The 70015-nt window shown below is 37.8% G+C and overlaps 6 protein-coding genes and 1 long non-coding RNA gene across 12 annotated transcripts; 5 read left to right on the top strand and 2 right to left on the bottom strand.

Moving 5' to 3' along the window:
• Nucleotides 1-8267: 8267 nt before the first annotated feature.
• PIN1AT (peptidylprolyl cis/trans isomerase, NIMA-interacting 1) lies at nucleotides 8268-11011 on the top strand. 2 transcript variants are annotated; one of them, XM_021978084.2, is made up of 3 exons: nucleotides 8268-8485; nucleotides 9374-9776; nucleotides 10601-11011. In XM_021978084.2, exons 2-3 carry the CDS (start codon nucleotides 9536-9538, stop codon nucleotides 10723-10725), a joined length of 366 nt encoding a protein of 121 aa, XP_021833776.1. In that variant the 5' UTR covers nucleotides 8268-8485; nucleotides 9374-9535; the 3' UTR covers nucleotides 10726-11011. The 2 variants fall into 2 exon arrangements, with proteins under 2 accessions (XP_021833776.1, XP_021833775.1); XM_021978083.2 differs by having other exon boundaries at nucleotides 8268-8493.
• Nucleotides 11012-17947: 6936 nt separating this feature from the next.
• On the top strand, nucleotides 17948-22570 carry LOC110773558 (helicase SEN1-like). 3 transcript variants are annotated; one of them, XM_088246711.1, is made up of 10 exons: nucleotides 17950-18200; nucleotides 18332-18889; nucleotides 18971-20092; nucleotides 20197-20521; nucleotides 20649-20907; nucleotides 21015-21231; nucleotides 21323-21687; nucleotides 21823-21954; nucleotides 22126-22206; nucleotides 22308-22567. In XM_088246711.1, the coding sequence occupies exons 1-9, from the start codon at nucleotides 18081-18083 to the stop codon at nucleotides 22184-22186; spliced, it is 3159 nt and encodes a 1052-aa protein (XP_088102837.1). In that variant the 5' UTR covers nucleotides 17950-18080; the 3' UTR covers nucleotides 22187-22206; nucleotides 22308-22567. The 3 variants fall into 3 exon arrangements, with proteins under 3 accessions (XP_088102836.1, XP_088102835.1, XP_088102837.1); XM_088246710.1 differs by having other exon boundaries at nucleotides 17948-18200; nucleotides 18332-20092; nucleotides 22312-22570; XM_088246709.1 differs by having other exon boundaries at nucleotides 17948-18200; nucleotides 18332-20092; nucleotides 22308-22569.
• Nucleotides 22571-32899: 10329 nt separating this feature from the next.
• LOC110773552 (helicase SEN1-like) lies at nucleotides 32900-36641 on the top strand. Its single transcript, XM_021978077.2, has 6 exons — nucleotides 32900-33057; nucleotides 33342-33974; nucleotides 34206-35318; nucleotides 35436-35760; nucleotides 35863-36121; nucleotides 36226-36641. Exons 1-6 carry the CDS (start codon nucleotides 32941-32943, stop codon nucleotides 36425-36427), a joined length of 2649 nt encoding a protein of 882 aa, XP_021833769.2. The 5' UTR covers nucleotides 32900-32940; the 3' UTR covers nucleotides 36428-36641.
• A 666-nt stretch (nucleotides 36642-37307) lies between these two features.
• Nucleotides 37308-38963, top strand: EMB2296 (Ribosomal protein L2 family). Its single transcript, XM_088245069.1, has 2 exons — nucleotides 37308-37820; nucleotides 38453-38963. Exons 1-2 carry the CDS (start codon nucleotides 37381-37383, stop codon nucleotides 38793-38795), a joined length of 783 nt encoding a protein of 260 aa, XP_088101195.1. The 5' UTR covers nucleotides 37308-37380; the 3' UTR covers nucleotides 38796-38963.
• Nucleotides 38964-39706: 743 nt separating this feature from the next.
• Nucleotides 39707-44570, top strand: LOC110773551 (putative helicase MAGATAMA 3). The gene is made up of 11 exons (XM_021978076.2): nucleotides 39707-39836; nucleotides 39938-40078; nucleotides 40208-40726; nucleotides 40902-42050; nucleotides 42137-42461; nucleotides 42533-42791; nucleotides 42895-43111; nucleotides 43341-43705; nucleotides 43875-44001; nucleotides 44186-44236; nucleotides 44392-44570. The coding sequence occupies exons 2-9, from the start codon at nucleotides 39962-39964 to the stop codon at nucleotides 43996-43998; spliced, it is 3075 nt and encodes a 1024-aa protein (XP_021833768.2). The 5' UTR covers nucleotides 39707-39836; nucleotides 39938-39961; the 3' UTR covers nucleotides 43999-44001; nucleotides 44186-44236; nucleotides 44392-44570.
• On the bottom strand, nucleotides 44335-46960 carry LOC110773555 (uncharacterized). 3 transcript variants are annotated; one of them, XR_015826078.1, is made up of 5 exons: nucleotides 46678-46960; nucleotides 46261-46494; nucleotides 46037-46173; nucleotides 45347-45453; nucleotides 44335-44475 (listed from the first exon to the last, which is right to left on the bottom strand). It is a non-coding gene; the product is annotated as an uncharacterized LOC110773555 (long non-coding RNA). The 3 variants fall into 3 exon arrangements; XR_015826077.1 differs by lacking the exon at nucleotides 44335-44475 and adding an exon at nucleotides 44545-45235; XR_002529324.2 differs by lacking the exon at nucleotides 44335-44475 and having other exon boundaries at nucleotides 44545-45453.
• Nucleotides 46961-56173: 9213 nt separating this feature from the next.
• Nucleotides 56174-59540, bottom strand: LOC148297559 (uncharacterized). Its single transcript, XM_088247527.1, has 5 exons — nucleotides 58343-59540; nucleotides 57900-58198; nucleotides 57475-57479; nucleotides 56575-57349; nucleotides 56174-56446 (listed from the first exon to the last, which is right to left on the bottom strand). Exons 1-5 carry the CDS (start codon nucleotides 59538-59540, stop codon nucleotides 56174-56176), a joined length of 2550 nt encoding a protein of 849 aa, XP_088103653.1.
• Between the last annotated feature and the right edge of the window lie 10475 nt (nucleotides 59541-70015).

Raw genomic sequence — 70015 nt, 5'->3', positions numbered from 1 at the left:
TTGGTTGGGATTTTCTTTTCATCAAAATCAGGCTCATACGGCAATTCCACTATGTGTTTTTTCCTATTCCAAAAAGCATTGGGTATTTCGGCACAAACTTTATTTTCAAACATCTTTTGGACTTCTTCTACCTTTTCTTTTACCCTATTGTCTTGCAGTTGTTCCTCTATTCTTTTGTACTGCAATTCTTCTTTCAGGTGATATAGATAACTTTCTTTCTTCTTTATCTTTTCTTGAATTTCATTAATATGCTTTATGCTTTCTCTGTTTCTGAAGAGGGAATAAGAACTGAGGTAGAGGGTCAACCTATAGTCTTTAGGTTCTCCCAACCACCCAAGTCTGGGCCAGTACCTGGTATCAGAGCCTAAAGTCCCTAGAAGAGTTGTTAAGTTTAAGGTCCAAACTAAGTTGTTGGTTTAATCTTCTGGTTTTTCTGTCAAGTTTCCTTTACTCACTAGTCATCGAGTTGTCTAGCTGTCAGATAGGTTCATTAGCCGTTGCCCGTTAAGCTAAGGCGTCGAGAGACCTAGGCAGGGACTAGCAACCTTGAATTAGGAGGAGAACAGAAGGAAAGCATAAAATCCAGAATTTTAAAATGGCAAGCCTTAGTAGGATCTTGTCTATTCGTTCTTCTGGAGAAGCAAGCTCTAGTAACAGTCCTAGCCATAGAACCCTACGAGTTAAAAATTCTCAAGAAATAATCATGCGGGACGTAGAAAAGGAGTTGTGCAACTGGGATATACCCAAAGTACCCATCACTGATATATACTATAAAGGATCTTTTAAGTTCAGATCTGATTACGCAATAAAAACTGTTGAAAAAACGATATCTGTCATTGATAAAAAAGATAGTTTTCAGCTATTCACCCAGAGTCAAATCGACCAGCATCTGGAGAGAAATTATAACTATTTGCACATAGGATTGGTGCAGGTAGCGGTGAAACCACTTACCAGAACAGGATTGCCCAGTTCAATCTTGCTTTGTGTAAGAGATGGAAGACATAGAAAGTTCACGGATTCCTTGTTAGGAATAGTTGAGTCAACCTTAGGGGAAGGTCCGATATACTTTAACTGTTTCCCAAACTTTTCTGTTGCACTTTCCGACGTAAATGTCTTAAAAGCTTTAACATTGAATATTCAAACTCAGGGTTATGATATGGACCCAGGATCCCAAAATCTAGCGATCATTTATAGGGTTTCATATAAGGTTATGAACACTGTCTGTCCCGAAGCTAAAGATTTAGACAGCAAAGGTGAAACTACCTTGTTCCAAACCAACCTTGAAAAATCAAACGTAGCAGTCCCAAAAATGATAAAGTGGAGTGATATAACCCTACCAGAAAAGTGGATTTTGGATGAAATAGTCCCAAAGAAGCCCCTTGAAAATCAAGAACCTACTCGGATCTCCCAATTCGCTGATGGATAGGTAGAAATACAATTCTCCAACGCTAGAAAAACTAGGATTGATCTAGCACCCTTTGGATCTAACCTAGAACCACATAGGTCGAGTACCTCTAGGATTGATCTAGCACCCTCTAGATCCAACCTAGAACCCCATAGGTCGAGCACCTCCTCTGATATAGCTTACGATCTAGACCATGACAGAATGATCTTGGCAGGTCTTAGGAGAACCCAGGAACAGACACAAAGGCCAGCCTACAGGTTTGAACAAACCCTTCCAAACCCAGAAATTAGGATAAATCCACCTCAACCCGAGCCTTCCTTCTCGGATGTAGAATTTGAAATAAATATGTTAAAATCCTTTGAAATAGAACACGAAAAGATAAAAAGGATTATCTGAGTATTGAAAATATTAATAAAAGAATCTGGTTTGAAACAGCCTTTCAGGAGCATAGGCAAAATCATCTCTGGAAAGCCCATACCGCCTTTATGAAAGAAAAGAAATTCAATTGTTTCTTTTTTACGTGGTTAGATTGGTGTGCTCAGAAATATGACATTCCTGAATATAGGAGCCATGTAGAGATGATAGGAAGCCCATTCTCGACTTACACTTCCAAAGATGGGAAATCAGTAAAAGCCGTACATCCACCCGAGATGGTAATTAAACAGAAAGATATGATAGCGGCTCCCTACAAAGAAACCACTTTCCTTGATGATAGCGCCAATAATTTTCGCACAGCTAGTAAAGAGGATATAGGCGCAGTTATTCAGCAGAATAATTACACCAACCCGTTTCTGCAGTCTCTAGGAAAGCAAGTCACTAGGATTGAAACGTCTGTTTCTGCAAAGGAGCAGAAATCCGACCCCGGTCCCTCAGAAACTAAAAGGATCAAGGAAATGAGTAGTCAGGTGTTCTTCAAACCACCTCCCCCTTTAGATAATAAAAACTTTAAGATGGGAAGAACATTGTCAGAAGATGAAAATTTTGTTGACATCCTAGCCAAGAAATTATCAGAAGTAAAATTGTCAGATAAAGGAAAAGGTCCTCAAGTGTCGGTTCTCACTGAAGGAGAAATAGAAGACCTTGAAACGATGTTTAAGGAAGAACGACCTGAAATTAATAGGTTAACAAATGAAAAGAAATTCACTCAAACTGCTAAAACAAGAAATTACTACCCCAGACCCACTCCAGTAGATTTACAGTTTGAGGAAGATGAAATGTGGAATTCCGCTCAGTATGATGGAAGCTCCATAGTAGAATGAAATATTGATGGTCTAACGGAATATCAGATCATTAATGCAATGAAACATATGATGATGTACGCTACAGCCTCTAAGATAAAAGGAAATGGAGATAAGAGGGTGGCTGAAGCTATCATCGCAGGCTTTGTAGGTCAATTAAAGGGATGGTGGGATTTCCACCTAAGCGACTCAGCAAGAGCCCAAATCTTGAACGCCCAGGTGGCTATTGGTCAGCAGAATGTACAAGACCCAGTAACTGGATTAATCAAAAGTGAAAACATTTACTAGGAAGATGCGGTAAATTCACTAATTTACACAATTACTCTACATTTTGTAGGAACTACAGAATTACAGCACGACAGGTCTAGAGAACTCTTAATGAACCTTAAGTGTCCTACCTTGTCCCATTTTAGGTGGTATAAGGACGTGTTTTACTCCAAGGTATTCACTAGGCAAGACTGTAATGCTGACTTTTGGAAAGAGAAATTTCTTTCAGGATTGCCACTTCTATTCGCTGAAAAGGTTAGGAATAGAATTAAAGAGAAAAATGGTGGTGTCATTCCTTATGGGTCTTACACCTATGGGGAATTGTCCTCTGAAATCTGCGCAGAAGGATTAGCTCTTTGCACAGATATGAAATTAAGAAAACAGCTTGATAAGCAAAAGGCCCTAGGAAAAAAGGAATTAGGTGACTTTTGTGAACAATTTGGTTTTGAACCAATAAAATCATATTCACATAAAACATACAAGAAGGGAAAGAAATTTGGGGGGCGTAAGACTAAAAAATACGAGAAATATAAGTCTGAACCTAAGAAGCCATATAGAACTTTCAGAAAAAGGAAATACACAGGAGATACTAGCAAAAAGGCTAGTAAAGGAAAGAAAGGAGCTGTCCCTACTTGCTATAAGTGTGGAAAAGTAGGACATTATAAATCTGAGTGCAAAATGAAAGATAAAATCAGTAACCTAAGCATTAGTGAAGACCTTAAGCAACAGCTCTGCCAAATAATGCTTAATTCATCTGGTTCTGAACAAGATAGTGATGACGAACTAGCCCAACTAGAGAATGAAGAATTGTTTGAATCAGATACTGAGACTAGCTCAGGTAGCGAGGAAGAGTGCGCCTGTCAATTTAAAGATCTGAGAATATGTGTCTTAACAAAAGAAGAAAGTCTAATAGTAGACTTAATTGATAAAATAGAAGATCCAGAAAAGAAGAGAGAAGCTTTGGAAAGTTATATCTCGCTAGCTAGAACCGGACCAAATAATCCCCAACCGGCCATAGCTAATGTAAGACAACCAGTTGAAAACTATAGTTTTAAGACTATAGTAAACAGAATGAATGATAAAATTCATAAAAAGGAACCTACGCTCAACGACCTTCAGTGCGAAGTCCATGATGTGAAAGAAGAACTTAGAGAGTTAAAAAATAGGGTTAGAGTTTTAGAACTCTATCGTCCTTTTTCAAAAAAAGATACAGAAGAAAAATCTGAGCAATTAGAATTCGAAAACCTAATGGAAGAATTTCAAGAGAAAATAGAACCTGTAACAAGAGAAACCCTACAGGAAGAACAAGTTAATACTATGAGATTCATTAATAGCATAGATAAGGTGATATCACAAAAATGGTATGCAATGATAACTATTGTTATTAATAAAACCTACAAGTTTACTGTTGAAGGGCTGATAGACACTGGAGCCGATCTTAATTGTATAAATGAAGGTGTTGTACCAACGAGGTATTTTCAGAAAACTACCCAAGTCCTACACACAGCAGTCAATAGTCAAAGGATGGGGATTCAGTTTAAATTATCTAACGCTGCTGTACTTAATCAGGGAATTTGCTTTGAAACCCCTTTTGTCTTGGTGAAAGGATTAAACCAATCCCTGATATTAGGAACCCCTTTCATTAATATGCTTTATCCTTTCTCTGTTTCTGAAGAGGGAATAAGAGCTGAGGTAGAGGGTCAACCTATAGTCTTTAGGTTCTCCCAACCACCCAAGCATAAGTATATTAATGAAATTCAAGAAAAGATAAAGAAGAAAGAAAGTTATCTATATCACCTGAAAGAAGAATTGCAGTACAAAAGAATAGAGGAACAACTGCAAGACAATAGGGTAAAAGAAAAGGTAGAAGAAGTCCAAAAGATGTTTGAAAATAAAGTTTGTGCCGAAATACCCAATGCTTTTTGGAATAGGAAAAAACACATAGTGGAATTGCCGTATGAGCCTGATTTTGATGAAAAGAAAATCCCAACCAAAGCTAGGCCAATTCAAATGAATGCTAGGCTAATGGAAATTTGTAAATTTGAAATTCAAGATTTATTAGGGAAAAAGTTAATTAGGAAAAGCTCATCTCCCTGGAGCTGTTCTGCCTTCTATGTAGAAAACGCAGCAGAATTAGAAAGAGGGGTACCTAGATTGGTGATAAACTACAAACCTCTTAATAAAGCCTTAAAATGGGTTAGATATCCAATTCCTAATAAAAAGGACCTTCTGGATAGATTGAATAAGGCAGTAATTTTTTCTAAATTTGATATGAAATCGGGATATTGGCAAATTCAGATTGCGGAAAAAGACAGGTACAAAACAGCCTTTAATGTCCCCTTCGGACATTACGAATGGAATGTTTTACCGTTTGGTCTAAAAAATGCTCCCTCTGAATTTCAAAATATTATGAATGATATATTTAATCCTTACACAGCTTTCACCATTGTTTATATTGATGATGTTTTGGTTTATTCTAATTCTTTAGAACAACACTTTAAACATCCGAATATCTTTTTGAGAGTTGTGAAGCATGCAGGATTAGTGGTTTCGGCAAAGAAAATGAAATTATTTTCTTCAAAGATTCGTTTTTTGGGACACAATATTAATAAGGGACTGATAGTTCCTATTGATCGAGCAATATCCTTTGCTGAAAAATTCCCTGATGAGATAAGGGACAAGCAACAGTTACAAAGGTTCTTAGGAAGTCTTAATTATATAAAAGATTTTTATAAAGATTTGGCTCAAGATTCAAAATTGTTATACCAAAGGTTGAAAAAGAACCCAACTCCCTGGTCAGAAGAACACACTAAAGCGGTAAGAAGGTTGAAAATTAAAGTCAAAGAACTTCCTTGCTTAGCCTTAGCCAACCTCGAAGCCTTTAAAATAGTAGAAACAGATGCTTCAGAAATCGGGTATGGAGGAATCCTAAAACAGAAGGTCAATAATTCAGAACAACTGGTTAGATTCACTTCTGGAGTTTGGAAACCGGCTCAAAAGAATTATTCTACTGTTAAGAAAGAAATGCTAGCCATAGTCCATGCTGTTTCTAAATTCGAGAGTGATCTTTTAAATAAAAAATTCCTGATAAGAGTGGATTGCAAGGCTGCAAAAGACATTCTGTTTAAAGATGTAAAAAATTTAGCATCAAAACAAATTTTCGCAAGATGGCAAGGAATACTATCTGCTTTCGATTTTGATATTGAATTTATTAAAGGTGAAACTAATGCGCTCCCTGATTTCTTAACTCGAGAATTCTTGCAGGGTGCGAACCAGGAGTTCCGGACAAATGACTCCAAGTAGGAGCTCTTCAGGAGCTCTTGCTAGGTCTTCCCCGACTGATCCAAAGCCCTTGATGACTTCTTCTCCATATAATAAGGGTAAGGAGAAGCAGATTGCTGAAAATCCATTCCGTGAGTATATGAATATGTCTGTAGCAATTATTGAAATGAATGATCTGGACAAACATTCGAATTTTCTAGCTGAAAAATATTTAAGGGATAACCTTCCTCCCTTAAATAAGCCCCGTCTATTCTATGAAACTCTCCTAATTGAAACTAAATCTGTTAATATAGTTCATCGTCATAGAGGTGAAAATACCAACACAATAGCCTTTTCCAAAATCCAAATTCTAAATGTTATTTCCTTGGAAGAATGGGGTCCTAGCCCTGAAAGGGCTAAAAGATTTATCCATCCTGAAATTAGGCCATATTCATATAATTTCTGGGATTATAAAAAAGCATGGGAATATGTCTTATGTTTTCAAAATCAAAACTATTCTCATACTTGGTTCATCCAATTTAAGCTTCGGGCTCTGAAAGAACTCCCAAATTGGTTCAAGAGCTTTTTCCTTATCTGGGGTCCTACTATGGAATACCTTCCTCCTGAAATTAAGGAGTCTTTTCAAATGAAATTTTGTAAATGGAATAAGAATCATCCTGATCAGAGGACTTTGTTCATGTGGTTCATGATAATGTATGAGCTACCTTGGATATTAAAATGGGAATATGTTATCTCGGAAGACATTGATGAAGAATGGACCTATATTCCTAACTTAGTCCGAAGCATCTTAATTCGCTGGTGGGACAAATTCACAAGAGACCACTTAGTTCCTGTCAAGATTACCCCAGCAATTATTCCCTCCTTTGATCCTGCTGCTGCTCAGCCTTTGGTCACTTCTTCTGCCAGTCTAAGTGTTTCGCAAAGGCTACAGATGCTGATAGATCAGCCAGGCTCTTCTTCATCAAAAGAAGATTTGAAAAAGAAAGTCCTCGAGATCCTGGATTTAGATGACGAGTCGATGGCATCAGCTTCCGCCACTCAACCTGAAGATGAGGTGGACCCTTTTGCTAATGAAGACATGCTTGACCACTTTCATCCGGATCTCCATTCGGATCTTTATGGTGGGACCAAGTAATATTATGTCTGATAAGAAGACAATTTGTGTTTACTGTAATTTTTTATAAAGCTTTTTACTTTTTCGTTTTTTCTGGTAAAAGCAAGACGTTCCTGCTTTTACTCTGTTTTTATTTGCCTTTTGTAAGAGTCTGCCTTTTTCCTTTTTTGGCCGTTTGCGTGAACGTTCGGACAGAATCATTAAAGTGAAGATGCCGCTCTACTGTAGGCTGCTTTGTGATCTTCTGCCTCTAATTGACACGTCAACAGCCATGAGGCTTTAAATGAAGGGCTTCTCTTCCTTTGCGAAGCACCGAAAAAGATCGCCTCTGTTTTAGGATTCCTCCATACCCGATTTCTGAAGCATCTGTTTCTACTATTTTAAAGGCTTCGGGGTTGGCTAAGGCTAAGCAAGGAAGTTCTTTGTATATATATAGTTATTCTCTTATTCGGATGTTCGCACGTTATTATCGTGCGGATCCTATTGTAAACAGCCAGGAAAACAGAGATGGATAGTACAAAATACACAGCGTCCGCACGATAATAATGTCCGGATGTCCGCATAAGAGAATTTCTGTATATATATATATATATATATATATATATATATATATATATTTTTTTTTATTTTTTTAAAATCATTAGTTTTTAATTTTTCATAAGTGTTATTAAACACATGATCATAAGTGCACTTATAAAAGAACACATTCCACTTTCTTGATATAGCTTGACACATATGCAAAAAATAAAAATTCATAAAAATAAAATAAAATTGTATGTTACATATGTATTAAACTCGAGGTAGGGAGGTAAGCATTTTCCCAAGTGAAGTAGAATTTGTCATGGTAATTTGGGTAAATCGAAAGGTAAGGTAGGGCACACGTGTCAGAAGATATGTGGACAAACAACAGCCAAAACCCAAAAACACCCAAGTCGGCGAGTCAGCACGAGAAAATAAATAAAAAATAAAAAATGTAAACCCTTGAGCCTCGCACAAAGTCGCACTTGCGCACTCCCATTCTTTTCAGTCTCTCATCTCATCCTCATCCTCCGCCATTGAAGGTTTCTATCGAAGCTCGATCTCTTCGAGTCGTCATCCACTACCTACCTGATAGCCCGATCCTTCACTCATCTCTCCGATCTTCCACTCTTCAGCCGCCGTTAGATTGCTTTGTTGCAGGTCTGCAGGCAAGCTTCAGATTTCATGACTTTTTGTTCTTCTAGTTTTCCAATTCATGAAATTTCCTTACTGTGTGCAATTACTGGTGATTTGGTGGCTGGCTATAAAGCATAATAGCTTTACTATTTATAAATTAATCGTATGTTGGTATTTTTGTTGCCCATATTAGGAGATTTTTGTTGTAGTCCAATAGATTTCGAAGCTTTTTTTTTTATAGTAATTTTGAATTATGAATGGAAACGTCCTAAAATTGGTGAAGTCGCTGATCAGTGTTTTAGTTTAAACTTTTTTTTTTCGTTGTTAAATTTTTTTTATATCAATTGGTGAAGTTGCTGATCAGTGTTTTAATTACAACATTGTTTCTGTTTTCTTGATATCAATTGGTTGGAAGATGAAAATTATACCAAGCAAAGTGTCTTTGTACACTACAGAGAAGAGAACATTAACTTTAATTTGGTGTCTGAGCTCTGACAACTATCAACTTTAATAGTTTTGGTGGAAATTGAATTTTATTGAGCCTCTCAATGTATCTTTTCATTTTGTGTTCGTATTCATGGGACGCTGTTAAATTAAAGGGGAGGGTTAAGGATAGATTGCAACATTGTTTTTCGTTTTCTTGATATCTATCACTTTCAGTTTTTATGGGGGCCAAGTGAAAATCATTACAGGTGAAATGTTTTTGTACACTACAGAGAATTAAACATAATTTTAGCACTAGTATCTGAGCTCTGATAGCTACCAATTTGAATTTTTGTGGGGAAATGGCTATATTAAACCCTTCTATGTATAATGTATGCTTTCAATATAGTTTAATATCCATGAGAAAATGAAAGTTTATTTGAAATATTATAAGAAACTAATACTTCCTGCTAAAATGTCATTCTGCAGAATACAGACAAGCAAGCATTATCGAAGCCCTGTGTCTGAGCTGCAAAGATAGATTCATCCGATCGTAAACGTAAGAAAGCAGCTTCTTCTATCTGGGCGGCAGATCGCACGAACAAGGACAAAGAGAAAAGTCAAGCCACCAACAAGAGCAAAAAGACGAAAATGTCCTCGTCGGTGGGGAATCAGGTGAGGGCATCCCACATACTGATCAAGCACCAAGGCTCCAGAAGAAAGGCCTCATGGAAGGATCCAGAAGGTGCCATCATCAAGAACACCACCCGAGACTCTGCAGTCTCTCAACTGAAGGCCCTCCATGATGACATCATTTCTGGCAAGGCCAAGTTTGATGACCTCGCCTCTCGCTACTCTGATTGTAGCTCTGCCAAACGCGGCGGTGATCTTGGTTAGCACCTAACTTTCACAAAGTTCAAAATTATGGTTTAGGTTTACAGTTGTGTTTTGTCATTATAAATTATCCCAATAAAGGCATTAAAATGTGGGAAATCCAAACAGAAAACGTGCACAAAGCTGTTACAGACTGCAGTATGGTATCTGAAATATGAGCTTTTGATTTTATTATTTGAGAGGAAACATAGTTTGGGGGACCAAAATAATTACAATTCTTGAGGACAAGGTGTCCACTACAAACCAAACAGCTAATGCAATAAACCTTTAGCTATCAACAGTGAAAAATGTTGGTAAGAACAGCTTTCCAAACCCCAAGATAGCCAAAGATCAACCAAAGCTCCAAATAGGCCAATGCCCAAAGTTTACCAGTTTATCCCGTAAAAAAATTCTCTCTCCTTTACGGTCTTCAAATTTCTTTTAATTCTTCCAAGTACAACACCCCAAAAGCGGCCATCACCTCCCAGTTCCGCAACACCCCTGCCTTTTTCCCTCCGCCAAAAGCCTTGTGACTTTCACACAAAAAATCTGTGCAAGTCGTTGGAATTACCCAACTTTGCAAAAGAATGACTTCCATTTGATTAGTTATGGATTAAAAGTGAAAATTTCTTTGTATATTACGTACGTATTGTCTAACTACTGTTAAGTAACATGTTAATGAGTTTTACTTGTGATATTTTCCTTCTCATCTATCATTGCTAGTCATGTAAATTATCTTGCTGGAAAGAGAATAGGCCCTACATAAGGCCTATATTACCATGATCTTATTCCTCAAATAAGATTTAAATTATTGCTGAGATTCATGTCAAACTATTGCTGCAGGTCCTTTTGGCAAGGGCCAGATGCAGAAGCCGTTTGAAGAAGCAACATTTGCTCTCAAGGTTGGGGAGATAAGCGACATTGTGGATACAGATAGTGGAGTTCATATCATCATGAGAACTGGTTGAGCACTGAAGGAGTGAAACTTGTTGATATTTGAGTGAATCCAAGTATCCTTTGCAACACGATTTGTTCCTTATATTAATGCCTATGGCTGGCAGCCAACTCTTATTGTATGAAGTGATGGTGACTCTTTGATGTTTGAGTACCGAAAGACGGATTTAAGCACCGTTTCTCATAACGTTGTTATTCTGCGAATGTTACGGTTGTGGTTTTGGATTTGCCATAGAATGTTTTATCTGTCTCTTTGCGTGTGTTCTGAATTCTGATGGCAAATAATGTTCTTTTTAATTATAGCGTTGCTACTTCCACTATTTTTCCACCCGCCAAATTTCAATTCAAAACAATAATAATCCTCTCTTCCTATGTACTATTGTATCTTGACAGCATTTTAAGTTACAAAGGCAATAACTAATAGGTGCTTGACAACATTTCAAGTTACACGGTAGTATCCAATACCACCCCCCAACACCCCCTCCTTTCTCTCAATTTTTTTGATCTCATTAAACACTCTCTCTCCCTCTCTATTTATTATGGGTGAATTGTTGCGCTCCTTGGTTACGCGTTAGTGTTGGATCTTATGGGAGATTATGGTCATTTGGCTTGTGTTTTTCACAGATGGGTGGATGCACACTGAGGTTAGGGCTTGTTTATGGCTATAGAGAGATGTATGAGGACCAAAAGGTGATGGTTGTTGAAGCAAATAAAGGGGACTGCGAATATATAACTAAGCACGAATAATTTTTGGGTGAACTTAGGAATGGACTTGTCTATATAAATAGTTCTTTTCCATGTATTTGCGTGGGCCTGCATGGCGTGGCATATCAATGATAGACCTACATTTCATTTGCAATCAAGATATAATATGGATATTGTCAGAGGCGGAGGTGTGCTTAGGGCTGCAAGGGCCTTGGATATTAAATTAATGCTTGTGCCCCCCCCCCCCCCCCCCCCACAATAAAGAGAATGAGGGATTTACATTTCCCCCTCCAACTAAAAGACTCTTTCCTTAGCAATATGGCAAAGTTACTCCTAGATCCTACCAACATAATTAATTAAAATTAAAAGAAACACCCAATCAAATCTTTCTTTCACAAGTATATTTAAGAAAATAGGAAATTAAAGATAATCGGTTATTTATTTATTTACAAGCTTAACACTAGGAAAGAAATCAACTTTAAACCCTAATATATTGGCCCCTCCGCACATAAAATCCTGGCTCCGCCACTGGATATTGTTGTCTAACTTGGAGGATGAAGGTGGACTATTTATAAGAGGTTATGACTAAAACTTATCCCTCATAATTTCACCATTTCAAGGGAATTAGGGGGGATACGTTTTAGTTATCAAACCTCTTATAGATAGTCTCCATTCTTCCTCCAACTTAGGCAACATATCCATATTATGCCTTAAATGCACATAAAAAATAGGAATTTGCTAATCTAGTCCTTCCAATTAAACAAGCCCTAACAGTTATGTGGTAACAATGAGGTGTTTTTGCACTCAATAGTGCAATAATAAGAAAGGTGAAAACAACGAAATAAAAATTGGAAACTGACTAAACTAAATATATATATTTGAATAATTTATCGACGATGACTAAAAAGTCTCATATTTTTAATAAAAATATTCTTTGATTGGATAATAATCTATCCCTCAATAATCCAGTTATGTTTGTTTTACCTGTCAAGCTATTATGTGACAATTTTTCACACACCTCACTGATCCATTTTGTATACAAGCTTCTCATTTGATATGAAAGCCAAGCCAGGAGGACAGTGAGCGGGTTGAAAGGGTTCCAAGACAAGGCCTCTTTGAAAATGATTGATGTGTTGAAAAGGTGTGGCAAAATGAGGTGTGTAATATATTATTGTACGCATATAGAAGAATATGAAAGATTTGGCCTTGGATTGGTCCCTGTGCTGTACAAGTATTCAATTCGGATTATCGGATCTGCCCAGAAACAAATTAATTAACTTTGTGGAAGTTTCAGTTCATTTGTTACACATGTATTGGATTCAACCTAAGAAGAAAAAATGAAAAGAGTTAGAAATTGGAAACGAAAATTAATGAAATAGGACCGCATCTAGTGACTTAGAGTATCTGATGTCAAACCATCGTGTGAAACCGATGACTTCTGCATAATATGGGCAGTTCGCAGTAAGATGTCTACATTAAACACAATCCGCCAATATTAAATAGACTGCCAATAATGAAGAAGGAAGTAAAGGAACCAACATGTTGACTCAGAAGTCTACAAGACTCTATCCGTGTTTTTTTTTTATACGAGTGATATTAGGGTTGGAGGAATCAAATGTAAAACCTTGAGTGCAAGTTTTTATTTTATTTTATATGAGTGATATTAGGGTTGGAGGAATCAAATGTAAAACCTTGAGTGCAAGATTAAATGATCTTACAACTTGAGCTAGAAGCCCCTCGTCTATAAGACTCTATCCTTAGAGCATTTGCACTCAATTTTATTTCAATAAATTGAATTTTTGACTTGCAGTGGTAAAGTTCAATTCATTTTAGAGATCAATATTTGATTTCAAGGATCAATAGTTCATTTCTAATGTCAATAAAATGAACTCTGAAATGAAATTCATTTCAATAAGCGGGTCCACCATAATAACTCTAAAGCCTCTCTCTTACACGGATAGCATTACTTTTTACTTTTTATATTACATTCAATTAGTGTAAATTAGCTGTTACTTTTTTTTTTTTTTTTCCAAAGCAACTAGCTATTTATCTATTTATTTCACTGTTATAAAAAAAAACAATCTAGTTAATATATATACTAGCCATTACTGATTTGTAACAAGGCAGCTATAACGTCCCGGCCCAAAATATAATTATTGGTTAATTTAATTAATTTAATAAAGTATGAAATTACAATTTTGCCCTCGGGGTAGGGGTATTTTGATAACTTTGTAATCTGGAAAGATTTTGGGGAAGTGACTGGTACTATTACATAACTCATGCCGAGATGAGTCTGTAGACACGTAGTGGGCTCAAATCGGAGTTGTAACGAAGAAGTTACGATCGAAAGAAATGTAGTGGTAAAACCGTAAATAATTCGAAAAGGGTTTAATAAAAATCTGAAAAACCATCTCGCCCTTTCCCTGCCGCTGGAACCGCCAGCATTTACCCGAAACTGAAAAAACAAGGCCAGTTTTAACCCACTTTTTCCATCGCTCATTCAGACGTTTCCAACCACCAAATTTTGCGATCTAGGTATGTTTTTTCATCATCTCAATGTGTTCTAGCTACTGGTTGGGTTATTTAGGATTGATTTTTGCGTTTTGGATGTCAATTTAGCGATTAAAGTTTTGGCCGATTTCAGCCCGTGATTCCAGCAATCTCCGCTCACTTTTTGGGGTTGGTCCAAGAACAAAAATTGCTCCAATCAATGTCCTGATCATGTAGGTATAAGTCTTGATCGATGGTTTGGAGATTTTTCGATCAGCGGAATCGCTTTGGTCACCCACGCGCTGCAGCGCGTGGGCCACTTTTTGGTTGGTGATTAGGTCCTAAAATAATCCCCATGTCATCCCGAACACAACGGTATGCTCGGATTTGAATTTGGTTATCGTTTGACTATCGATCGAATATAATATATTAGGCGTTATCCAGGTTCGATATGTTCAGACCGTTGGATCGACTCCAATTTCATATATGTTGATCTAGGCATCCCTAGGATCGTGAATCGGAGCCCCGGATGTTCTGATTCAATGACTTAAAGTTTGTGTTTAATGATAGCGAGCGATCCGACTGTTTGATTCGGACTCAACTTACAGGACATGTATTCTAAACCTTGTTGAACCCATATGAACTTTCAGATCAGAAATCGAAGGTCGTGGGCCTTGATGGCCCAGTTGACCCCATATGGAAAGTTTGAATGTTTCTACTATATTGATATTTGAAGTTATGATTTGTCCAGATTATGGATTATATAAGTTGAGAAATTATTATTCATCTTGTGATTCTATGATTAGGCAAGAGATAAATATGAGTTGGGGTACTTTATTGTTTGGTTATATGAATATGGGATTACACCATGCTAAGTACCCTCCCTTGGTTATTGTATCCACACGCGGCGTTGGATTATCCAGCGTGTGGGAATGTATGGTTATGTTATTAGCTTATCACACTTGGTGTTGGATTATCCATAGTGTGATAAAGTTGTCTACGCGCGTAGGACTTAGAGTTTGCTTTTGGCCACACGTGGTGTTAGAATTTCTAGCATGTGTGATGTAGAGTGTTCGTCCCCCGGTTGGACCGCTCATCCCTAGATGCAGGGTAGAAAGTTGAAACCCTGCAGACTAGTCAAACAATCCCCATGTTGGATTGTTTTCCTCGGTACTCGAATTGGTGTGATACTCTTTTATATATGTATATATGTATATATAATATGTATATCGTATACCTCATATACTTAAGGTATTTGAGGTATATACCTATATAGTATGTGGTATCGTAGTATATGGAATACATAACTGTTTATAATAGCATATATATATATATGCTATTATAAATGGAATATTTTAAAGTCATTCTCACATATGTTGTTTATAAGTCTACCTTTTGGATAGGTTGGATTGGAGTCAAAGGTTTTGTTTGGATATAATCATATGTTCTCGGGAAAGTGAGAACATTTGGATTTCACTATGATTTCGTACATATGGTATTAATTGCATGTTTTTGGCATTATTTTTCAAACGGTGGGGTTAGTATGTTGTTTTGTAAACTAAATCAAACTTTGTTTTTGTCCACTCACATATTTTCTGTTTTGCACCCCCCAGACAGTAGTTGATTGAGCTGAGCAGCAGAGCTGAGCCCTGAGCTTCCGAATCTCGAGCTTCAGTAGGATAAGCTTTGTTTCATTTCTGTCCTGTTAAACTTTATTATCGTTTGTAAACCGAAACTCTTAGATTGATCTGTTATCGCCCATACTAAGGTTTGATGATGAGGCCGGAGGCCATCTATGTAAACTGTATAAGTTATCTTATGCATGCTGCCAGTTGGAGTTATTAAATGTGATTTTAACAGGTTGAGAATTTTTGGGAATGTCCAATTTTCAGGGGAGACTACTGAAATTTCGACAGAAAGTCTCGTGTCTTTAGTAAGTGGGCCCGACATCGGTTTGATGTCGGAGCAATTACAGGATTCGTCTCGGATTTCGAGGAATTCGGGGCGGGTCTTATCAACAGCGCATAAAATTGCGGCTTTTGTGTCAAAAGTTGGTAGTATCCATATTTGGGATGAATTATGGCCTGAGTGGATATTTGATATTCTTGCTAATGATGTAAACCTTACTAATTATGTCTATGTAGATAGAAACTGAGGAATTGAAACTAACTTCAAATTTGGGAAGAGTTGAAAACCATAAACATTGCATCACAAATCCAATGGCGGGTAACAAATTTGTTTCCTTGTATTTCAGTTTCTTTGTACTTTAGTTTTACTTATTTTTTTGTGGGTGTTAGTGCTCTCGTGGTTTTCCTTTCTAGAAGTTTAGCATTGTACGATTTGTTTGTCCTCTTCATTAATGAAAGACCACTTTGATCAAAACAAAAAATCCAATAGCGGGTAACAAGAACTTGCGCAGAGAGAGAGAGAGAGAGAGAGAGAGAGAGAGGCTGAGGTCGGGTCAGTAAGAAGAGGATTGGGGTGGGAGGGTGGGCAGCGGTGACACTAGGGGGTAGGGTGGGGGTGGGTGGCTGTGAGGAGATGGTGGGGTGCTAGGGTTTGGAGAGGGTTGTTAGGGATGAGTGGATTCATTCGAAGAGAGAGAAAGAAGGAGACAGATTAGGGAAGAAGGTGAGGTTTGGGGATGATTTTTTATTTTTATGAAAAGCTGGAGATGAATTTTTAATTTTAAAGCTTTTCCCTTTGTTAAAGTTTTTTTTTAAAATATTTAAATATTTAAATATTACATTTAAGTTCATTATTTTTAACTTCATATTAAATATTAAATATTTTTTTCCTAAGTCCTTAGAAGTCATTTTATAAAGGGATAAATTTGTTTTTAAAATTTTGAAAATAAGGTGAGTGGCAAAATAGGATAAAATGGTGGAAATAGCAGCACTCTTTTCGTAAAAGGATTCAAATGTCGTCGTCAATTCCAATTACCAATCAAATGTAAGTGGGTAAATAGCATCACTCTTTAATTAATGCAACTGAATAATTGAAAGTTAACTTAACTCTGTACTATTAATTACCAAAAAAGAAACTTAATACTGTATGTACATATCACAAGGATTTAATTTTTTTTCTTCAATATTTTTACTTTAAACAAATATATAGCTCAATCCTCAACTCAATGGATCGAAAAATTATTGTAGGTACAATAATATGGCCATGTGATATAACTCGTACAGATATTCGAAAATCATCTTTTGATACGCACCAGCTAGGAAAATTTGACATGAACAAAACCTAAAATGGCCCGTCGCAGCAGATCATTTTCCAATTTAACTACCTTCTTATTTATTTACTTATTATTTTAGTGAAATTAAGGTCAAAGACGTCTGTTGGTCTTACCAATGCAGGCAGCGACATGAATATGAAGCTGTCTGTCTCGTTTTATATCTTGTGCGTGTCTTTTGGTCTTTCAAGTCTTGTAATAATTATTAACTCAACACGTCTTTATTATAATCTTTCACATTCATTTTCTTCCTACTACTTTTCCTGAGGTATGTTTGATTTTCAAAGAAAAAGACGTATAATCTTCCTATTTAAAAAAAAGTTCCCATTTTGGGTTGTGTTTCTGGTTATTAGATTGGGGATTTAGTCATTATTTGAGTTGTGCGTGATTCTCTCAAGATCAATTAAACATGTGGTTGTATTTGATCACTTGGGAAGATTTACCCATATTTGGCACATATAGTTACTTTGTACTTTTGTTTGTTTATCAATAATATACGATTACTTATTTTCGAAAATAGAAAACGTCCCTTTGGATGTCTTTACATGCATTAATTTTTCATTTCTACAACTTGGACAGGAAATCGAAGAGCTAAGTAATTATTATAAGGTGCCATGCCATTCAATCCTATTGCGTGTTTAGCAACAAAAAAATAAGTTGTTTCAGTGCCAAGTAATTATTAACTTCGCCTAGAGGTAGCTGCCTTTATTTTCTCTCTTTCCAAGTCCTTTTACTGCTGATAAACTCACTTTATGTACATACTGCTGGCCACCATCTTTTACTGTTGATTGTAAACTTGTTTTGAATCCTCCTCTTGCTTCATTGCTAAGCAAGTGGAGTTGAATATAAAAGAGAGAGTGATATATATCCACAGAAGCCACTGCATTTTATACATCAGAAGTTGGGGAATTTTCAGTTGAGTAAGTAGTAATAATTATGGATCATGAGGACAATGAGGTGAAGAAGCCTTTTGAAATTGCAGGTAGAAGCTTAATCGACTTGGTCTTCTCTTGGTCTCTTAGGAATGTTCTCTTCAGAGATCTTTACAAACACCAGGTTTTGTTTCCAGTTACTTATCTCCTCATTATGCATATCTAGCTAGCTAGTGTTGTCAACTTTCCTTTCAGCTCTCGTTTTTTAATTTTTTTTTTGTTTTGAGATATAAATTTCACATTATTCACTTGCAGGTGACGAAAATTCCAGAGACATTTTCGACCGTGGCGGGTTACATGAAGTCATTCATTCCTTCACTTATTGAGGAAACACATGCTGATTTACTCTCAAACGTTACGGCAATTTCGCAGGCACCTATTTGTGAGATTCTGACTGTTGAAACTTCTAAACATCATAGGCCTCCCAAAGACTTGTTTTATGAAATTACAGTCAGGAAGATGATTGCGACAGAAAGCAATGCAGGAAAATATGAGCCAGCGGTTGGAGATATCTTTGCCTTGACAAATATTAGACCAAAATGCATTGATGATTTGAACAGGCCTACAAATTTCTACCTTATTGCATATGTTCTCGGATCGAAAGATGGAAGCTCAGACAATCTCCAGATACTCTCATCAAAGCCTATCAATGGGGAAGGATACAAGCAAATAAAGAGCAAGAGAGAAACACTGTTTGCTGTCTATTTGATGAACATGACCACAAATGTTCGTGTATGGAAAGCGCTGAACTCAGAAAAGACAAACACCAATATCATTAAGAATGTGCTGCAAGTGCAACCCAGTTCATCTGATGTATTTTTCTGTACTCTTATCCTTAAACTCAAAGCAAAGGGTCTATTCCTCACTAATCCATTTCATGTTTGTTTCTTACAGGGGGAGAATTCTTGCACAACCTGTTTTTCCAAACACATGTGCTTCCCTGACCTTTCTACAAAATGGCCCACAATGTGCTCTGATCTAAATGATTCCCAAAAGGCTGCAGTTTTGAACTGTATCAGTTTGAGTAAGTGTCATCACCATAATTCTGTAAAACTAATATGGGGTCCTCCTGGAACTGGAAAGACCAAGACAGTCGGTACGACACTCTTTGTCCTCTTTAAGTTGAAGTGCAGAACACTAACATGTGCTCCAACCAATATTGCCGTGTTAGAAGTTACGGCACGACTCTTGAGGTTGGTTAATCAGACTCTTGAATATGGAAAGTATGGACTAGGAGATGTAATTCTATTTGGGAATCTGGAGCGGATGAACATCGATAATTATAATGACCTTTTTGAGGTATTTCTTGATAGTCGTATTAGTATTCTGTCCAAGTGTCTTGCCCCTTTGTCTGGTTGGAAACATTGGTTAGAATCCATGATAGGTTTACTTGAGGATCCAGAGCAACTCTATTCCTTGTATTTAAAGGAAAAGAGGGAACAGCACAAAAAGAATGATGAGCACGATGAAGAAACTGATAATAGCAGCTCAACAAGTGATCATGAGAGTGATCTTTTGACGTTTGAAGAGTTTGTGAAGAAAAAATTTGATTACTTTAGTGAGAATCTGAAAACTTGTATGGTAAACTTGTACACCCACTTGCCAACATCTTGCATTTCACTTGAGGTGGTGAAGAATATGATTAGAGTTTCGGATTTGCTTAAGTTGATTAAATCTATATTGCATCGGGCTAGTGTTGCTAATGAAAGGTTACAATCACTTCAAAAAGATTGCACAGAAATTCTTAAGTCGCTTCGTGAATTTTCTGTTCCAAATTCAAATGACGGACAAACAATGAGAAATTTGTGCTTGGCAAATGCTTGTTTAATATTTTGTACTGCGTCAAGCTCTGCAAAATTGCACACTGAAGGAATGGCACCTCTGGAAATGTTAGTGATTGATGAAGCAGCTCAGCTGAAAGAATGTGAATCAGCAATTCCTTTACAACTACCTGGGCTTCGCCATGCTATTCTCATAGGAGATGAGAGGCAACTCCCTGCTATGGTTAAAAGCAAGGTTTTTTTTTTACCTTTTGTTTTCTTTAGTTTTTTAAATAATGAGAAGCTTATACACACACGCACACATAAATATATTAACATCTTAGCAAATGAACTTGTTAGCTCTCCGAGAATGCTGAATTTGGAAGAAGTTTGTTCGAAAGACTTGTACTTTTAGGCCACGAGAAGCTCCTTCTTAATGTCCAGTATAGGATGCATCCATCGATCAGCAGGTTTCCGAAACTGGAGTTCTACAACAATCAGATATTAGATGGTCCAAATGTCAGTGAAGTAAGCTATGAGAAGTCCTTCATTGAGGGCAGAATGTACGGGCCGTACTCCTTTATAAATGTAGCCAATGGAAAAGAAGAATTTGATCGAGGGCATAGTCTGAAAAACATGGCTGAGGTTGCTGTTGTATATGAGATAGTTTCAAGCCTTTACAAAGGTAATTACTGTCCTAAGCTAGTCGATGTTCTTAGTTGTTGTAAGAATATGCTGCTTGAGAAGGTTTTAGCTAGGTACATGATACCTACTACTCTTTAGTTTTCTTAACTTTTCCTTCTTCGCCACAGAATTTACTCGAACAAAAAAGAAGGTTAGTGTGGGGGTAATATCACCTTACAAAGCTCAAGTTAATGCAATTCAATTGAGAGTCAGAAACTACAGTGAAGTTTCTGGCACAGATTTCTCTGTAAGTGTGCGATCTGTTGATGGATTCCAAGGTGGTGAAGAGGATGTGATAATTATCTCCACTGTCAGATGTAATGGGAATGGCTCTGTAGGTTTCCTCTCCAATCGTCAGCGAGCAAATGTGGTTCTAACTCGTGCCAGGTATTACTGCATGTTACATTGTAGCTTGCTCATGTTGTAGATTAGATGTTTTGTCAGAATTATTGGTATTTTTTATTAAGTTAATTTTTTGTGGTTGTTTGGTGTAGGCATTGCCTTTGGATATTGGGGAACGAAGCGACATTGACTAACAGTAACTCTATTTGGAAGAATCTAATTCTTGATGGGAAGAAACGTGATTGTTTCTATAATGCTGATGAGGACAATAACTTAGCTCAGGCTATTGCAGCAGCCCTTCTAGAGCATAACCAACTACATACTCTGCTTGATGCTGATTCTCTGCTGTTCAAAAATGCAAAATGGAAGGTATGCTGCTACTTCTGGTTTTGCTTTTTTGTAATCATCAAAGTATTTGCTTATTTGTTCATTAGCAATAATCAGTCTTTTTCCGATATAGGTTTGGTTCGCCAAGGAATTTAGGAATTCAATAGCAGAAATTAAAGACACCGAGATTCGACAGGGCGTAATTTCTTTAATAAAAAAGCTTTCTAATGGTTGGCGCCAATCTCAGAATGATAAAGTGATTATAGGCCGTGGTGGGACTTCTGCTGAATTGCTAGAGACGTATGAAGTCAATGAGCTGCTTTATCTCATTTGGAGCGTAGAAATTCACAAGCAGGACTCAGATTTTGTCCAGGTTATGAAGATTTGGGACATTGTCCCACTCTCTGATATTCCTAAACTTACAGAGCGCCTTGACATCATCTTTGGGAATTATACTGTCGATAAGATGAACCGTTGCAAACACAGAAGTTTTGATGGGTATGTAAATTGTCCTTGGAACTTCTTTTTTTCAACTTTTATTCCTCACAGGTTGGCAAAAAACTCAGTTTCATAATACCTCTAACTTCAGTGGATTTACCTTAAATAACTCATTATTGCTTCATTGGTGATCAGGGTCACTGTTGTTCCAAATAGATGGCCAGCAGATTCGAGCAGCTGCGGCGAAGCTGATCCAATGGAGTTCCTTTCAAAACCATTTTCTTCACTCAGTCTGAGAGATAGGCCATCATCAAGTTCATCTTTTAGGTATGTTGCATGCATGTGGTCGAAAATATTTAAGTCTGTTGGGATATCCAGCTTTCACTTCCTCTCTTCTACAACACAAAATATGTATTGATGATCACCATTTCTCTAATTTGTGTTCATGGATTGCTTTAATTTAAGTACTAATTATTTCGTATTAATTATTATTATCAGAAATAATTTTATGTCCAGAATGAGTGGAACCAAGGGCACCGGATCGAGGCCAAGATGGTAGTTAATGTTGCTTATTTAATGGTACAATTTCCTATATGTTCTTGTTACTTACAACATTACATTTGAGCAATCTTTTCATAAAACAGACTTCGGTAAATGCTAACAATTTTGAACTTTAAAAGACAGTGTGTGCAGCAGCAGCAGCAGTAGCAGGAGGCAAGGTCTTTCAGCTGTATGTTGGAAAGTTGTAGCCATTGCCAATTTACCTGTGATGTAGAAGAAGCATGTCATTTTTGTTGGTCTTTAATTTCTTGATGCGGCAATTCAGTGAAACAATTATCGAAATATATGAACCATTTTTATTACTTGATAGCTTCTACTGGCGTTGTTATTATTATTTTTTTGTTTGGTTGAAACTTGAAAGTAAATTTTTTTTTCTTGATTGTGGCTGTTCATGATTCATGGGTCCTCTTTTATTCTTGTGAAGTCCTATTTAAAAGTTTATTTTAAATATTAAATTTTGCATTTAAATTAATTATTTTTAATTTAATCTTTAATCTTTAATCTTTTTTAATTAGTGAAACTGACGGGATTGAGGAATTGGACTTTATTGTGGTGACGAAATTAAGATAATTAGAATCACAATGACCAAAATCGTCCCTAAACCCTAACCTAGTGATCAAAATTGTTTTTTACCCTATTTGATAAGGTGTAGTTTTTTTTGTTTTTTTTGGGTTGAAAGAAATGAATAATTCATTACCAAATAAAGTTACAAAAGAGCCCAAATACATAAGTCAAAAATAGAAAACCAAGGCATGAGTCATAACAAAAGAAAAGCCCAACAGCTCAGGCCCAAAACAACAAAAAGCGCACAAATTACAAAAACCCTACACAAACGAAGCAGCCGCTGCCGCCTCCGTATGTCGCTGCGCCCACAAGAAGACCAAGGTCCAGAGGAATCAAGAAAGGAGATCTGTAGAGCATGGGTTTGGGGGAACAAGCGACCAATTGATAGGATGCTAAGGGTGTTTTGGTCTTTTGCATTAGCTTGTCAAGGCCTTGGATTTTAAGATTTCTTTGGATCTCACGCAACATTCGACGTTACCAGCAGTTCTTGCTCCATGTGATGCGATGTTGCCGAGCATGGACGCCGCCAAAATTTCTGACGGTCCCATGTTCCAAGCTTGCGATTTGGTTTCTGCGTCTCATGTTTCCGAAGATGATTTAGTGCACACTGCGACTTCCAAGGCCCAATTTGTTGCGACGGAGAAGGTTGTTTCAAATTCCGTCCACAAGAATGGTGACCCCACTGAGTTCTGTGAAGTGGGTCTTGTTGGGATTCAACCGTAACTGCAAGAGCCGATGCCCGTTCATGCCATGGGCCTTTTTTCTGTTGCAACAACACCGCTGGAGTCCATTCCTGAAGTGGATCTCTTTTCTGATGCAACAAAGGAAGATCCACCTGTTAGCAAAATTTGCAATTTGGTTTCTCTTTCAAGAAAGACCCAATCTTATGAGTTGGTTTCTGGATTTATTGTTTCTGATGATGATACCGTGACAAGTGAGACTTCAATGCCCTTGAATGTTGAGTCACAGCAGGTTGGTTCTGATATGGTACCTAAAAGGATTTTTCTTGGAGACCAAGTGGCATTTCGCAGCTTATTAGCCGACACCAAGATGCTCTCATTGAAGGAAGTTGAACCAATTGTTGGTGTTCTTGCTCCGTATGTGACACAAGATTTCAGTAGCAGACATGCATTCCACCTGTTTGATCTAATGCACAGCTCACCTGGGCTATGCAATGGTGGCAGTATTGTTGCTCTTGCGTTGGGCGTTGGGCTACCACATGGAAATTTGTGACAAACGTGGAGGCCACACAGTTTTTGAAGTTGCCGATGAGCTTGATGGTTATGTCCTCAGCATGTTTCCCAAATGGTCCTCGACATTTTCATGCTCAAATATTGCAGTTTCAAGGGCAGAGATGATATGTGAAGGATTCAGATACAAGATTACTCCACCTTCTTATAGTGGAGGTTCCATAAGGGGTACAACATATATATTGCCTACTGTGGATGAAGAATCTGCCTTTGTGTCGTATGATACTAAGATTACGAAGGAAATGTCTTGGTTCGAAGGAGGACAATCCCACTACTATTTCAAAAGAAGTCTACTTGGATGTAGCTGCATTGGGTGTATTTCTGAATTTGTGATACCCTTCAATGTTATTTCTCTGGGGGCGTGTGATTTGGTAGTAGGTGTCCATTGGTTGAGGATTTTGGTCCATTGCTGATACATTTTCATACTTTGCGGATTACTTGTGGCTTTGCATCAGTCCAATCTTCCTCCACATGAACCACAACCAGCAACAACAAGTGTCCCTCGCCTACCATTTTTTGAGGTTTTGATTTTGGCGGTCATTGTGATTTTTGCCTCTTCCTATCTCAAGGCCACATGCACCACAACAAGCATCAGCAAGTGTCTTTGGCCAACCATGTTGCAGCAGCTGCTCTTCCACATGATTTTCTCATTTCCATCCTTGAGGACAAAGATTGTTTTTGTGGGGAGGGTAATGATAGGATGCTAAGGGTGTTTTGGTCTTTTGAATTAGCAATTAACTAACTATAATAGAAGTTTAGTTAGTATTCTAATGAAGTTGAATTGTATTGTGTTTTTTTTTTTTTGGTCAAGGTAATTCATTCCATAAAAAGAAAGGGATTACACAGTCAGAAAAAGAAAAAGAAAAACCAGCCCAACACTGATAGGTACAAGGCCTTAGCCCAACAGAAATAAAAAACCCTAAAACAAACATCTAGCCCAAAACCAAATCAAAGGAAGAAGCCTAGATCTGAGAAGCTACAGCCTCCACTGTCGCCTTGCCGCGCCGCCGTCGCAAAACCACAACCGCCAGAGATGGGTAACCAGTAACCAAACAAACCATTGCTTAGAACGGAGAATGGTGGTGGACAAACCACCCACGCAAAGAGCGCTACCATAATCCTAGAAGCTAGTGCAAAGAGCACTTTTGAAGCATCCTCATCCATGGAGCCAAGGAGCAGTGGCTGGTGGTTGAGATCTCGGGTTGGGACACAGCCGGAGGGAATATGTGGAGGACACCGTAACAGAGAAGGGGCAAGGAATGTAGAGGTGAGAAGAGTAGATTGAAGAACAGCATTTATGGGTGGGGAAGAAAGAGGAGAATGGAAGTACAGATTTGGGTTTTCCAAATTTGGGCATAATTTAGGGAAATTTAAGGTGAGGGTGAAGAGAAAAAAGTAGAGAAAATCAGACATAGGGAAAGGGGTTGGAGAGGAGAAGAGGTAAACCCAAACAAAGAAGTAAACAAAAACTCTCACAGAGGAGAGAGAAGACAGGAACTAAGGAGAGGGGAGGAGGAACTAAGGCCTCCTCCCCAAAGCGGCGCTGCAACAGGTTTCAAAAGAGGGGCTAGGGTTAGAGAGAAAAGAGGAGATTTTTTCCCTTCTAAGGTCCAAAAATGTGAGTCTTGACAATTGCATTGTGTTTTGAGTAATAAAAAATAGCATGTTCTTTATGTACATTTGGGTCAAGGTTGAATGGGGTCTAACATCAATATGCATCATACTCAAACGATCCATCAAGTAGTGGTCAAAATTTACCATTGAGTTACAGAGCCCACATAGCCCAAAGATGCAGATTAAAGTCTTAGATATGATAATGGGTTGTAGAAGTGAAGCAGTTGCAGCAAACCAGTAGTCGACTTGAGATTTGGTGGGAGGAGAAGAGATAAGGATAAGGACAGATGCATGAAGGTGTGGTGGGATGAGGGGAAAAAAGGATGGGGGAGATCTAATGGCTGAAAAGGAGAAGGGCATGAGATGTAGAGGGAAAAGTGGAGGAGGTTTTGGCCAATATTAGAAATTTCGGGGGAGAAGTCATACCAGAGGTGCTGGAGAAGCCGCCTCGAAGGTCAACGAGAGAGCCACCAACTGCTCAGACAAGGGCAGTGGAGAAGAGAGAAATTTTAGAGAGAATGAGGAGCATCTCTCTCTAAAGCTCTCTCAATAGTCGATTAATAATGTGTTGTTTTTTTCCTTTGAAATTACGAATTTGCTCTTAATATTGACTCAAATTTAGATGGACATTTAAAAACTTGATGGAAGTCCCAAATTGACCTATTTTAAATAGTTTAAGTCCTTAATTTAAGTGAAAAAAAGATCTATGGAGTAAATTGATAATTACTGTATAGTACATGAGCCAAAACGGCAGGTAACACTTGGACAAATTTAAATTCTAATTCTCCCCTCATTTTACCACTTGAGCATTTGGGATTCAAATTATATAAAAATTAGGCCCAATTTATTCTGGACTCAATTAATCACATTTTGGGCCATAACCAAATTAGGCCCAAAACCATAGCTGTCTTCCTTTTGTAATGATATATATATATATATATATATATATTTTTTAAAGTTATTTTTTGTTTCAATTTGTAAGAGTGACTCCAGCGGTAAGCTGGGCCAGGGGGTGGGGGGGGGGGGAGAGAGAAAGAAGAAAAATGAAGTTCCAGCGGTCAGCCCAAGCTCGGGCAGGGAGTGGGTCCCAGCAAGTCGGGCTGGCCCGAAGGCCAGTTTAGCCCGAGATCCAAAACGAGGGTTGCTAACGTCAGCAAGATTTTTTTTTAAATAAATACTTAGTCATATTTTTCACTTCCCACACCAAAAATCTTTTTAAAAAATTTTGTCCAAATTAATTATTGAGGTAAAAAAATTTGTGAAAAAAATAAAAAAAAATGAATAGTAACTGCCCTTAGCCATGGCAACGGGTGAAAACACAAAATACTATTTGCAATGGCAACCACTATTCACGTGAATAGTGGCTGCCCTAGCTCCCCCCTTGCCATGGCTAAGGGCAAATGGGTGGAGTTGCTCTAATGATTCAAGTTTGGCTTAGTTTCATTTTCGTGGCTGTCTCCACATTCTCAATTATTTGAGCCTTGTAATTTGGAAGTGAGACTTGTGAATTGAAATTAAAAAGGGAGCGGAAGACTGAAGGTTCAGACCAGAAAAAAGTAAAAAGAAAATGTGGATTGCAATGGAGGATTAAAGGGAGGTCAATCATGGCGAGTTGGGAAGATTCAAGGTTCAGACCGAAAAGCAAAGAAAAAGAAGAAGGAGCATTTTAAGGGATAGAACGAAAGGGAAGAGAAAATGAGAAGTCAAAATGCTTGACAGGTGGGAAAATGGAGAAAAACTTCCCTGGCACGGGATGCCAGGTTAGCCATCCACGTCAGTATCCCCGGCCAATTAACTCATGACAGCTGTCAAACACTTTTTACACTTCTAATTTTTTTTTTTCACGCCTACTCCATCGTTCTTGTTCCCCTCTGCAACTCAAAGTCCTCTTCTTCTCTCTCATCTCTCCCTCTCTCTCTTCTAACCGAGTTTCCCTTTCATCTCAACCTCTCTTCCCTACAACTAAAATTACCTCTCTCTCTCTCTCTCACTCAAAATGTTTTTTTTTTTTCACGCCTGCGCTCCATCCGTATTCCCTTTTGAACTTAAACCCCCTGCTTTTCTCTCATATGATCATATCTCACCTTCATATCTCTCTTTTCTTTATCTTTCCCAACTCTCTTTATCAGTATCACTCCCTATCTTTTTTTCTTGGTCGAATCTCTCCTTTGATTTCCAATACAAATTAAAAAATATATCAATTTTTATCAAGAATAATGCAAACCACCGATATATACAACCATAACCAAATTTTCGAGAAAGATATCACTTACCCATATATCACAGAAGAAATTCAAAGAATAATTTAACCAATTATCAGAAACCCATAATGCAATTCTAAGAATGAAGTGAAAGAAATTTTTTAACCCTCTTCAAAGAAAACAGTATTACACATGTAGCGAAATAAATATTTGAGGTGTGGCTCCAATATTGACGACGCGAAAAGAGAAAGAGAGAGCGTCAGTGAGATGAGAGAGAGAAATGGGATTTGAGTTCCAGAGGAATAGAGAAAGAGATGAAAAGAAAAGAGATTTGAGTTCCAGGGGAAGAGAGGAAGAGATGAAAGGGAGACTCGCTAAGAACAGAGAGAAAGAAGGGGATTTGAGTTTCAGGGGAAGATAGGGAGAGATGAAAGGGATAGATGAGAGAGAAAAGAGGGCTTTGAGTTGCAGAGGGGAACAGGGACGATGGTGCAGGCGTGAAAGAAAAATTTAGAAGTCTCAAAAGTATTTGACAGCTGTCAAGAGTTAATTGGCAGGGGATACTGACGTGGATGGCTGACGCTGGCATCCCGTGCCAGGGAAGTTTTTCTCGGGAAAATGGGGTTTGTTTATTGGTTTCAAATGAGTGGACTTGTAGACAATGTTGGATTGGTGAAAATGGAAGCTGCAATTTGTTTAGTCTCGTCTGGCTATACTTTGGCTTCGTTTCACTTCCATCAAATTGGACGGTTCTCTTGCTTCTTCTTCTTTCTTGGTTCGTCGGAGCTCTTTTTTGTTTTTCTGTTTTGAAAAGTATTTTTTTTCATTTATTTACATTTTCTTTATTGTTTTTAGTATTGTACATTGTAAAATGAAAAATTTACCCTTATAATTAACGGAAAATTATAAGGTGGGCACAATTTCAGGTGAACCCGACCGAACTGCCTAACCCGATCATAGTGGGTGGGTTGACCTATAAATGATTGGATCTTAGGTTCAAAAAATTATAAACCTCTATGAACGGGTTGAGTTATGAATTGGAATCAAAACTTAAAAATAAGTTTAGGGTTTTTAGGTATAATGGTCTCTAAACTTTGACCTTATTTGTATTTTGGTCCTTCAATTTCCAAAATCCTTCATGTGGTCCTTCAATGTCAGTTTCGTTAGGACAAATGGTCCTGTCGTCAAATTTGTCAAATTTTTCGTTAAATTTAGGGGTAAATGGGACTTTTCAGGTTGGTTTTATTTCCCTCCATTGTGAAACTCACCTTCCCTCTGTTGCAGCCTCTCGCTAAAAGAGCCATAAAGAACCCTAAATTGAAGTCTTCTTCCTCTTTATAAGATGGTGCTTCTCAAATTGGTTGAGTAAATGTTGAAATCGTCAATTTTGGAAGCTTGGCGGTTGAGTAAATGTTTCAATTGTCAATTTTGGAAGTTTGGTCAATTTAAGAAGGTTTTTAGTTTTTAGTTTTTATTTTTATTTTTTGGGTGAAGGGAATATTCAGATAGTAGAAATTAAAAATAATACAAAGCTACCATTTTGCCCTTGCATTTAAAGGAAAAATTAGGGTTTTTAGGTCCAATGGTCCTTGAACTTTGGCCCGATTCTCATTTTGGTCCCTCAATTTCCAAAAAATTTCTTGTGGTCCTTAAACTTTAGTTTTGTAAGCACGAATAGTCCTGACGTCTCTTCTGTCAAAATTTTCGTTAAATTTAGGGGTAAGCCTTGTTGCTGGTCCATACATTCAATTCAAGCAACCTATTTTTGCCCTACTTGCTTTTTTAATATATCCTTACAAAACCCTCATTCCCAGTACCTAAACCACAACATAATTGAGACGTGCAGAGAGGAAGTCTCCCTAAGCTGCTCTATGTGAGAGGCACATGCAAACATAAGGATGGGGGGTGTGGGTTGAGAGAGAGAGAGAGAGAGAGAGAGAGAGAGAGAGAGATAGGGGTTGGGGTTGTTGGATAATTGCACGGTTGGGGTGTTGGATAATTGAAGGGGCTAGGGTGGGTTGTGGTTGGTTGGGGAAGATAGTGCATGGGGTGTTGCAGGGCCGGTCTTGAGATTTTGAAGGCCCTGTGCGAACCTTAAACTGGGGCCTCACATAAGCTAACACAAACTTACACTATTACGTAATGTCATACAATAAATATTTTTTTTCCTTAAAGTGACCAAAGTACCCCTACTTTCAAAGGCAAAATTGAAATTTCACAAAAGAATTAAATTTGATTAAATCAATTAAATTGGATCAGGGATGTTACACCTTTTGAATAATCACCATGATTGTGACGATAAGTCTTTGTCGTAATAGATCATATTCATATATTAAATATTTTTTAACACCTAATTTATTTTGTATCAATATTCCAACAACATCATTAATTGGATGCGACTTTTTTGGTTGAGTTAGTTGGATGCATTATTTTTGCAAAATTAAATATGTTTTTAACACCTAATTTATTTTGTATCAATATTCCAAGAACATCATTAATTGGATGCAACTTTTTTGGTTGAGTTAGTTGGATGCATTATTTTTGCAAAATTAAATATCTGAGCATATATAAAAAAATCATGTACCACTTTACTAACCACATTTTTAATTGAGGTGAGCCCTATTTATGGAAGTCTTATCTCTATGGGCACTTGAAAATAAAAAATCTACTTGAGTAATTGAAGAGCTAGCGTCAAGTCAATGATGGGGACGTATGCACATGACAAGCAATGTCTGCACATAGGAATATAGATATTATTGGGGCAATTAGAATATTCTTACTGAAGAATATATATATATATAGTGCCATGCATGCAGTTGAGAGATTCAGTGTCATCATTTGAGGAATGAGGTGCTTAGTCGTTGGATCTATTTCAATGAAATCATGTGGTTGAGATTGATTTAAGTGTTTAAACTTGTTTGTGTCTAATGACTTGCCAAAAACCAACATGTACGTACGCTTTACTACGTAGCAAGGCTGCTGTAACTCGTCCACGTGTTATAATATGGATGGGCGATATGGTTAATATTTCCCACTTTTATAATATAATATCAATAAATATCCACTTATATATTCTAACAAATGAGTTATACCATGTGACATACTTTCATACTACGTACACTATAATTACTCACACTTAAAACATCCACAATGGGGTCCCTAAACCACTTTTCTTAGACAAATTTTAGGGAGGAATTGGAAAAATACAACTCCAACCATGCTCCCTATTCACCTCCTAAAATAGAGAGACCTTTAGGAACTCCTAAATATGAGGAGAGAGAGAAAGAACTCCTAGTAGCTCCTTATAATTTAATGATGTTTCGTTTTATGCATAGTTTAAACTTTTAATTAATACAAACTATTTTTTTTTATAGAGATGATAACCAATCATATTGAATTAAAAAATAACTATAGTATTTATGACTTCCTAATTTAGGGAGTATGATTGGAGTTCAAATTTTATAGAGTTCCCAAATAACTTTTGTGTGTTTTTAGCTAAATTTTAACTAAAGAATAAGGAGCATGACCTTTGCCTACATAATTACTGACTAATTCCTTGTGATCGGGAATTTATTATTTCAGTATGTGGTTGTGAAAGTAGCTGGGATATTGAATGTTGGTGTTGACATTGGACAAGCTGCTATAAACAGTGGTTGCAACATTATGTGATTGAGAGACAGCAGAGCAGTTTTTATCTTTCAACGAAAACAATAAGTTTCAAAAAAACAAACCAAAATTTTAATTTGACCTTAATTGTCATTATGGTGATTTTGCTGCTAGCTAGGTCACATTTGCATATGACTCTGTTCTTTAAAGAAATTTTACTGGTCTTGTACATAATAAATTTTCAACTATAATTTTTATAAAAAAAATTGTCAAAGGATTAAAAAAGAGAGCCAAGGAGAGATATTGGTGATGATTATTACTTACAGAAAATAACGTGTTTGCCTTTTTAATTATTATGATTATTAATTGTTGTTACCAAAAAAACCAAAAAAGAACTAAAACTATGATTGATCTACACAAGCGGGTTTTGAAGTTGTGTCCTGAATGGAAGTTGAGGCCCTGCAAACCAATACAACTAGAAATGTCTTCGTGTCAAAAATTTGCTCGCTAAATATATATATATATTATACAAATAAAAAAATTCGGGGGCCCTGTGCGGTGGCACCACTTGCACACCCTCAGGGCCGCCCCTGGGGTGTTGGTTGGCTAGTTCAATAGGTGTGTTGAGTAATTGCAAGGGCTGGGGTGGGGGTTGTGGTTAGTCGGGGAAGATGGTGGTTGGGGTGGCTGAGCTGGGTTGTGGTTGGTCAGGGGAAAAAGGAATTGCTCCACATATATCACGAGCCAAGTAATTTACGTTTTTGTCCCTTAACTAATCCCCATGTACGCACATGGTCATTTTTGACAAAAAAAATTGACAGAACTGAAGGTAGGACCATTGGTCCTAACAAATTGGAAGTTGAAGGACCACATGAACGATTTTGGAAAATGAAGGACCAAAATGCGAATCGAATCGAAGTTTAGAGACCATTGAACCTAAAAATCAGGATAAGTTAACAAAATTGACTGCAGGACCATTTGTCCTAACGAAACTGAAGTTGAAGGACCATAGGAATGATTTTGAAAATTTGGGGACTAAAATGCGAATCAGGTCAAAGTTCAGGGACCATTAAACCTAAAAATCCATAAGCTTAATTTTGAGTTAACCTGACCGAACCGCCCAATTTGATCACAAAAAATTTGAGTTGGGTTGGGTTAACCTAATAATGAGCGAGTCTTGAGCTCAAGAAATCATAAACCGATATATATCGGATTGGACTACGGGTTAAGACTAAAACTGACCGAACCCAACCCATGCTCACCCCTAGAAAATTGGATGAAAGCGTAAAAATTTGACAGCATGTGCTAAATTGACCCTTTAAAATAGTCTGAAGGGTAAATTGGCTGAAAAAATAATTCAAGTGTTAAACTCTACAGTCATGATAGTTGAGGGTGTTATTGTAAACTTGTTTTTTGTACTCTCGCGTCTGTACTAAGCAAAGTGGAAGAAATCAGAAGCCATTGTGCATATATATATATATCAGAAGTTGGGGAATTCAGTTGACTAAGTAATAATTATGGATGAGGAGAATGAGGTGAAGAAGCCTTTTGAAGTTGCAGGTAGAAGCTTAATAGACTTGGTCTTCTCTTGGTCTCTGAGGAATGTTCTCGACAGAGATCTTTATAAACACCAGGTTTTCTTTCCAGTTATTTATCTCATCATGCATATCTAGCTAGTGTGTTGTCAACTTTCCTTTCATCTCATTTTATAAATAATTTATATTAGTAAATGCATGAGTTTTCAGTTTATATATGCATGAGTTTATCAGACCAAAAAAAAATTTGTATGAGTTTATATATATAAAATAACTGCCTTTAGCTTTTATTTGCTTCTTTCAATCTTTTTCTTTGCATAATATCTAAATTACTGGTAAATTAGCTCATAATTATATATGTGTGTACCAAAATTCACTTGCAGGTGACCAAAATTCCAAAGACATTTTCGACAGTGGCGAGTTACATGAAGTCATTCATTCCTTCACTTATTGAGGAGACTCATTCTGATTTACTCTCAAGCATGATGGCTCTTTCGCAGGCACCTATTTGTGAGATTCTGACTGTTGAAACTTCTAAGCATCATAAGGCTCTCAAAGACTTGTTCTATGAAATTACAGTTAGGAAGACGAGACAAACCGAAAGTAATGCAGGAAAATATGAGCCAAAGGTTGGAGATATCTTTGCCTTGACTAATATTAGACCAAAATGCATTGATGATTTGAACAGGCCTGGAAATTTCTATCTTGTTGCATATGTTCTCCGATCGAAAGATGACAGCTCAGGCAAGCTCCCAATACTCTCATCAAAGCCTATCAGTGGAGAAGGATACTGTTGGGGCCCGGAAATTAAACTGCCCCAAATAAACAACGAATTGACCCATGTCAATTTTGGTCCAAATAGATTCAAGCAAATAGAGAGCAAGAGAGAAACACTGTTTGCTGTCTATTTGATGAACACGATCACAAATGTTCGTGTATGGAACGCGTTGAACTCAGAAGAGGCGAACACAAATATAATTAAGAATGTGCTGAAAGTGCAACCCAATTCATCAGATGTATTTTTCTCTACTCTTATCTTCAACTCAAAATCATGCACGCTGAACCTTCTTCATGTTTTTGAATAAAAATCTTATTTGATTGGATTGCCAACCATGTTTAATTGTCAATTAACTCTTAAACCAAATAGTCTCTCCCTCGATATCCAGTTATGTTGGTTTTACCTGCCAAGCTATTATGTGACTATTTTCACATACCTCACTAATCCATTTTATGTTTGTTTCTTACAGGATGAGAATTCTTGCACAATTTGTTTTTCCAAACAAATATACTCCCCTGCCCTTTCTAGAAAATGGTCCAAAATGTGCTCTGATCTAAATGATTCCCAAAAGGCAGCAGTTTTAAACTGTATCAGTTTGAGCAAGTGTCATCACCATAATGCCATAAAACTAATATGGGGACCTCCGGGAACTGGAAAAACCAAGACAGTTGGTATGTCACTCTTTACCCTCTTTAAGTTGAAGTGCAGAACACTAACATGTGCTCCAACCAATACTGCCGTGTTAGAAGTTACGGCGAGACTCCTGAGGTTGGTTAATCAGTCTCTTAATTATGGAAAGTATGGACTAGGAGATATAATTCTATTTGGGAATGTGGAGCAAATGAAGATCGATAAGTATAACGACCTTTTTGAGGTATTTCTTGATACTCGTCTTAATATTCTCTCTAAGTGTCTTGCCCCTTTGTCTGGTTGGAAACACTGGTTAGAATCCCTGATAGGTCTACTTGAGGATCCACAGCTACACTACATGTTGTATGTAAAGCAAAAGAGGGAAAAACACAATAAGGGTGATGACCAAGATGATAGCAGCTCAACAAGTGATGATGAGAATCATCTTTTGTCGTTTGATGAGTTTGTGAAGAAAAAATTTGTTTACTTTAGTGAGCAGCTGGAAACTTGTATGGTAAACATGTACACCCACTTGCCAACATCTTGCATTTCACTTGAGGTTGTGAAGGACATGATTACAGTTTTGGATTTGCTTACGTTGATTAAATCTATAATGTATCGGGCTGGTGTTGCGAATCATAGGTTACGATTACTTCTTGAAGAATATTGCACTCAAATTCTTAAGTCCCTCCGTGCATTTTCTGTTCCAAATTCGAATGACCGACAAACAATAAGAAATTTGTGCTTGGCAAATGCTTGTTTAATATTTAGTACTGCGTCAAGCTCTGCAAAATTGCACACTGAAGGAATGGCACCTCTGGAAATGTTAGTGATTGATGACGCGGCTCAGCTGAAAGAATGTGAATCAGCAATTCCTTTACAACTACCTGGTCTTCGCCATGCTATTCTCATAGGAGATGAGAGGCAACTCCCTGCTATGGTTAAAAGCAAGGTTTTCTTGTCATCCTTTGTGTTCTATAGTTTTCCAAATAATGACAAGCTTATCCCCACACACACACACACAATATATATAATATTATCTTAACGTCATAGCAAATGAACTTGTTAGATCTCTGAGAACGCTGAATTTGGAAGAAGTTTGTTCGAAAGACTTGTACTGTTAGGCCACAAGAAGCTCCTTCTCAATGTCCAGTATAGGATGCATCCATCGATCAGCATGTTTCCGAAACAGGAGTTCTACAACAATCAGATATTAGATGGTCCAAATGTCAGTGAAGTAAGCTATGAGAAGTCCTTCATTGAGGGCAGAATGTACGGGCCGTACTCCTTTATAAATGTAGCCAATGGAAAAGAAGAATTTGATCACCGGCATAGTCTGAAAAACATGGTTGAGGTTGCTGTGGTATATGAGATTGTTTCAAGCCTTTACGAAGGTAATTACTGTCCTAAGCTAGTTGTTGTAAGAATATGCTGCTCCGCTTGAGAAGGTTTTAGCTAAATTTTTAATTTTCGTAACTTTTCATTGTTCGCCACAGAATTTACTCGAACAAAAAAGAAGGTTAGTGTTGGGGTAATATCGCCTTACAATGCTCAAGTTAATGCAATTCAATTGAGAGTCAGAAACTACAGTGAAGTTTCTGGCACAGATTTCTCTGTACGTGTGCGATCTGTTGATGGATTCCAAGGTGGTGAAGAGGATGTTATAATTATCTCCACTGTCAGATGTAACTGGAATGGATCTGTAGGTTTCCTCTCCGATTGTCAACGAGCAAATGTGGTGCTAACTCGTGCGAGGTATTACTGTTACATTGTAGCTTGCTCATGTTGTAGATTACATGTTTTGTCTGAATTATTGGTAGTTTTGATGAAGTTAATTTTTTGTGGTTGTGTTGGTGTAGGTATTGCCTTTGGATATTGGGGAACGAAGCCACATTGAGAAACAGTAACTCAATTTGGAAGAAGCTAATTCTTGATGCGAAGAAACGTGATTGTTTCTATAATGCTGATGATGACAAGAACTTGGCTCAGGCTATTGCAGCAGCACGTCTAGAGCTTAACCAAACAGTGTGTGCAGCAGCAGGAGCAGAGCAACTTACCTGATGTAGAAGAAGCATGTTTCTGGTGGTCTTTAATTTCTTGATGCAGCAATTCAGTGAAACAATTATCGAAATATATGAACCATATTTTATTACTTGATAGCTGGTGTTTTTTTTTTGGTTGAAAGTTCCTTCTATTCTTGATTGTGGCTGTTCTTCATTCATGGATCCTCTTTTATTCTTGTGAAGTCCTATTTTTCTTCTTGTGAAACCCTAAACCCTTTCTTTTTGAAGAACTTTAAGCAATTATAAACAAGCTCAAAAGTTAGTGCATATCCAATCCCTAAATTTTGGTTCATTAAAAATGTAAATCCAGCATGCAGCTGATCCCAATTTTTAAAGTTGCCCAACATAAAGAAACCTATTTCAAACAATTCTACTACCAAAGCTCCTGCAATCTAAAAACCCAATACCTGAATCCATTGACAAAACAAACCCATATCTCAAAGATGTGCAGCATGCATCAATCAATATCAAGCAAAAATTGGAATCATGGCCTATTTTATATAGTTTAAGTTTTTTATTTTATTTTTTATTACAAGCGATTACGAGAGGGGGATTTACACGAATATTCATTGGGTGCTTGGGGGTTTCGAATATCTGTCCACATGGATGAAGGTGAAAGAGTTCAACCAACTGAGCTATACCCCACTAACTACAGTTTAAGTCCTTAAATGTACCTAAAAAAATGTATGAAGAGTAAATTGATAATTAAGGTATAGTACAATATAAGGGGCAAAACGGCAGATAACACTAGGACTAAATTTAAATCCTCTCATTGACCAAAAAAAAAAAAATTAAATCCGTTTCGAATTATAAAAATTAGGCCCAACTCTAACACATTTTGGGCCGTATCCAAATGCTATAAATTTGTGAGTTCTAGGGTTTACTTGCGAAGCAACATTTGGGGGCCGCTACCGCTAGCAGAGAAGAGAGACATTTCAGCGGGAAGCCGCCATGGGAAGAGTCATCAGAGCTCAGCGTAAGGGTGCAGGGTCGGTCTTCAAGTCCCACACCCACCACCGCAAGGGTCCCGCCCGATTCCGCAGCCTCGACTTCGGCGAGCGCAACGGCTACCTCAAGGGCGTCGTCACCGAGATCATCCACGACCCGGGTCGCGGAGCCCCGCTCGCCCGAGTCAGCTTCCGCCATCCTTTCCGATACAAGAAGCAGAACGAGCTCTTCGTCGCCGCTGAGGGAATCTACACTGGCCAGTTCATCTACTGTGGGAAGAAGGCCAATCTGGTCGTCGGCAATGTGTTGCCTCTCAGATCGATCCCGGAGGGAGCTGTCGTCTGCAACGTCGAGCACCATGTTGGTGACCGTGGAGTCCTTGCCAGGGCTTCTGGCGATTACGCTGTTGTTATCAGCCACAACCCTGATAACGATACCTCCAGGTCTCTCTCTCTCTCTCTCTCTCTCATCCTTCTGTTTCCGTTTGATAATTATATCCTAAGAACATTAATTAGTAATTATATCTTATTTGATGAAATGTAGTTTGCTTTCAATAATGAAGCATGAAATATGACATTTTTATTGAAAATTCCCACTTGGGTAAAAGTAGCTAGTGTTTTGTTTCTTGGATTTTGTTGAATTAGTGGTGTGGCTATGAACCAATATAATTAGTAGTAAGACTTTTGACTTGGGTTGGATTATATTTGAATTTTAGTAGGATTGGGTCTCAACCAACGTTTCATTTTATTTCAAGTGTGTGTTATGTGATTTTTCTTGAGATTATAATTGCTTTATATTCTTGTCTTCACTTTCTACCTGTGCAGGCTCTGGTTTGTACTAATCCGATTTGATCTTTCGGTTTTTGACATCTATTACTGAATGTACTTCTCAGTTTAGCTTGTCATTAGCTTCTCTGTTTTCTTGGTCAAGGTCTTTTACTTGAAATGTTATGCATTGATTATAGTAAGGTTTTATGCCAGTTGTGTTTTTACAAATAATGGATCGTGTTGGTGTGACATGCTTGCTGCGTTGGTTAGGGACTAAGTCATTGTGTCTGTTTACATGTTCTCAACAGGATTAAGCTTCCTTCTGGTGCGAAGAAGATTGTGCCAAGTGGTTGCAGGGCAATGATTGGGCAGGTTGCTGGCGGCGGTAGGACTGAAAAGCCAATGCTCAAGGCTGGTAATGCATACCACAAATTCAGAGTGAAGAGGAACTGCTGGCCTAAGGTTCGTGGTGTGGCTATGAACCCAGTTGAGCATCCTCACGGAGGAGGTAACCACCAGCACATTGGACATGCAAGCACAGTCAGGCGTGATGCTCCTCCTGGCCAGAAGGTCGGTCTCATTGCTGCAAGGAGAACAGGAAGACTTAGAGGGCAAGCTGCTGCCACTGCTTCCAAGGCTGACAAGGCTTAAGATTAATGTTATTTTTTTTTTGTTCTGATTTTAGACCGCAGAATCTTCTAAGAGTGCTCAACATCACCATTTTTCCTTAGTTAAGTTTGCTATTTTGGTACCGATTACTTCGTGTACTAGTTATCTGAGACTAGCGGATTTATTTCGTGGTAGAAATTTTGTTTAGTTGATGGTCCTTTTCGATCTAAATTTTGCCAGTTCCATGGAAATTCAGCCACCCAGAAGAATATATTGCAGACAAGGTTCATACAGAAAGAAAACATTGAAATTTATTTGAAATTATGTTGGAATTTATGGCCGCAAAATTGAGTTAGTCTAAAAGGTCATACATAGAATATGAATCAAAAATATTGTATTACACAGACCATAATTCTTTTTCCAGCATTTTGTTTCAGAACTAATTCGAACCTTCTTCTGTATAGTTACCGAAACAAATAGGAGGAATTGGTAGGGGATGAACTAACACGATTGTAGCTGTTAGATCGCCCATTAATCACAATTTATTGAATTCTGTTCCCATTAGATACAAATTTGTAATGCATTGAAACATCTCTGATGGCCTTTAGGCTTAACTAAACTGCTTTTTATATTTTTCGTCTTCATTTTTTTCTTTTTACTTTTCTGGAGTGAATTTTCATTTCTCACTTCCCACGTAACAGAAGTGTGACTTTAATAAAAGAAAAAAGCACTCTTTTTTTTTCGGTCAGAAAAAGAAAAAGCACTTGAAGCTGTCGCCTTCTTGGTCTTCTGTATATTATATTCAATATTCCAAAATTCTTGTACCCGTTTGTTTTCTTCCTATAAAAATAAATTTGCATAATCTTTAATCCTTATTTTCCTTCCATTTTTTTTAAAAACATAAATCATTACAAGTTGTCACTTTCCTCTTAGTTTAGTCCTTGACTTATTGCAGAAGTACTTGGCTATCAAGTTGTTGATGCAAAGAAAAAGGAAATATGCAGCTGCTGGGAAGGTCTCTTTCACTGTACCCTGCAGACTTGTTTTGACCAAATGGCAAGCCATGCTCTGCTTCCGTGCTAAGTAATTTACTATATATATACTTTAAAAGAAAATGATCTTAGACTAAGTAATTGACTTGCGCTTGACTTGAAATTCCACAACTTACAAAGTAGTCATTGCAGATAGCAAAAGATCAGTAAGCAGCTATGGATCATCAAGAGAGTAATGTGAAAAAGGAGGGCGTTGCCGGTAGAAGCTTAATCGATTTGGTCTTCTCTTGGTCTATGAAGGATGTTCTCAAAAAAAATCTTTACAAAAAACAGGTTTGTTTTCTGAGCAATGCTTAATTTCTGTCATGTCATCATGTTTTCTGAGCAATGCTTAATTAGAAAACTAGCTACAATGGGATGAGTTATGCATGTCGATTTCACTTTGGTTGTGTCAACTTACAGGTGACGAAAATTCCTGAGACATTTTCGACTGTGACGAGTTACATGAAATCGTTCATTCCTTCACTTGTTGAGGAAACACATGTTGATTTACTCTCAAGCATGATGACTCTGTCACAGGCACCTATCTGTGAAATTCTGTCTGTTAAAACTTCTAAGGTTCATAAACCTCCCAAGGACTTGTTTTATGATATTATAATTAAGGGCAGGGGAGAAGCTGCAGGATCATATGAGCCGCAGGCTGGAGATCTTATTGCCTTGACTGATGTCAGACCAAAATGCACCAATGATGTGAACAAGCCCAGAGATTCATATCTCATTGCGTATGTTCTTCGAGGCAGAGATAATAACCTCTCAATACTCTCATCAAAGCCTATCAATAAAGAAGGAGGAAAAAAACTTCTTGCTGTCTATCTAATCAACATGACGACAAATGTTCGCGTATGGAGAGCTTTGAACTCAGAAGGGGCCAACACAAATTTAACAAAGAATGTGCTGCAAGTGCAACCCAATTCATCACATGTAATTTTTTTCTTCTTGACTCTATCTTTACTTTAACATCATGCATGCACATTCATTAGGCCTTCTTCATGTTTTCAAAACAAGGATGATCTACTCTGATTGCATTGTTGGCCATGCTTAGTTGCTAATTGATTCCCAAAGCCCCAAACAACAGGTTTATGTTTCTTTCTTACAGGGTGGGAATTCTTGTTCAATTTGCTTTTCCAAAGAAAAATGCTCTGCTGCCCTTTCAAATAGATGGCCCTCAATGGGCTCTGATCTAAATGATTCCCAAGAAGCTGCAGTTTTGAACAGTATCAGTTTGAGTAAATGTACTCACCAAAATACCATCAAACTAATATGGGGTCCTCCTGGGACTGGAAAAACCAAGACAGTTGCTATGTCACTCTTTTCCCTCTTCAAGTTGAAGTGCCGAACACTAACATGTGCTCCAACGAATATCGCCGTGTTAGAAGTGGCAGCGCGACTGCCGGGATTGGTTAATCAGTCTCTTGGTTGTGGAAAGTATGGACTTGGAGATATAATTCTATTTGGGAATGGGGAGCGGATGAAGATCGATAATTATGATGACCTTGTTGAGGTATTTCTTGATTATCGTATTGAAATTCTGGCCGAGTGTTTTAACCCTTGGACTGGATGGAAACATTGGTTGGAATCAATGATAGGTTTGCTTGAGGATCCACAGGAAAAGTACTTGTTGTATTCGAAAGAAATAAGGGAAAGAAGATGCGATGAGGATGGCAAAGATAGCAATAATCTTTTGACAACGATGAAGAGAGTGGTCAATGATAGCAACTCAACAAAGGATGATGAGGATGATTTTCTGACCTTAGAGGAGTTTGTGAAGGAAAAACTTTGTTCAATTGGTAAAGATCTGAAGATTTGCATGGAAAATTTGTACACCCACTTACCAACTTCTTGCATTTCACTGGAGGTTGTGAAGGCCATGATTAGAGCTTCGGATTTGCTCAGTTCTCTTAAAGCTTTACTGCAGGATGTTGGTTTTGCTAATGAAAGGTCCCAGTTAGTTCTAAAAGATTGTGTTCGTACACTGATGTCACTTCGTGAATTTTCTGTTCCTGATTTGAATGATTTGAAGAAAATAAGGACATTGTGCTTGGCAAATGCTTGTTTAATATTTTGCACCGCATCAAGCTCTGCTAAATTGCACACAGAGAGAATGAGACCTCTAGAATTGCTAGTGATTGATGAAGCTGCTCAGCTTAAAGAATGTGAATCAGCAATTCCTTTGCAACTGCCTGGTCTTCGCCATGCTATTCTCATAGGAGATGAGAAGCAACTCCCTGCTATGGTTAAAAGCAAGGTTTCATTTTGTCCCTTGTGCTGTTTAGTTTTCAAATTTTGATAAGCTTTTATGTTTATGTGAATTTTGAACAATGCAACTTTCAGATTTCTGAGAAGGCTGGTTTTGGAAGAAGTTTGTTCGGAAGGCTTGTACAGTTGGGACATAAGAAGCACCTTCTCAATGTCCAGTACAGAATGCATCCATCAATCAGCATATTCCCAAAAGGGGAATTTTACAAGAACCGGATATTAGATGGTCCAAATGTCAAGCAAAGAAGCTATGAGAGGTCTTTTCTTTCAGGAAAAATGTACGGATCCTACTCCTTTATAGATATAGTCAATGGAAAAGAAGAATTGGATCGCTGGCATAGTCCAAAAAATATGGTTGAGGTTGCTGTGGTCTGTGAGATTGTGGCAAGCCTTTACAGAGGTACGTTTTGCTGTAAGCTAGTGTATATGTTCTTAGCTTTTTTGTAACTATTTCTTTTTAATGGACCACAGAATTTACTCGAACAAAGAAGAAGGTTAGTGTTGGGGTAATATCACCTTACAAAGCTCAAGTTAATGCAATTCAAGAGAGAGTCGGAGAATACAGTGAAGTTTCTGGCACTGACTTCTCCGTAAGTGTGCGATCTGTTGACGGCTTTCAAGGTGGTGAAGATGATGTGATAATTATCTCCACTGTCAGATGTAATGAGAAAGGATCTGTAGGTTTCGTCTCCAACCTTCAAAGAGCAAACGTGATGCTAACGCGTGCAAGGTACTTTTGTCATATTAGGGGTTTTACTTGCAGCAGCTTCTATCTAGTGTCTGAATTTTTGATGGTTTTTGACGAACTTCATCAATTGTTTTATGTCTGTTAGGTACTGTCTTTGGATTTTGGGGAACGAAGCGACTTTGATTAGCAGTAACTCTATTTGGAAGAAGCTAATTCTTGATGCAAAGAAACGCAAATGTTTTTATAATGCTCATGAGGACAAGGACTTGGCTCAGGCCATTGCAGCAGCCCTCATGGAGCTTGGCCAACTACATATTCTACTTAATGCTGATTCTCTGCTGTTCAAAAACGCCAAATGGAAGGTATGCTGCTACATTTCCCTTTCATTCGAGTTCTACATGGCTCCTAAATTATCAAGGCTTTATAGACTTCACAAATCTCCTTTGTAACATGTATAAATTATCCAGGGAGAGCTGAATAGGGGAACATGCCTTTTTAAAGGCGAATTCGTTCTGCATTTAGATTCTGTGTTTTGCAGCATTTATTCTTCATATATTAGTATTAGCATTAATCAATCTTCTTCCTGTATAGGTTTATTTCACCAAAAAATTTCAGAATTCCATGGAGAAGATTAAAGACACTGACATCCGTCAAGAAGTGGTTTCCTTATTAACAAAGCTCTCTGACGGTTGGCGCCAATCTTGCAAGGATAAAGGAGTTATAGTTCATCGGGGTACTTGTGGTCAGCTGTTAGAGAAGTATAAAGTGAAAGGGCAGCTGAATCTCATTTGGTCTGTAGATGTTCTCGAGGAGAACTCAGATTACGTCCAGGTTCTGAAGATTTGGGATGTTCTTCCAGTTTCTGATACTACCGAATTTGCGGAGCGGCTTCAGATCATTTTTCGTAGTTATACAGCTGATAAGATGAACCTCTGCCTGCTCAGATGTGTTGAGGGGTACGTATGCACTCACTTTTAATTTTTCTTGTGAATTTATTCATTGTGTACATATAGAAATTTAGCAAAAGTTAAAGTTGTACAGAATAGAACAGTACATTTGTGCTGATTAAAAGGTTTCTATAGACATGGCTTGAATCATCCATCCATTGTTTCTCAATTGGTATAGAGACAAAGTTGTTCCAATGAGATCCCTGGTAGATTCGAGCAGTTCCCGTGCGGCTGATCCTGTGGAGATTCTTTCAAAACCGTTATCTTCACTCAGTCTAACAGATGAGCCAAACATCAAGTAGTGGGTGAGTGTTCACTCTGTACATCTTCCATATGACTACATGTTTTGTTAAAAACTAGGTGGTATGTTAGGCTCAAGATTTTCACTCTTTTTCTAAATACAAGATATGTAAATGAACACAATTCTCTAATTTGGGCTCATTGATTGTTGCAATTAAGTACTGATTCTTTCATATAAATAATTATCAGAAAGAGTATCATGTCCACAAGGTGAAGAAAGAAGGACACCGGGTTGAGGAGGTAATCAAGCTTTGCTTAGTCGAGGCACACAATTTCTAATTTCCTATCTTCTCTTCCTACTTACCAGATAACATTGAAATGCTTCTCCATTTAAGCCATCTTTTCATAAATAAACTTTGGTATATTTTAACACAACTTTTGAAAACGGTGTGCAGCATAGCAGCAGCAGCAACAACGGAAGAATTTGAAGGTGTTGTACCTCCGTGAGATGTCATATATATGAAAGTTTTAGCCATTACCTGATATAGAGAAAGTAGAAATATGTTCATCTTTGATTACTTGATCAAACAATTTTTGAAATATATGAATGAAGAATCAATTATATTACTTTATAGCATGCATCCATGGGTCCTTCCCCTTGTTATAAGGTGTTTAAGGCTCTAGTTTCTATCAACTTGGGTTCAAAACCCAAGAGAACTGGCACCGGAGCCAGAACAATATCTACCAATCGTTGTCAAGAATATAAAATCTCACATAGTGAATTTTAAGCCTTGGACAACCTTGGACGACCACTCGTTGCCAATTTATTTTGCGTTAGATACTCAACACTGTCCAATTCAAAACCCACAAGCCTAATTCAATCCAACAGGTGCCAAAGTTTTGATTTTCGTCAGCAAAAACTCTCCGTTCCTGAATCAAGGGGAACAATATGTAAAAGAAGAGGGAAGTCCTTGCTCATGTAACAGCTCCAAAGACACTCCCTTAGCCCCTCTAACTTGTTCCACAAACCCCTCTGCTATCCAAAGTCGAATAAGCGCTTTTACACCGAATCAAATAATCTTCCGGAAAAATGCAACCAAGCTTAAGATGGTAGGGTAAATCATTGAAGCTTAGCCAATTTTTGGTTGACATGAGAGCACCCAAAGCTACAATGCCTAGAGTTTTCCAGCAAGATCCCTGGCTTTGAGTTCAAAGCTCTGGTGGTGGGTAAAATCTATTTGAACAGCTAGAGAAAGCTTTCATGCAAAATAGATCCCAAGCCTCACTCCTTTTGAGTGGCTGAACATGAAGAACAATGGGTATTTCTCACCCACAAACACATCTAAGCAGAGAGCATTTATAAAATTATAGAAGCAAATAATTATAATAGAAAGGAAAAGTAACGCCTACTTGCAATTGTTCATCAGTCATCACCATCCTCATGCTTCACATTCACAAGGGGCCCTGCCAACTGAGCATTCTTTTCTGCTACTTACATTCCCATTCCCGTTCGCATACTGCAAAATAAATATCCAGCATCCATAATATTTAACTAAATTATAAACAGGAAAACCCAAATATAACCTAATAAAATTGGGAGTAAAGTTTTATCCCATGAATTATCATGCTAATCGAACTCAACCCCTCAAACTTAAAAATCAGCCACTTCAGCACTCAAACTCATTAAAACAACCAATTTAACCCTTGCCCTTTACGTTTCTCGAATTTCATCCAATTTTCCGTTAGTGATAAGGTTAAATTTGTCATTTCGAGTAAAGTAAAAATCAATACATAAAATAAAATTATCATAACAATAATAAAATCCTAAATAATAAATAATAACATTGGCATGTATTATGATCTTTTTTACAAGCCATATGGGAGAAGAGAGGATTAGAACATAGATAACTGCTTCTAATCAAACCACTTAACTTCAGGTGCATGTATTACGTTAGAAACAAGAATCAGGCTATAAAAAAAAAAAGGGTTTTTGATTGAAATGGTCCCCCAACCATTGCTCGAGTTTCATTTTGGTCCACAAACTAAATTTTTCATTTCAAAAGTCCTTCAACCCTCTATTTAGTATCAAAATGGTCCTACCTTAAAAGTCTGTCCATCCCTGCAACTCACCCGATTCCTCTCTCTGTCAATTATTCTGTTGAACACTATTTACTTGTCCGCCATAGAATACGGTCATTTGTGCCTTTTGAGGCTCTCCTGGGGAAGATTTCTTCACACTGACACATGATGAACAAGCCATAATGAGCCCAAGAAAATACTTCACATATAAGTTATAACAGACCTAGCTATATATAACTTCTTACTTGCCCATGTGCAATAAACTGAACAAAATCATTTGCTGCAACAATGCCTTTAAATTTACAGAAATTGGATCTACGGAACCTCTTCTATGGGAACAGAGGAGCCAAAACCAGCTTGTTGAGGGAACAAATCCATGGATTTAAAGTCCCTAAGAGTTGTTGGCACATTCCTTGAATTTTCCAGAAATGGAAAGAAATTCATAGGTGGGGCATTCTGACGAAATATCTCAGGTGTCCCTGCCCATGTAGCAGCATCAGCTCAATGAATCAAATACTATCTTAGGAACTAAAGAAGAAAAATTCTAAAACCCTTTGGTGGACAGCTACTAGAAACAGAAATTTTAAGGGCAGATTAGAGATGGGTATTCTGAGTTCGATTTTGGGGTTGGAACTTCAATTGGGCTTGTGATCAGGTATTACCTTTCATCTACTTCCAGCCAACTGATTTCATGGTCGACTCCATCTTCCTTTCTTGTTCTCCAATTTCCTTCCTCTTCATTGCTAATTCTGCTTTTGTGATGGGATCTATCTAGCTGGGAGAGGAGGTAGTGGATGTCTTGAGAAGTTTTTGGTGGGAGAGGAGGCTCGTGGGGGGAAAGAGAAAGAGAGACAGACAGACAGACAGACAGAGTGGTGGTGGTGGTGGTGGTGGTGGTGAATCACATCTCTTCCTTGTTCCTGGTCCTCCAACGACAGTAGGTGTTTCTGGTGAGATTCAAATTTTTAATTTTTAATTTAATTTTCTAATTTTAAAAATAGTTTCCTTTAATTTTAATTAATTAATTTATATTTTAATTTATATGGACAGTTTTACCCCTCAATTTAGCGATAATATTAACAGACTTTAACAATATGACCGTTTTGATACTAAATGGAGAGTTAATGGACTATTGAAATGAAAAATTTAGCTCGTTAGACCAAAATGAAACTCGAGCAATAATTGGGGGACCGTTTCAATCAAAAACTCCAAAACAAAAAACAAAACAAAAACAAGAATCAGGTTAATCCCAAGAAATTAGATATCATACGAAACTATCTCATATTTAAAATACTTAGCATGAACCATTGCATTGTGAAAATACCTGTAGGATGACTAAAAATGCCTAGAAGGGGATGAATAGGCTAATTTGAGTTTATTAGCAATAAATAACAATAGACTTTCGAAGCAGGATTGATATAGGTTATCAATCCTGATATGTGCAGAGCTGAAAGTAAAAGAACATGCAGATATTTATTTTACGTGGTAAAACCCCACCTCTAGGGAAAATCCACGGGACTCCTTAGTCAAGAACAAATACACTATGAAATTGAAATTACAAGAGGTACTTAGACACTTATTCTAGACTCAATCTAGATAAAGTTTACCGACTTCTGTGTAATTCAACTTCTGTCACGGGATGATCTTCAACACTCCTTACGTTGAACGCAATATTGGTCGCGATTGCTTCAAGCTCACGGGAGGATAAACGCCACAATGATTTTGGTGCCCTCAACCATATGAGTCACCGACATGCATATGTATGCAATTATGAATTATGAAAGGATTCAATAAATCACCAAGCAACAAAAGAGCACTTGATGATTTACTGAAGAAAATAAACACAGCAGCTTTTGCACAAACAGATCCAATATGCTCTAAAGATTAAAACGTCAAAAGCCATTGGATAAAGAGAAACAACCGTGCTTATATTCAAAACAGGTTTCTCTCCCTAGAGAGAAACCCATGTGTTCACAAGTGCTATGCAACTACAACTCTAAAACTTATTCAAACTAGACACCTAAACCTGATGCACAAGGGTCTCTTCATGAGACATCCAGCAGGACAAGCCAACTACCCCATTATGAATATGAAACTTGATTCAACAAGGACTCATCATGACAACACCAAACAACCACTATTATTAAGAAATAATTTTCTCCTAAATCAAGGTAACTAGGAGATAAGCAACGTAACTTAAATCACAATGGCATAAAAAATAGTTGTAATTATAAACCCTATTTTGAATGCCTGATTATGTCATGATTTACCTGTTTGTCAAGTTCCTCATATGGTCAAGTCATGCCTCGGAAATATGTGGTTGAGCGAGTTGTGCCAAAACGTCCAGTGACAATTCCTCTCAAACTAATTTTCAACCTATGCTAAAGTCTAGGAAATGCCAATACAAATTTTCGTACTAACAATCTCCCCCTTTGGCATTTCCTGGACAAAACACTAGATTACATATCAACCACGTTTACAAGAAAACCTACACAAACCTAGTTTACTTTGTCAAACAGATATTTAGTTCTTGTAACGTCTGCACACCAACAAACAGACTACCAGTGAGGCATAATAGAATTGAAATAATAATAACCAGAACTTGATACAGTTAAATAGCAATATTTCATATGTCGGGAGATTAAGCAGAGTACTACAAGTTCTGATCCCATAGACAAAAAAAAGGATATCTCCCCCTAAATTTCAAGTTTCTACTCTCAATAGTTACTCCCCCTAAATCTCATATGTAACACAAAATACTCTCCCCCTTTTTGTTTAGGAAATCCAAAGGAACACAGAGAGCACTGCAAAAGAGAACAGATGAACCTTAGATGCTGCGAGCCCGAGGAGGAGGAAGATCGAGATGGGGGTTCAGCAAGCATGACTACCAAAGAAGGAGAAGCTGCAGATCGGCGGCGCACGGAAAGTGATGGACTGTGATCAGTGGCAACGGAGGAGGAAGGACGACGGCTCCGTGTGGTGACCATGGTGATGCGGCGGAGCAAGACACATAGAGTAGAGACCTTTGGGTGACGGCAATGGGGGCTGGTGCGCGAATAGGATTGAGGAAGAAGACCTAATCTGCACAGCTTAAACACGCAGCATGAAACGCACCGTGTGGCTTTTGGTTTTTGAATTGATTTTTTTTTTTTATAAAAAAAATTTAAAAACAGAACGAAAAGAAAATAGGAGTCTGAAACATAAAGAATGAGAAGTTTTGAAGCATCAAAACATAGAGTCAATCAAGACAAAAAGTACAAAACCAAAACAACACAGGCAAGCCATAAAACTCAAAACAAACAAGACAGAAAACACACTGTAGATGCAGACCTAAAGCTCTTTTCAAGATATAATTAATTTCCATTCATAAACAAGCCAAGCATGTGAGCAAGAAGAGAAAGTAGCAGCAAACCCATCGCTGTCTGAAACGCATGTGAAGCAAAGCATGGCAGGGACAAAAGCAAAACACCACACGAGACGCACAAAATCACAGAGGAAAAGGAGGCATACCACAGTCATGGGGAAAGATAAAAAGCACCAAATGAGTCTACCATCAAGAAGCAAAGGTGTGAAGTGAACTCTATTCAATTAAGCACAAAGAATATGTCCACCCAAGTCTAATCCCATCGAAGATAACACATACATTGAGTGCATAGTAAGTATATGATGATCAATTTATGTGATTTTTATTTTTCTTTACGGATTTTGTGGCTCACTTTATTTAGCTTTCGACATGATCCATGTAGCGGATGGTCAATCAATGTGCTCAAGTCAAATGACCATAAGCAATTGGGTGATGAGGCACCCCTGGGGAAATACTAATCCGAATCATGAAGGCTCCAAAGATAAGCAAGGATAGCAACCATCATAGCCTGTTGACTCGAACCTTGACGTTGGTTAGACAAGAGGCCCGGTTACTGAGTAATGAGAAGTCACCACCTTTTTTTTTTTTTGGGTATATATTAATTTTAAATTTGAAAACAGATCAAGAGCTTACGCCCAACAGTGTTATGAAAATCCCAAGGAAAGACAAGAGCATGAGAGGAGATATTCAAGGGACTTCAAAGAAAAGAGCGTGCGTGTGCAATTGTACCTAGATGGATAGATCATTTAATGAATGTTATCACGCACCAAGACAAAGGAAACTTTTGTGTGAAGCTGAGAGTGTGTTTTCTCAAGATAATGCAATGCTAGAGCCCAATCTAAGATCATCATATACGTTCAAACAGCTATAGGATTAATACGACCTAACAATCCTTGCACAAGCTAGACAGATTTATAAAAACAAAAAGTAATTTAAATATTATGCAGCATAGAAGACACTTTGGCATGCAGTGGGCTTTGAATTAATCTAGAGCACAGATACCTAAAGACTGTCTAAGGGTTTCAAACCGTAGATTGTCTAGAGGCTTGGTAAAGATATCAGCTAATTGTTTTTCAGTAGAGATAAATTCAAGCGAGAGCACATTCTCTTCCACTAATTCACAAATAAAACGGTGACGAATATCAATGTGTTTTGTGCGAGAATGTTGAACTGGATTTTCAGAGATATTAATAGCACTCATATTATCACAAAACGATACCAGTTTACCTTGCCGTATGCCATAGTCATTGAGCATTTGTTTCATCCATAACAACTGTGTACAGCAGCTTCCAGCAGCTATGTACTCGGCCTCAGCAGTGGAGAGAGAGAGACGCAATTGTACTTCTTGCTAAACCAGGAGACAAGGTTGTTGCCTATGTAAAAGCATCCGCCGGTTGTGCTCTTCCTATCATCAATATTGCCTGCCCAATCCGCATCAGAATAACCTGCAAGTTCAACATTTGAGTCAAATGAGTAGTATACACCAAAGTTTGTAGTGCCACTTACATAGCGGAGAATTCTTTTCACAGCAAGTAGATGTGATTCTTTGGGATCAGATTGGAAGCGAGCACAAAGTCCAACACTGAAGGAGATGTCTAGTCTGCTAGCAATCAAATATAGCAAACTGCCAATCATGCTTCTGTATAATTTTTGGTCTACACTTTTGCCATGTGAGTCCTTGGAAAGTTTAGTGCTTGTGCTCATAGGATTGCGAATGGGCTTGGCAGATTCTAGACCAAATGTGGACACCAGATTTTTGGCATACTTTGTTTGAGAGATGAACATTCCACCATTGAATTGTTGGACCTGCAAACCAAGAAAAAAATTTAGTTCACCAAACATGCTCATCTCAAATTCGGTTTGCATTACCTCAAGGAATTCTTTGACAAAGATGTCAGACGTAGATCCAAAGACAATATCATCCACATATACTTGAGCAACCATTAAATCCTGTTTGGTTCTCTTGACAAAGAGGGTTTTATCAATGCTACCACGCGTGTACCCTTTTTAAAGAAGATGAGTAGACAGTCGATCATACCATGCTCTCGGGGCTTGTTTGAGTCCATAGAGGGCCTTTTTCAGACGATATACATGATTGGGATGGATAGGATCTTGAAAACCTTTAGGTTGTTCCACATAGACTTCCTTTTGTAAGACACCATCTAGAAACGCACTCTTGACAACCATTTGATGTAGCTTGAACCGAAGATGGCATGCAATGGACAGCAACAATCGAACAGATTCTAAACCTGCAACTGGAGCAAAAGTCTCATCAAAATCCAAACCTTCAACTTGAGTATAACCTTGGGCAACAAGTCTAGCTTTGTTGCGCATGATTTTCCCTTTCTCATCTGTCTTATTTCGAAAGATCCACTTGGTACCAATTACATTTGAGTCTTTGGGACGTGGAACAAGATACCACACATCATTTGTTTTGAATTGGTTTAACTCATCTTGCATAGCTAATATCCAGTCATTATCTGCAAGGCTGTTTTAGGAATCTGTTTGACATGCTTCCCTAGCTTGAAATGCAACGAAATTTTGGAAAAATGAAGCTTGATATGCCTAGTTCTAATCTGGAAAGTTTGGGACTTGTTGGTTGTAAGCTTGATTTCTAGTGATTTTTCAAAGGTGGGATGTTCTAGCTATAATGGTTGGAAAGCTTGTGTATAAGTTTTGCTTGGCATGTTGCTTTTGTTTGAGAATTTAGCATGTCCTTTCTCTTGGAATTGAGTGCTGATATGGGCATTGGTAGAGGATGATCTTGAGCAATATTTTTGTGAGAGCATGATGTTGTATGGTTTTGTCGCAAGAGCATGAGTTCTTCAATTTGCTTGAAATGCTTGAATTGCTTGAAATGCTTGAATGAAATGAAATTTCTTGTCCTGTGGATTGGTTTTATGCCATGTGAATTTGTCAAATGCTTGGTTGATAAAGCATTCATCTTCATAAAATAAGCATCCCTTTCCGGCGGCTGATTCTTGGCTAATGTATCGTTTTCAGATTTGATTGAGAGGCTCCAAAGCATGAGAAGTGTCATCTTCTTACTAACTTGCTAGGAATTTGACAGCATGAAGGTGAGTTTTGCTTGCACCTTGTCTTGCGATATGAAGGCTTCTGGAGGATTTGAAACTGGCAAGATGTTTTGAAATTGGGCAAGCCCCCAAGAGGTTGAGGTCTCGAAAAGGCATAATGTTTGGGAGTGAATTGCAAAATTGATTTTGACAAAGGCTAGATGCTGATTACTGGTGGAAACTCAGAGGTAGATGGCTTGTTGTAATTAAAGAGATGATTTATATTGTATGGCAAAAAAGGTGGATGGGTTTGCTTGTTTGGATGGCATGGTGTCTTTCTTTGAATTTGCTTGGCATGAAGCCCCCAAGTCAGCTTGTTGGGGTCAGCAATTCGTTGCAGAGTTGGGTTATGTTTTCTTTGGCTTACTCAGGGTCGAGAAACAAAGTAGAGGCCTGCTTGTATTTTTTTTCTCTCCTGCAGCTTGCTTCAAAGAAGATCTTTAGAAGAAGCAAACTGAAGATGAGAAGGAATAGGCGAAGCAAGTTGCTGGAAGAGATGCATACAGCTTGTTTTTCTCCAGATGAGGAGGAAAACTGAAATTTACAGCAGCTTCTGGATTCTTGTCTCTCTCCTTTGCTTGGCATGAAGTCCTCAAGTCATTTGGAGTTTGCATGTGTAGTTTGCTGTGATGGATTTGCCTAAGCCCCGATAGGCCTTTCGCAAGATGTTTTGTCTGAGAAGGTATGTCTACAACATAAGAGAAAATATTAGAAATGCTTTTGCATCTTTTTTTATTTTTTCAGAACAACTTAACAAAGCAAAATCAAAGAGAATGCTCTTATCTTCAAATTTTCTTGTAGTGCAGTTGCATGAATACTGACTTTAAAGCTTGTGATTTTTCAGGAGCCACTACAAGACTAATGGCTATGGGGGGCACGGGTGTTGAGATAAAGAAGAAGAAGAAAGAAGAGAGAGAAAATCAGAAAATAAAGCATGCCATGTCAAATGAAAGGAAAGGAGGGCAGCCACTTGCAAATAAAAAAAATTCAAAAGTAAGGGGCAACACAATTTTGCCCACGTGAAGGCCAAGCCAGTCAAGGAGATAATGCGCCCAGCTCCCTCATGCTCTCTCAAGCCCGCATCTCTACTTCAACCCACCATGCATCAATGCAAGCATTTGTGAATCAATCCACACAAGCCATGCAACTCAAGCATTTCACTTGGTACAAACATTTCAAGCAAGCCAAACCAGATATCACAATATCAAGCTTTTCAAGCAATATAGTCATCATAAAAATGACAATGTTAGAACGTGGCAGTTCTAGCTGCTGGAAGCCCAGGGAAGAAGCCATGCTATCATGTCAAATTTTCACCAACAAAGGGATATCCTAAGTTCATCACGCCATGCAATGTCTCAAACAAATACTCAGAAGGCCACGCTGCAAGAGTTTTTGCAGCTCATGCTAATCAAATCTTTTATGATGATTATGGTGCACTTGGGGGCTGAGGAAGGAATTCATTGCAATCACTACCACCGGCAATTACAAAACCCCAATAACCAAGATTCAAGCCAAGCAAAACATGGAAGATAATGATGCACTGTACGAGATGCTCCTGGAAAATAACACAAGCTCTATATTCATGCTGCCGGAAGAGCGAACCCTTATGCCATATCAAGTTGTACCTTGATTCAACTCAACCATTAGAATATCCACATCCTCGTAGCAAATCCAAGCTAATCATGCCAAGTCAAGTCACGTTCTTCCAGCACCTATCCCATGTCAAACAAAATATCTATCAGCACATGCCATATTTCAAGCATTCTTCCAATATCTAGCCATCATGTGCACGCTATAACCTTCACTAAGGTTTTGTCTACCAAATTCAATTCAAGTGTTCTAGGGCTGGTGCTGTAAACTCAATACACGCCAATGCCAAGCATCCAAGCATACAAGCCAAAATCATGCATACACGCCAAGGCCAAGCATCAAGCCAAAATCAAGCATACACGCCAATGCCAAGCGCACACGCCAATGCCAAGCATACAAGCGTACATGCAAATGCCAAAGCATCCAAGCCAAATATCAAGCATACATGCAAATGCCAAGCATCCAAGCCAAATATCAAGCATACATGCCAACATCAAGCATACATGCCAATACCAAATATACACATCAAAACCAAGCATGCAAGCCAATATCAAGCATACAAAACTAAGCAACTCTTGCAAACCACAACCATGCCAAATCAAGCATCACTAGTCACTCAAGCACATCAATCATGCAAGCTAACTTATTTTGGGTTAAAATTCAACCAAGCCTTATCTCCTATGTCATGCTGCAAAATAAGTCAACTTTTGGTAACCCCAGTAAGTAAACTCCGATATTACAGTGTCTAGGAAAGTTCTTCAAGGCGACACTGGGGTCTTTTTCCGTCGAAAGGCTCGTCCGGGCTTGTTGATTCTCGAACCGCCATAGAGTGGTTTGTTGCCCCTTTTCTGAGTTAGCGAGGACTAGGCCCAAAGCATCCCGAGGGAAAAGCATGTCCCAGGGGGTACTCTGTTCTTCTTCCAGCGGCTGCGTGTTTGATGTTGACGTTTCCGGCAGCTTGACGAAAAAGTGAAGATGACTTGCTGATGTAGATATGAGATTATATTAGCTTGGCATGAGAGCTTGGAGTGTGGGAGCTAAAGATTCACAAGTTTAGCAAATGAGAATGCATGTGCTCGGCTTGGTGTTGGATATGCTTGAGTTTGGGGTGTTGATGATTTGTTATTTGTGGCTATGGCTATGGGGATTTAAAAGTTTCAAGAGGAGGATGGGAGGAAAAGCTTGAGGCTTGAAGGCTATGGTATTTATAGCTTGGAAAGGTATGAGGAGGAAGGAAAATCTTGGTTGTAATGGTTGAGGAATAGCTGGGATGACTGCTGGAATGCTTGCAGCAGCCAAAGGGAGAAAGGAAAGTGGTTCGATGGTTGCTGGGGGCTTAAGCAACCAAGAGATGTTGGTTGACAGCTGCTGGAATGCTTGCAGCAGTCAAAATATGGAGGTTGATAACTGGGATGGCTGCTGGAATGCTTGCAGCAGCTAAAAAGATAAAAGAAGATGAGTTCTCATGGTTGTTGAGAAGCATGCAACCACCAAGAGAAAACTGATTATGCCCAGCAAATGCCTCTCAATTTATAGAGGGTGGGGGTTTTCCTTTATTTCCAATAGGCAAAGAGAGGTGCTGGAACCAGCCTATTTCCAATGGGTAAAAGGAAGCGCTGGAAATGGCTTGTTTCCAGCGGGTAATAGGGAGTGCTAGAAAAGGCTTGTTTCCAACGGGTAATAGGGAGTGCTGGAAAAGGCTTGTTTCCAATGGGTAAAGCTATGTATTTGGAGAATGACTATTTCCTATGGATAAAAGGAAATGCTTGGAAAATATCTCATTTGCTTACCCACATTGGAGAACTCTAAGTAATGGGCTTGGACTTTGGTGCTCCCAAGTAGCTAGCCCAAAGTCTCCATTATCCAAGAGCTTCTGTGGGCCTTGTGGACCTCCGTAACCTTCCACACCACAATCCCTCATGCAAGCCCCGTAACCACATGACTTGGGTTCATGTAAGCTTGATAGGTGATTGACATATGAAAAATGTATTATTGGCTTTGCATGGCATGAACACTATTATTTATTTAATGAATTAATTCCCAAAATATAGCTTGGATTAACGCATGACCAAAATTATATGTTATATCGGGCCTTAAATGTCTTTGGGCTTCTCGTGACTTTTTTGGGCCTCAACAATCTGCAAGAGCATCTGTCACACGTTTAGGTTCAACCAAGGATACATAACATAAATTGGTTACCTCATCACAAACTTGCTGTCGAGTTCTCAATTTGTCATTAACATTCCCAATAATATCAGAGGGTGAGTGATCTTTCTGAACTTGTTTAGCACCAGGTCTGCGTATCACAGGATTGAAGGGCCAGTTACAATCTTCGAAATCAGTTTCACTAATATCAACAGGTTCGTGTGTTTCCAGATTTGTATCTTCATGGCTTGTTTCAACCTGCAATATAGAGGCGTCATTTACAACCACATTAGCTGATTCCATTATTGTTTTAGTACGATTATTAAACTCCTATATGCTCGAATATTCATAGAGTAACCAAGAAAAATTCCAACATCACTTCTTACATCAAATTTTCCAAGATACTCCCTGTCTTTGTAGATGTAGCATTTGCTACCAAAAGTCCTTAAGTGCTTGACATTTGGTTTCTTCCCTTTCCAAATTTCATACGGAGTACTCTTTGTATGCGGCCTGAAAAACACACGGTTAGATGTATAGCATGCAGTACTGATGGCTTCAGCCCTAAAATGATATGCCAATTTGGCACTTTTCGACAAGACACAAGCCATGTCAAGGACTCTATTTTTCCTTTCAGCTACCCCATTTTGTTGGGGAGTGATTGGAGCAGAAAATTCATGTTTTATTCCTTTTTCAGAACAAAAATCAGAGAAAGCTTGATTTTCAAATTCCATTCCATGATCTGTCCTAAGTCTTATGATGCAAGAATTAGTCTCATGTTTTTCATTCATGATCAGTTTGTACAAGACATGAAAGGAATTAAAGGCTTCTGTCTTATCATGCAAAAATATGACCCAAGTAAAACGTGAGAAATCATCCACTAAGACAAGAATGTATTTCTTTCCTCCCAAGCTAGCAACTTGAATTCGACCAACTAAATCCATATGCATCAGTTCCAAAGTTTTAGAAGTAGAGATTGAGTTTGTAGCTTTGTGAGGGTTTTTGGTTTGCTTCCTCAGTTGGCACCCTTCACAAACACCCTCACGTCTACCTGAAAGATTAGGCAATCCTCTTACAAATTCACATTTGGACAATTTGATTAAGTCTTGATAGTTCAAATGTCCCAAACGTTGATGCCATAAATCAAGATGATCCTCACTTGTCCTAAAACACACTTGAGAAACTTCATTAGTGAAAAAACAATAGCAATTGTCAGGTGATCTTTTTCCAATCATCACATTTGATCCATCTTTATTATTGACAATGCATTGGGTTTTAGTAAAACTTACCTCACCTATTTCATCACAAAGTTGACTTACACTGATGAGATTTGCTTGAAGATCTTCAACTAGTAAGACATTGTTTAGACTACGTGTACCAATTGCCATAAATTTTCCTTTTCCCAAAATCTTGGATTTTCTTCCATCTCCAAAAGTGACCATTCCACTCACACATTCTGTAGAGATTTCTGAAAAGCATGATTTGTCACCGGTCATGTGTCTCGAACACCCACTGTCAAAATACCAAGATTTAGATTTAGAGTCAGAAAGCGCAGTAAGAGCAACAAAACATTTCACATGTAAGATTCAGGAGCATTAGTTTGATGTGTATCACTTGAAAGCGCCAGCAAGCAATTTTGTTTGTCCTTTCTCCTCCACACTAGAGTTGAATTTGGTAAAGATAAGGAATGGGAGAGTTTTGACAACCTACTTACCTCTTTTACAAGATATGCAATCTTGTGTTGAATTCTTACATGTCCCTCCTTGGTGGATTTTTCACTTACTGAGATTTGTTGGAGCATTTTGCATTTTGGTCGGATGTGTCCAAGAGCTCCACAATAGTGACACGTGGATATGAATCTCCGAGTTGTTTGAGAAGTTGGAATACTAGTAGAAAGTGATGGTTTGACAAACTTCGTGACGGATACAGCGGAAGACTTGTTGATTGAATCAAAACCTAAGCCATGTTTGTCTCCATCTCTTCGACCAATGCTAATCATTCTGTCAATTTTTTCTGCACCAATTGTCAAAGCAATAATCCTTTCCTTTGAACTTTTAAGGTCAATTTCAAGGGCTTGATTGTCAGAGGTGAAAGAATCAATTAGTTTATTTTGATCAATGCATTTTTTCTATAATATTTCCAATTTTTCGTACATACCTTCACCCATTGTTTCTGGTTCAGCAACAGAGGATTGCAATGTCCTGGCAGTCCTGCTGTTTTCAAGTTCCAGCACAGCAACTCTTTTGGCAAGCTCTCTGTTGCGTTTGTTGAGTTTATGAGAAGTAGCCAAAAGATCGTCATACTTTTCCAGCACATAATCAATGTTTGGTTCATCATTCCCATTGTTTTCCTGTGCCTTATCCAAACTGACAATGGTGATTAATGCAATGGTATTTTCTTCACTTTCTGATTCTGAATCACTGTCACTCCAGGTTACATTTAGTGCTTTGGCTTTTCCATTTTGCTTCTTTTGTGTGTTGGCACATTCTGAGGAAATATGCCCGTATCCTTCACATTCATAGCACTTGACTCTCTCTTTAGTGGTTTTCTTCTCAGTAAACCTGCAAGATTTAAAATTACCATCAGTATAATCACCATGCTTAATTTTTGAATTTATACCTGAGTGATTTCTTGAGTCGTGACTTCTGGAATTTTGATATTTGAAAAACTTCTTGAATTGTCGTGACAGATAAGCAAATTCCTCCCCATTGAATTCTTCAGATTGGTGTTCACCATCTTCTTTATCAACTACTTTAAGAGCAACTCTTTTATTCTTTTTAGTAGCTAAATGCTTCATCTCGTAGGTTTGAAGCGACCCTATGAGTTCACGAACTTTCAGAGTGTTCAGGTCACGAATCTCTTCAATGGCTATGATCTTTGGTGAAAAACGTTGAGGCAAGGACCTTAAAATCTTTTTCACCACCCTATCTTCTGGAATTTTTTCACCTAAATTTGAACATGCATTCACAATAACACAAAGTGTAGCATAAAATTCAGAAAAGGATTCATTCTCATCCATCATGATTGTCTCAAAATGTAAAGTGTGCATTTGAAGCTTGGCTCCCATGACAGTATCTGTTCCTTCATGAGTGACCTGCAAAATATCCCAAGCTTCCTTAGAAGTATCACAACTAGAAATGTATTCAAATTGATCGAAAGAAACAGCAGTAAATATAGCATTTAACCCCTTTTGATTATTAGTACTGTGTGTGGCTTCTGCAGTGGTCCACTCCTCTCTAGTTTTGAGAATTGTGGTTTCTTCATCTCCTTTTCCGATCTTCTTTATGGGTTCAGAAAATTCATGAACTACTATATACCATACACGTTCATCAAAGGACCAAAGAAACGACTTCATCTTAGCCTTCTAAGCACCGTAATTGTGGCCATCGAAGTATGGGGGATGTGCAACAGAACGCGCGGCATGAGTATGTCCAACAGCCTACTCTGATGCCAATTGAAAATACCTGTAGGATGACTAAAAATGCCTAGAGGGGGGTGAATAGGCTAATTCGAGTTTATTAGCAATAAATAACAATAGACTTTTGTTGCGTAGATACAGCTGCACCAAAATGGATTCAGTTGCATCCTCAACTTGTGATACTCGCAAGTGCACGAGCCGTTTGGTAGTATAGCATATGTAAGTGCGAGGTCGATCCCACGAGGATTGGTGATTGAATGATCCAATTTAGTTTCCCTACACAAAATAGAAACAAAAACAAAGAACATAAAACAAGGAAGAAAGAAATAAGTAACTCAAGCAAATAAGTTCCCAAGTTCAATTTAGATTAATGAATTGATTCTAGCTAAAGTATGATTAAGCCATGGTGTGTGGTCATAACCTTGTGTTCCTAATTCCCTAATTTGATCATTTGTTGTCTAACCTAAAATTAAGCATTAGGAACCCATTAAGCATAGAAGAACAATTTAAACAACCAAGCATGTATCTAATCCCTGTTGTCGAATGTCCATACATACTCTTCCTATTCATAGTTCAATTCGAATTAAAGCATGGTGTATACTCTTAATTCAAACCAAGATAGCTAACATGCAAGCCTAAATGGTGATCAATCATTCAAACTAGCATATTAACTTATAAGCATAATGAATAAGAACAAAAACCATAATTGAAACTTGGAAACTAATTAAACTTGAATACTTAAGAAAGAATGTACATTACAAGAAAAATAAATTACAACTAAGAAAACATTAAAGAAAGCTAGAATTGAGAGCTAGAAAGCAAAACTAAGAGAATTTGAGGGAGAGAAGGGAAGGGAGCTCTAGAGAAGTGTTTGAGAGCTCCCCCCCTTGGGGTGTGTTTACAAGCTTGGGAAACCTCACTATATATAGGCCTAAGGAAGCTGAAAATCTGAATTAAGTATGGCTAATGCATACAACACTTGTTTTATAAAATCTGAAATGGTTGATGCACTTCACTAATGCATACAACACTTCCATTATAAAATCTGAAATGGTTGATGCACTTCACTAATAAATCCCACCAGCAGCCCTAGCTCATCTTCATGTCACCATGACCAAGCTTCCAACCAGAAATAATAGCTCATCCTGAGGTCAGCATGACCAGCAACTTCAAGGGCTTACGAATTGGGCTTCCCTTAAGCAAATTAAGACTTTAAGCACTCAAACTTGAAGTTCAGAATGTCTTCTTTCCAGCCATATATCATTTGGGCCAATCCAAGGTCGGAGGAGGAAGTTAAGGCCAAAACAAATTGCTAACTCATTTTGCGCGCTGATAAAATCCATCCTGAGCATGGCTCTGTGTTTGCTAGGTAACAGACTCCATATTTATCCAATGGGGCTAAAGTTTGGATATGTTATATTACACACCCATTGGAACAACTTTCATGAAGAATGTGGCCTCATCCGAGCTGTGTAGGTTGCTGAAACAAAGCTTGCAATATGACCTACGAAACTGAGCTGGCAGGGGACTGTAGCCAAAATTGAGTTTGTCTTTAAGCTCTTCATCCATTCATTCAAATTAGGCCCTAACATGCATGGATTGCATCATTTACTATCCAAAGCCCTCATTATTACCTAAAGCTCAATGAACTGAAAGATAAACACAAAAAGGATTAAAAGCACAAGTTTAACTCAAAAACATAACCAAATCATAAGCTAGAAGGGTACAAAATGATATGTAAATATGCACCGATCAAATACCCCCAAACCTAGATTTTGCTAGTCCTCGAGCAAAACAAAAGGAAAACAAAGATAAAAACAAACAAGAAGTTAACTAGACCACTTTCGTAGGTAACTCGATTGCATTGAGCATATGCAACAAGCCTTTAAACCTCTAGGCATCCCTAGTAGGAGGAGTTATGTCTCCTGAGGGTTTAACAGATACGATACCCACAAACGTTTTACTGACTCTGTAAAACAAGTTAATTAGAAAACTTAAAAGATTGTTAGTCCTTAAGCAAAATAAAAAAACAAAAACAAAAAAAATAATTACATTAATAAAAACAAAACAAAACAAAACAAAAAAAATTACAAAAATAAAAAGAACTCAAAACAATCTTTCCGAACATTTTCTGAAGAGAAATGACTCATGCACATGACTCAAAAGTTTTAACAATAAAAGCTCAATTTTAAACATTATTCACAAAGCGGCAAAGTTCAAAACATAATATGCTCAAAGTGTGGTAGTGTGATAGCCAAATGCAACAAATTCCCCAATCTTAGTTTTCACACAATTTCAAAAATCATACAAAGCACAAGTTCAACTTCAAATCTCACCAAAGTTGTCCTCTCACAAATGAATCACTCGGAAGAGGGCTATAATGCAACACTCAGTTATAAACATGAGATTAGAGTTAAACCATAAAGACTTAACTCGAAATAGAAAGATGAAGAACTTGCATTAATATGATCTCAAGAAGGATGCCAAACACTTAAAAGTAGAAAAATGAATGCAATTCAACCACATGACATTTAAGATCAATTTAGGTCTTTATTATAGGTTGTAATGGGGCCAAGGGTGTAAGGTGAGTGAGAAATGAAAGGTATGGATAATACAAAGTCCAAGGAACTCAAAATGTAAGAGCATAAAATAATTGTTTACAAGACTTCGAATCATCACGATTAGATTTTTTTCTTTTACATGATCAAAACTCCTTATACCTTCATTTACATTGATTCAAACTCCTTTCCAAACACCAAATTATTTTGAAGGCCCAAAAATGAAACCCAAAAATGAAATTTCATTCAACCACCACTTAATCACAATTTTTCTCTTTTCTTTCACCAATTGTGTGATTTTTTTTTTCTTCGAAATTCCCAAACTTAGTAAGTATGAAAAACACATCCCAATTAAAGCTCATGAGTTCCTTAGAAAGGTAAATATTTGTTTTTCAGGCTAAGGAGAGGAAATATAATTGGTAAATGAAAGAAAAAGGTTTACATGTAGGCTCAAAATGGTTAACAATGGAAAATCATGCTGAAGCATGCATAAGGTTAGCTTGAAAGGTACAAACGATCCAAAGAGGGCCTTAATATCATTTCTTAAATGTCATGAAATCGAATTGCAAAAGAATGAATGACTTTTAAGTATTCAACCAAATCAATGAATAATGAGATCAAACAACAACTTTTAAGAAAATAAGAGTATGTGTATAACACTCATGAAATGAAGCACAAGGCTCAAAAGCTCACATTTATGGTTATATAAGTCTAATTTATGCTTGATACAATTCTTTGGGTCATGCAAATCCTTTAGTTGGAAAATTATGAAACAAATGGCAAGTGCAAAGAAGGTTTCGAACATGTCATGCTAGAACGATGCCAAATTAATTAATTAATTAATTTTTTTTTACAATAAAAATTTACAAGGAAAACAAAATAAATAATAAATAAAATTCAATTTTCATTTAAGTCATGCAAACATTTATCACAATCTCATCAAATGTGTTCGGAAAGTGAATAAAATCAAAATCAAAATCAAAATCAAAATCAAAATCAAAATCAAAATAAAAGCAAGACTTAACAAAATAAAATAAAAATAAAAACAAGCAAATAAATAAATAAATAAATAATTAAGGAAAAACCAAATTTACATGCTAAACTCCAATACCCCCAAACCTAGAAATGAACATTGTCCTCGATGTTTAAAAATTAGCCACAAACAATGTCATAACAACAAATGAAAGGTATTAAAGCAAATTAAAAAAAAAAAAATCACAAAATCACAAAAGAAAACAAAAACAAAATAATTATAAAATAAAAATTACAACACAAACAAACAAACAAAAAAAAAAAAAAATGAAACAGTAAACCCTAATCACACAATTCTGAAATCCAAAAAAAATTTTGAAGCCCAAAGCCCACAATTTCGAAACACAAACCACGGTGAATTTAACCCACTTTGAAACCCAAACTAAAGTGAAACCCGACCCACAATGAAAACTGAAGCCCACACGTTTGTTATTATTTTTATGTTTATTTTTTTTATTAATTTTTTTTTAAAAAAAAAACGTGCAATGGGAGCGCAAAGAGTGTGATTTCTGAAAGGGAAGAGCGTGGTCCCTGATGCCTTGGTTCCTGGGAAGTCACGGGTGAAAGGGTTGAGAGACGTGTCGCCGCGCAGAAGCAGCTGTCACATCCCCCAAGCCAGAATTATTGGCTTCTTGGGTGAAGCGGGACGACTTTTTCACTAGAAGGTGGTGAAAGGTGAAAATGCAATTAAGGGGGGTTGGGAAACGGGTGCGGCGACATATAGAGATAAGCCGTAAGGGCCGCACAAAACTCAGAACCGCATCGGCTAGGGTTTAGCAGACTAAGTCTATAAAAGGTAAAAAGAAAGGGTAAAAAAAAAAAACACAAACTCAGAAACACACAAAAGAGAAAAGAAAGAAAGAAGAAAAGAGAGTGAGAAATCAAATGGCCTCTAACTACCCATTTTCGTTGGATCTCAACCTAGCTCCACCGACTCAGACACGAGGCCAAGCAGCGGCACCAGTATGGATGCCCTACTTTGCTTCCGCACGGGGGCCTGTGACAGTAACTGACTCAATACTCCTGGACAACGATGTTGCCATTGGAGTGGCTAGAAATTTAGTGACTCCTAAAGATATACGTGTTCTGGGGACAAGGGATGACAACCGGGTCGTGAGCGATGCCCTGGCACTGAGCGTGCAGAGTACGGCAACAGTCGCAAGTTTGGGTCATCGCCTACTTGCGAAGTCCCATGAGGTAGAGGTGCTGAAAGGTAAGTTGGCGGCGGAGCGAAGTATGGTTGAGGAGTGTCAGACTGCTATAAAAAGCTTGAAAAGGGAGAGGTCAAGGATAGTGGAGGTGAATCGACACCAGCTAGAAGTATTGCGGGACGAGAATAAAAACCTATCAAAAATGGTAGAGTTGTACTCTCGCGACATGCGAAAACAGCTGGAGGACCTAGACCGACCGGGTAAACGCAAACAAGCAGATCGCGAGAGTAGTTACGCTCAAGCTAAGATTGCGATCTTTGGGAGCTCAAGTGATGAGCCCCAAGAAGCTGTGCGTGAAGCCCCGGAAGAGGACAGCCAGAGGGCCAAACTCAAAGCTCCAATGGTCGAGACACCAAGCACCGAGAAGAAATGATTTCCTACTGCATTATTGTTGTTTTTATTTTATTTTGTTGTTTTTGTATTTTCGTTATTTTGTTTCGGAAATAAAAGAGTAAGGTTGCATAAAGAAAAAGAAAAAGAAAAAGAAAACAAAGACGACAAACGGAAAAGAAAACACATTTCCCTAACTAAAATAAGATAAAGATGATAGCCGAAAGGGAAAAGCAAAAACACAAAGCTCTAGAAAATGAAAGTAACGGGCAAAAACATTAAACCCCAGAAAACACGGAGGAAAAAAAAAAGTAAAGTAAAGTAAAGGTGCTCCCCCTTGAAGCGATTAGGTCGAGCATGCCCGGGAAATCCGAAATGGTGTTGGCTCTCTCTCATCAGCATATGTTTATTTAAACAACACCTCTGCAAGCGGATGATACCCAGCATTTCTTCCTGCAACTCAAGGAAAAACATCAAAAAATCCAGAAACAGAAAAAAAAATGGCATCCTCATGCACTCACCTTGATGATCTCAACCTTGAGCTCTCACTTGCACCACCGAATGCCCAGACAAGGGCTCCTCCAACTCCTGTCTTCCCAAACTCCACATATCATCACGGCACGGCCTCAAACTTTGCTGAGGCAATACCGAACTTTTCTGAGGCACTGTCGAACAGAGCAGTGCTGCTAGGAGGCATGATTAGCAGCAAGCTCACTCCGACAGATCATCTGCATGTGGCACAGAGGTCTGATAAGGCAGCGGTAGAGGAGTCCCACAATTTAACTGTGCTCCACGCGGTCTCCGCTACCAATTTGGGCATGCGATTACTGGCGAGGACAAGGGAGTGTGCTGCGATGAGCGAGGAAATAGCTTCCTTGAAGGCTATGGTGGCGGACTTGCAGAAGCGGCTCTACTGTGCCAATCAGCACGTGGAAGCACTGCAGAGAAAAAATGAGGACCATGTGGAGCTGCTGCAGATTCTACAAGTGCGAGAAAATAGAGGCAAGCCATGATGATGATGGAGATGAAGAAGATGAAGAAGATGATGATGATGTTGTTTTTTTTTTTTTTATTGTTTTTTTTTATTGTTTTTTTTTGTTTTTTGTTTTTTTTTGTTTTTTGTTTTTTTTTATGCAATGTTTGAAATAAAAAAAAAAAAAGTGTTTTAACACTCAGAAATAAACTAACTAACCATACCACGTAAATAAATAAATAAACTAACATAACAAAACAAAAACAAAGACTCAACAGAAAAGAAAACAAAGAAAATAAAGAAAACTTAATTTAAAAACACACGAATATACAAGCAACTCACGGATGACCAGTTAAGGGCCTCAGAAAACACAGCCAGGGGATCCGGGAAGGTTGGAGGGGTCACAATGGTCCCGCTTAAAACCCAAACTTCTTAGACACCGAAGGTGTCGCCTAAAGAACTCCTAGACACTGTATTAACGGAAGTGCTCACTGGGGTTACCATAAGTCGGCTCATATGAAAAATCTTTTTTTTTTTTTTTAATTTTAAAATTTTTAAGATAAGAAATAAAAACAAATTAAGATAAAATGAAACAACAAACCATAAACAAAAATGAACGAAGTACTGTAAACAAATTCAAACAAACAACATAAATTGTTGTACTAAAAGAAACAAACCAAGAAACCAAAGAAAAAAAACAAACAGCACTTTCTATCACCTATTTATCACCATTTGGACAGATTCGTTTCTATGTTTTTCAGCTTCGACCTCTGTTCAGTTTTTAGGCTATAACTTTCCAACCGTAAGTTCAAATTTTACGTTCTTTATATGGTTGGATTCAGCATAGAAAAACAAAGAACTCAACGCGGACCAAAAGGCAAAAAAAACTACGGAAATAAACAGAATTCAAAGAAGAGAAAGGATTGAAATGCTCCCCCTTGAAGCGATTAGGTCGAGCATGGATGCACTTGGAGGTCGCGACTTCTCCCACTACTCCACACTTCCTATCTTTGAAGTTGCCATCTCTCTCCATTTTTATTGAGCTATTTACATTGCTAAAACAAACACATACAAAAACTTGAAATAGAATTAAAAGGATTAGGAAATAAAAACTAAAATGAAAAGGAAAATCAACACACATCCAATTCCATGTTTCAAAGCAACAAGCACCAATGGGTTGTGTAAGCTGGGACTTAAACCCAGTTCTCTTGCTTGTTGGGCAATTGTCCTTTTCTGTTGGACTACAAACACAACTTGTCCATTAACGTCATTAACTTTAAAACTTGAAATTGATCAGTTAAGAAAATAAAATAAAATAGGAAAGCCAAATAGAATCAAACAATGTTACCGATCCCCGGCAACGGCGCCAAAAACTTGTTGCGTAGATACAGCTGCACCAAAATGGATTCAGTTGCATCCTCAACTTGTGATACTCGCAAGTGCACGAGCCGTTTGGTAGTATAGCATATGTAAGTGCGAGGTCGATCCCACGAGGATTGGTGATTGAATGATCCAATTTAGTTTCCCTACACAAAATAGAAACAAAAACAAAGAACATAAAACAAGGAAGAAAGAAATAAGTAACTCAAGCAAATAAGTTCCCAAGTTCAATTTAGATTAATGAATTGATTCTAGCTAAAGTATGATTAAGCCATGGTGTGTGGTCATAACCTTGTGTTCCTAATTCCCTAATTTGATCATTTGTTGTCTAACCTAAAATTAAGCATTAGGAACCCATTAAGCATAGAAGAACAATTTAAACAACCAAGCATGTATCTAATCCCTGTTGTCGAATGTCCATACATACTCTTCCTATTCATAGTTCAATTCGAATTAAAGCATGGTGTATACTCTTAATTCAAACCAAGATAGCTAACATGCAAGCCTAAATGGTGATCAATCATTCAAACTAGCATATTAACTTATAAGCATAATGAATAAGAACAAAAACCATAATTGAAACTTGGAAACTAATTAAACTTGAATACTTAAGAAAGAATGTACATTACAAGAAAAATAAATTACAACTAAGAAAACATTAAAGAAAGCTAGAATTGAGAGCTAGAAAGCAAAACTAAGAGAATTTGAGGGAGAGAAGGGAAGGGAGCTCTAGAGAAGTGTTTGAGAGCTCCCCCCCTTGGGGTGTGTTTACAAGCTTGGGAAACCTCACTATATATAGGCCTAAGGAAGCTGAAAATCTGAATTAAGTATGGCTAATGCATACAACACTTGTTTTATAAAATCTGAAATGGTTGATGCACTTCACTAATGCATACAACACTTCCATTATAAAATCTGAAATGGTTGATGCACTTCACTAATAAATCCCACCAGCAGCCCTAGCTCATCTTCATGTCACCATGACCAAGCTTCCAACCAGAAATAATAGCTCATCCTGAGGTCAGCATGACCAGCAACTTCAAGGGCTTACGAATTGGGCTTCCCTTAAGCAAATTAAGACTTTAAGCACTCAAACTTGAAGTTCAGAATGTCTTCTTTCCAGCCATATATCATTTGGGCCAATCCAAGGTCGGAGGAGGAAGTTAAGGCCAAAACAAATTGCTAACTCATTTTGCGCGCTGATAAAATCCATCCTGAGCATGGCTCTGTGTTTGCTAGGTAACAGACTCCATATTTATCCAATGGGGCTAAAGTTTGGATATGTTATATTACACACCCATTGGAACAACTTTCATGAAGAATGTGGCCTCATCCGAGCTGTGTAGGTTGCTGAAACAAAGCTTGCAATATGACCTACGAAACTGAGCTGGCAGGGGACTGTAGCCAAAATTGAGTTTGTCTTTAAGCTCTTCATCCATTCATTCAAATTAGGCCCTAACATGCATGGATTGCATCATTTACTATCCAAAGCCCTCATTATTACCTAAAGCTCAATGAACTGAAAGATAAACACAAAAAGGATTAAAAGCACAAGTTTAACTCAAAAACATAACCAAATCATAAGCTAGAAGGGTACAAAATGATATGTAAATATGCACCGATCAACTTTCGAAGCAGGATTGATATGGGTTATCAATCCTGAGATGTGCAAAGCTGAAAGTAAAAGAACATGCAGATATTTATTTTACGTGGTAAAACCCCACCTCTAGGGAAAATCCACGGGACTCCTTAGTCCAGAACAAATCCACTATAGAATTGAAATTACAAGCGGTACTCACACACTTATTCCAGACTCAATCTAGATAAAGTTTACCGACTTCTGTGTAATTCAACATCTGTCACGAGATGATCTTCAACACTCCTTACGTTGAACGCAATACTGGTCGCGATTGCTTCAAGCTCACCGGAGGATAAACGCCACAACGATTTTGGTGCCCTTAATATGAGTCACCGACATGCATATGTATGCAATTATGAATGATGAAAGGATTCAATAAATCACCAAGCAACAAAAGAGCACTTGATGATTTACTGAAGAAAATAAACACAACAGCTTTTGCACAAACAGATCCAATATGCTCTAAAGATTAAAACGTCAAAAGCCATTGAATAAAGAGAAACAACCGTGCTTATATTCAAAACAGGTTTCTCTCCCTAGAGAGAAACCCATGTGTTCACAAGTGCTATGCAACTACAACTCTAAAACTTATTCAAACTAGAACACCTAAACCTGATGCACAAGGGTCTCTTCATGAGACGTCCAGCAGGACAAGCCAACTACCCCATTATGAATATGAAACCTGATTCAACAAGGACTCATCATGACAACACCGAACAGCCACTATTATTAAGAAATAATTTTCTCCTAAATCAAGGTAACTAGGAGATAAGCAAGGTAACTTAAATCACAATGGCATCAAAAATAGTTGTAATTATAAACCCTATTTTGAATGCATGATTATGTCATGATTTACCTGTTTGTCAAGTTTCTCATATGGTCAAGTCATGCCTCGGAAGTATGTGGTTGAGCGAGTTGTGCCAAAACGTCCAGTGACAATTCCTCTCAAACTAATTTTCAACCTATGCTAAAGTCTAGGAAATGCCAATACAAATTTTCGTACTAACACATTGCATGAAACTTCACTTTTTGCACTTTTAAATTCACTTGTTGAGATTAGTAAATAGATCTATATTCATCACTATTGATTTCAAAACCATTACAATGAAAATAATTCTCTTCCGAATGTTGAAAGAGATCCCAACTTCAACCCCTCATACCATGGATAAGAAGAACAAAAAAAAAATGACATCAGAAGGATGACAAATAATGGCAACAATGGAAAATTAACCACACTAATTCAATATCTTGAATTTGAGCCTTATTCCAGCATTTTATTTATGAACTAA

Source organism: Prunus avium, chromosome 1 (assembly GCF_965620075.1).
Source record: "Prunus avium chromosome 1, drPruAviu1.hap1.1, whole genome shotgun sequence".
Lineage (NCBI taxonomy): Eukaryota > Viridiplantae > Streptophyta > Magnoliopsida > Rosales > Rosaceae > Prunus > Prunus avium.
The sequence above is the reverse complement of the archived record's forward strand: the minus strand, read 5'-3'. Positions and strand labels throughout refer to the sequence as shown.

Excerpts from the sequence above, each read along its gene's own strand:
- PIN1AT (XM_021978084.2), top strand. The coding sequence starts at position 9,536 with ATGTCCTCGTCGGTGGGGAATCAGGTGAGGGCATCCCACATACTGATC. Across the intron at positions 9,777-10,600 it reads CAAACGCGGCGGTGATCTTG|GTCCTTTTGGCAAGGGCCAG; the intron begins GTTAGCACCTAA and ends CTATTGCTGCAG.
- LOC110773558 (XM_088246710.1), top strand. The coding sequence starts at position 18,081 with ATGGATCATGAGGACAATGAGGTGAAGAAGCCTTTTGAAATTGCAGGT. Across the intron at positions 20,908-21,014 it reads GTGGTTCTAACTCGTGCCAG|GCATTGCCTTTGGATATTGG; the intron begins GTATTACTGCAT and ends TGTTTGGTGTAG. Across the intron at positions 21,232-21,322 it reads TCAAAAATGCAAAATGGAAG|GTTTGGTTCGCCAAGGAATT; the intron begins GTATGCTGCTAC and ends TTTCCGATATAG.
- LOC110773552 (XM_021978077.2), top strand. The coding sequence starts at position 32,941 with ATGGATGAGGAGAATGAGGTGAAGAAGCCTTTTGAAGTTGCAGGTAGA. Across the intron at positions 33,975-34,205 it reads TGCAACCCAATTCATCAGAT|GATGAGAATTCTTGCACAAT; the intron begins GTATTTTTCTCT and ends TGTTTCTTACAG. Across the intron at positions 36,122-36,225 it reads GTGGTGCTAACTCGTGCGAG|GTATTGCCTTTGGATATTGG; the intron begins GTATTACTGTTA and ends GTGTTGGTGTAG.
- EMB2296 (XM_088245069.1), top strand. The coding sequence starts at position 37,381 with ATGGGAAGAGTCATCAGAGCTCAGCGTAAGGGTGCAGGGTCGGTCTTC. Across the intron at positions 37,821-38,452 it reads CCTGATAACGATACCTCCAG|GATTAAGCTTCCTTCTGGTG; the intron begins GTCTCTCTCTCT and ends TGTTCTCAACAG.
- LOC110773551 (XM_021978076.2), top strand. The coding sequence starts at position 39,962 with ATGGATCATCAAGAGAGTAATGTGAAAAAGGAGGGCGTTGCCGGTAGA. Across the intron at positions 42,051-42,136 it reads CTGCTATGGTTAAAAGCAAG|ATTTCTGAGAAGGCTGGTTT; the intron begins GTTTCATTTTGT and ends TGCAACTTTCAG. Across the intron at positions 42,462-42,532 it reads TGTGGCAAGCCTTTACAGAG|AATTTACTCGAACAAAGAAG; the intron begins GTACGTTTTGCT and ends AATGGACCACAG.
- LOC148297559 (XM_088247527.1), bottom strand. The coding sequence starts at position 59,540 with ATGAAGTCGTTTCTTTGGTCCTTTGATGAACGTGTATGGTATATAGTA. Across the intron at positions 58,199-58,342 it reads ACCAGAAACAATGGGTGAAG|AAAAAATTGACAGAATGATT; the intron begins GTATGTACGAAA and ends CAATTGGTGCAG. Across the intron at positions 56,447-56,574 it reads AGTATCTTGGAAAATTTGAT|GTTGAAACAAGCCATGAAGA; the intron begins GTAAGAAGTGAT and ends TCTATATTGCAG.